Source organism: Muntiacus reevesi, chromosome 1 (assembly GCF_963930625.1).
Source record: "Muntiacus reevesi chromosome 1, mMunRee1.1, whole genome shotgun sequence".
Lineage (NCBI taxonomy): Eukaryota > Metazoa > Chordata > Mammalia > Artiodactyla > Cervidae > Muntiacus > Muntiacus reevesi.
In genome coordinates this window covers 81,150,295-81,222,043 of record NC_089249.1, presented here as the reverse complement: position 1 = coordinate 81,222,043, position 71,749 = coordinate 81,150,295, and the positions used below count along the sequence as shown (strand labels likewise).

The 71,749-nt window shown below is 42.2% G+C and overlaps 2 protein-coding genes across 2 annotated transcripts in view; both read right to left on the bottom strand.

Annotated features, from left to right (window-relative positions):
• The window catches only part of TCHHL1 (trichohyalin like 1), a 3,356-nt gene extending 3,095 nt beyond the window's left edge, over positions 1 to 261 (bottom strand). The window contains exon 1 of the mRNA XM_065926940.1: positions 106 to 261. Within this exon, the coding sequence (XP_065783012.1) occupies positions 106 to 243 (138 nt within the window). The 5' untranslated portion in view covers positions 244 to 261. The remainder of the gene's footprint in view (positions 1 to 105) is intronic.
• A 16,027-nt stretch (positions 262 to 16,288) lies between these two features.
• Positions 16,289 to 60,149, bottom strand: LOC136176671 (trichohyalin-like). Its single transcript, XM_065947185.1, has 5 exons — positions 60,012 to 60,149; positions 56,622 to 59,270; positions 27,580 to 27,757; positions 21,777 to 21,943; positions 16,289 to 21,185 (listed from the first exon to the last, which is right to left on the bottom strand). The coding sequence occupies exons 1-5, from the start codon at positions 60,147 to 60,149 to the stop codon at positions 17,079 to 17,081; spliced, it is 7,239 nt and encodes a 2,412-aa protein (XP_065803257.1). The 3' UTR covers positions 16,289 to 17,078.
• Positions 60,150 to 71,749: the final 11,600 nt, after the last annotated feature.

Here is a 71,749-nt window from a genome sequence, read left to right as displayed (position 1 = left end):
GGTAACCAAATGTAAAATGGGGAGGGATCACTTATGCTCATCTTGCTTGTATTTTGGAGAAATGGCAAGTGGAGAAGAATTTCCATAGCTCCATGAGCACCTCACCTGAAAAATGTCCTCAAATTCGCTCTGGATGAGCTGTTTCAGCTCTCTGCAGGTCAGTGTCGCTGCATCACCATCCTCCCTGGCATACTTGTGGAATGTCTCAATTACACAGAGGATGTCTCTCAGGAGCTGAGGCATCTTTACAAACTCAGGAGACTGTGAGAAAGAACAAACAAAACTCACTTCCTAGGATAAGTCCTTTAGGAAGGAGATACCAGATCGCCCTTCCTTCTGTCCCTCCCCCAGCTCCACTGATATTGTCTGTTCTATTCTTTTTCTTAAAATTAGTACCAGATAATGTGGTGAGATAGGATTTTTGCACAGATAAATATTAGAAGAGATACTTCTCCCTACCCTGCAGAAAATAGAGATACTCATGTGTTCAGAGAAAGCTTTGTTGTAAATGGAGAGTAGAAAAAGAACTCAAATGTAAGTTCTAAAATGTACAAATGAAGCCAGCAGAGTGGTACTAATCATTTCAGCATCATCTGAGACTGGCCACCTGTTTTCCTTCCACCTTGGCTCAATCTAGCTCCTCATTGTAGGAAAGTATAATTTTTAAGTTAGGAAAAACTTCCAGAGGAAAGAGAAGTAACACAGAAAATCAGCCTCCATTTATGCAGGCCGAGCAACATATTTTTACCAAGAAGATGTGGTTCCATGAACTCACTGGTAAAACAGTCTCGACCCCTTAGTCATTACCCATCATTTAAATGACCCTATATTTTCATTTTAATATAGGTCTGAGTCCTGTGTCTTATTAAATTGTATTCATACCTATGTCATACAAATAGTTTATAGTTTTTTAAAATGAAAATGATCTATGAAGTTCCTGAGGCAAGGAAAGCATTTGGGTGTCTGGAACTCTCAGTTTATTATTAATAATCGTCAACCTAGAGTTAAGAGTGTATTTCTTCTGAAATTCTCTTACAGTCTCATACAATCTCATAAAAGAATAGCAGCTGAGATTCTAAATTTGGTCAAGCAGATAGTCTGTGAGACTTACCTTGTTCTCGAGTGAGAGCAAGTGGAATGTGGGGCAGCGGCTGTGAGCTGACAGGAGCTGCTCAAACCTTTTATTGAGTCTCTAATTGCACAGTTAGGAAGGAGACACCCTCCGGGTCTAAAGCCCTGATTCATCACCACTAGACCCAGTCCCCCTCCTTCTCTACTCTCGGCTTGTTTTATTTTTATTTTCTTCTTTAGGCACCTTCAGTTAAGTAATGGTTTTAGACTCATCTGAAGGAAGGGCAAAGGGTATTATCCTGTTTCATTTATTGAGTTTTGCAGGTTATAGTTTTGGGGACTCTTTGGGGTGGTTGTTGGCTATTTTTCTTAACCTAAAGACACAATTGCATTTCTGTTTGACAAATCACAGGGCTGGCAGGGACCTCAGAAGTCATGATTCCTCTTTCTGCCCACAGGATGGACTGTATTTGACCTAGCCTGGACATATGAGTGTCAATCATGTGTTTAAAAATAGAGGCTCCAGTTCACCATATGACAAAAGTGGAGATACCAGTTGAATCAGATGTTTCAATGTTCTGCTCTCCTTGCCCAAAGGCAGCATTAGAAAAAAATCTGAGTGTGCAGAATTTTGCTTACCTAAGATGCGCTATTTTAAAAATGTGATTGATATCTACTCTTTAAAGGCACTTTTACAATCCAAGGAACTTAGAAATGAGCATCCATATTACTGTGTTCTTTCTGTTAAAGGGAAAGGGAGACAGAAACCATCAAGCTGAGGACAGGTAGGAGAGAGCCTAAGATGCTAAGCTGGCAAATTTGGAATTACCTCCTAGATCTGCATCCCTCTTAGTGGAGAATGCTTAATTAACAGGAGAATTGGGTTCAGCATTTTTGATACTTAAAAAGAGAATAAAGGATGTTTTAAAACATTCTTTTCTGCTTGCAAAAGGATTTTAGGAATAGGTTCATGTAAACAAGTGTAAAGGACAAAGACCAAGATAATGGAAAGGTAGGGATAGAGGTAATTATGAGAGAAGATTGAGGCTAAGGCAAGCATTGATATTGAGCAAAACCTTGTTCTGATTTTCTTGATAAAAAAGGCAAATACAAGGGAGAATGTTAAACATAAACATGGCAAACAAGATAAACAAGGCAGGAATGTTGGGGTGAAAAAAATCCACGCTGATATTTTCTACCTATAAAAAGTATTTCTTAGCATTCTCCCCTAAAAGGGAGAAGAATTCTACTGAGAACTGGAATATCATGCAAAGGTCATCTTAATTCTGATCAGTCAACATCCCCTGAGTACCAACTGTTTCTCAGACACTATGCCAGCCACTGGGGTATTTTAAGTTGAGTAAGTTTTATCTCCCTGTCCTGGAGTTCAGGAGCCAGCCTCATGAGAAAGCATTCAAGGAAACTGAATATGTTCAAGGCTGGATTGAAGACTTGGGGGAGGAAGGATAACTGCTTTGAAATATTTGAAGAATTTCCATAGGGATGAGGAATGGGGAGGGACGAAAGGAACTAATGTTCACTGAACACTTATGACCTGTCAGATGCTTACATGGGCTGTCTTACGTAATCCTCATTGTCCTTTTGGATAGTCATTATGCTCTTTTAACAGATAAGGAAGTTAAACTCTTAGTTGTTAAGTAATTTGCATATGGTCACGTACCAAGTAAATTGCAAAGCCTGAATCAGAGTTGAAGCCCTTCTAGACTAAATTTCTCTGAGCCTGTGCTGTCTCCATTAGCTTGAGTTCCTTATTCTATGGAATGCCAGGGAATAGAACTAGAATCAGTGGTTGAAACTTTCTACAAGGCAGACTTTATTGACATGTACACACTGCTATATTTTAAATGAATAGCCGACAAAGACCTACTGCATAGGACAGGGAAATCTGCTTAATAATCTGAAGTAACCTAAATGGAAAAGAATTTGAGAAAGAATAAGTACATGTATATGTATAACTGAACACAACATTGTTAATCAACTGTTTAGTTGATTAGTCGCTTCAGTTGTGTCAGACTCTGTGTGACCCTGTGGACTACAGCCCACCAGGCTCTTCTGTCCATGGGATTCCCCAGGCAAGAATTCTGGAGCGGGTTGCCATGCCCTCCTCCAGGGGATCTTCCTGACCCAGGGATCAAACCCAGGTCTCCTGAATAGCAGGCAGATTCTTTAGCACTGCGCCACCAGGAAAGCCCCTAATCAACTATACTCCAATATAAAATAATATTAAAAAAAAGCAGACTTAATTCTTAAAGGGTAGTTGTCTGACGATGGTGTTGGCTGCCTATAAAGTAATGAGATCACTGTCACTCAGTTCAGTTCAGTTGCTCAGTCGTGTCTGACTCTTTGCGACCCCGTGAATCGCAGCACGCCAGGCCTCCCTGTCCATCACCTACTCCCGGAGTTTACTCAAACCCATGTCTATTGAGTTGGTGATGCCATCCAGCCATCTCATCCTCTGTCGTCCCCTTCTCCTCCTGCCCCCAATCCCCCCCAGCATCAGGGTCTTTTCCAATGAGTCAGCTCTTCGCATGAGGTGGCCAAAGTATTGGAATTACAGCTTCAGCATCAGTCCTTCCAATGAACACCCAGGACTGATCTCCATTAGTATGGACTGGTTGGATCTCTTGCAGTCCAAGGGACTCTCAAGAGTCTTCTCCAATACCGCAGTTCAAAAGCATCAATTCTTCGGTGCTCACTGTCACTAGACCTATCTAAATAGAGGTAGTATCATAATCCATTGACCAAGTTTTATGAGAAATCCTGCCAAAGGAAGAGGTGAGGCTGAAGTGGCTTACAGTGAAGGACACAGAACCCTTCCAACTCTAAATGTCTATGGTTTTAGGTTACAGTTTCTATTTAGAAAATCAAGGTTGGATCTGCCTGTCTTGGTGTTGTCATCTTTAGGTTGATTGTGTCTGGGACTCTCTGTGCTTCCTTGGACATGGATGTCTGTTTTTCTTTTCCCAAGTTAGTAAAGTTTCAGCTATTTTGTCTTCAAATAATTTTTCTGCCCTTTTCTCTCTCTTTTCCTTCTGGGACCCCTACATGTGCATGTTAGTATACTTGATGTCCCTGAGGTCTCTTAAACTGTCCTCATTTCTTTTTACTTTTTATTCTTTCCCTCTATTCAGTGATTTTCAGTGCTCTGTCTTCCAGTTCACTCATCTGTTCTTCTGTATCATTTAATCTACTGTTGAATCCTTCTAGTATAATTTTCATTTTAGTTATTGAATTTAAATTTTTTTGTTGAAGTATAGTTGATAAGAACAAAATAATGCCATTTGCAGCAATGTGGATGCAAACGGAAATGACCAGTTATTGTATTCTTCATCCTTGTTCTTCTTTATATTTTTTAACTCTTTGTTAAAAACCTCTAACTTCTCCCTGTGCTCATCTAGTCCTCTCCCAAGTTCTTTGAACATCTTCCTGATCATTATTTGAACTCTATATCTCTACTTCACTTAGTTCTGCTTCTAAGGTTTTATCTTGTTCCTTCATTGGAAATATATTCTTCTGTTGCCTCATCTTGTCTAATGTGTTGTTTTTGTCTCTATGTGTTTGGTAGGTTGGTTATGCTTCCTGATGTTGGAGAAGCAGCCTTTTGTAGGAAATGTCCTATGTGTCCAGAGGCACACTCCCCTCTGGTCATCAGAGCTATGTGCTCAGGGGTGTCCCTGTGCAGGCTGCATGGACCCTACTGGTGTGACAGGCTGACTGCTGTGGGTGGTCTGGTAGCTGTGGCAGGTCCTTGGTCTGGTTGGCCCTGCCTTGTGTGAAGGCTGCCATAAGCTGGTTGGAAGTGTATCATGAGGCAGCTGGTTATAGAACCCATTGGTTGGCAGAGCCAGGTTCTGAAGTGGGTAATTGCGGGGCCAGGGTTCCTAGATCCAGTGTCAGCAGCTTGCTGGTGAGTGGAGCTGGTTCCTGAAACCCTCCTGGCTGTTGGGTCAGGATGTTTCAGAGCTAGTGCTGTGCTGGTGAGTGGAGCTGGTTCCTGAAACCCTCCTGGCTGTTGGGTCAGGATGTTTCAGAGCTAGTGCTGGCCCACTGACACGTGAGGCTGGCCAAGGGGTCCCAGCACTGGTGCCAACACTGGTGAGTGGGTCTGGATCTCAGAGCTAATAAGCTAGAGGGAGGATTCCAAGATAGTGCTTCTCAGCACCAGTGTCTCTGTGTTAGGACAAGCTCCCCAAAACGGCTGCTGCCAGTGTCTATGTCCCCAGGCTGTGCTCCAATTGCCTCCTGCCTCTCTGGGAGGCTAAGACCAGCAGGAGGGTCTGATCAAGGGTCATTTCAAATTACTGCTTCTGCTGTGGATCCTGGAGCATGTGATATTTGGGATGTGGTTATTAGCAGTGAATTATCTATTTCTCAGTTGTCTGGCTCTCCTGAAGGTAAGCCCTGTTAAGTCTTAAAGCCCTGTGCTCTGGGGGCTCATTTTCCTGGTTCAGGACCCTGGGGCTAGGAAGCCTGACATGGGGCTGAGACCATTTGCTCCTTGGAGAGAATCTCTGCAGTTCTGATTATCCTCCTGTTTGTCAGTTGCCTACCCTTGTCATTCTCATCAATGATTGTTCTGTAAATAGTTGCAATTTTGGTGTGCCAGTGAGGTGAGCTCAGGGTCTTCCTATTCCACCATCTTGGCCACTCTTCTTCCCCAGAATGTGTTTTGAAGCAGTGATGGAGTTGAAGGCAAATCTGACTGTCCAAACCTGGGGAAGCTCTGTACTCTGAATTAGTAGGAATAAAGGAGGTGGGGGTAAGAAGTAGGGCTTTAAACAGAAAAGCAATTGAATGTTTACATAAGGAACTTATGTCTCAGCAGTCATTCCCATACCCTTCCTCCAATTTAGAACATAGAGCATAGACATTTGGTCACATATTGCCTTATCTTCCTAGCAAAACCCTACATGACTGGTCTCGAAAGAAACTGAACAAACTTCCATAAATGTAGACTCCTTGAGGACAGGACTCTATATCTACTTTCCACTTTATCTCTAAAAGCTGTAAGAGTATCTGGACTACAGTAGATGCTTTGTCAGTATCTGTTGACTCAATAGACTGAGAGCTAAAGCTAATGCTCCAGGAAAACCTTGTCATTTGTATTGAGGGGTGGGAGTGAGTGCAGCCTGATGGCCATTTACTTGCAAATTGATAGGTTTCTCCTCTATCCTGCCATAAATTTCCATTCAAGGAAGAGAGCTGGTGTGTAAACAGACCTACTTAGGCAAATCAGAAGATTTTATTGATATAAAGGGGTAAGTAAGAATATTTAGGCATATGAATAAATTCTATTACCTTTTCCAGGGGATCTTCCCAACCCAGGGATTGAACCCACATTGTAGGTGGATTCTTTACCAGTTGAGCTACAAGGGAAGCCATGAATAAACCAGTAGCACAAAAGAGAAAGAAGGAAATAAATAGACAAACTGACCCCAGAGGAAATAGGTAACAATTTAGGAAGTGAAAGAGAAGTTAAAAATGCTGATTAATATCTCCTAAGAGATTAAATGAAACAAGATTAGGATGTTTTGAATACCAATTAGAAAACAAAACTAAGAGAATAAAAAGTATTTTAGATTAATTATAACTCTTTAGATGAACAAAAAGCAATAGAATTAAAAAAAGAACCCAAGTTGACAAAAACTTCTAGAATAGCATTGTCTAACAGAATTTTAGATATTTGCACTGTCCAATCTGATAGCCACTAGTTATATGTAGCTCAAAATATGACTAGTGTGACTGGGAAACTAAATTTTAGATTTTATTTCATAATTTTAAATTTAAACACAAATGGTCACGTTTGGCTCGTGACTACCATATTGGACAATACAGTTTTAGAATATAAAGCATGGAAATAAAAAAGAAATGTAAACAGTGGAAGAAAAGAAATATACATAATCAACTCAGGAGATCCCACTATCAACTAATAGGAACCTCAGAAAGATAAGACATAAAAAAAGATTAAGGAATGAATAGACTTTGTAGAGACTTCAGATCTTAAAAGAGCCACAAAATATTCATCTACATATATCCTTGGAAATTTTAGAACACCAAGGAGGAGGAAAAGAAAGGTCCAGTATCTTGCCCAAGGCCAGGAAGCTAGTAAGTGGTAAACCCAGTTTTTGCTTTCAGACAACCTTGCTACTATGCCTGTGTGCTTAACATAACAATGTAGACATCTCCAAGTGTTAGAGTCTGTGCATGTAAAAAGCATGACATATTTGACTGTGGTTAGCAGACCCAGTTATTGTTAAGGGTGGGCTTCCCTGGTGGCTCAGATGCTAAAAAATCTGCCTGCAATGCAGGAGACCCAGTTTGATCCTTGGGTCCAGAAGATTCTCCTGGAGAAGGAAATGGCAACCCACTCCAGCATTCTTGCCTAGAGAATCCCATGGACAGAGAAGTCTGATGGGCTATAGTACATGGGGTCGCAAAGAGTTGGACACGACTGAGCGACTAACACCACCAATACCAGAAATGTAAAAGTGTAAGTGATACTGTCAAAAGTTGTTAGAAAAAGACTGATAAATTTTATGCAAGAGGTTACTGCCAGAAAAATCTTAAAAATATATTTAAGAAGCTTTTTTCTCTGAGGAATGGGAGTGGGGTTAAAAAGATGTGACCCAGAATGATCCTTATAAACTGTCAATAGGGTTCATCATTCCCCTGCTTAAGAAGACAATAATATTTTGTTGTTCTCAAGATAAATATAATATGGCTTACCAAGCCCTTATAACCTTTCTAGCCTTATCTCTTACCATTTATCCCTGATATTCTAAGTTCTAGTGAGATTTAATTTGACTTCCTTGAACCCATAGTACTCTCTCTTGCCTCCAGTCTTTGAATAAAAATTTCACTCTATCTGGAAAGCTATTTCTTTTCATCTTTGTGTGATAGATTCCTAACTATTCTCAAGTTCCAGCTTAAACATCAGTTCCCTTGGGAAAGCTTTTCTTGATCCTGCTAAACAGAGTAAGAAGATATTGCTGTTCTCATAAACTGCGTTTTTCTGACCTAAGCACTTAGAGCAGAATGTCTTACATTTGTTTCCTTCTCCCACTTCTAACCATCCTCTCTCCTCACCGATGGTCAGAAATGAAATCTGGGGATTGGCTTGGTCATGACCAACTAATGAAAGCTAACGTGAGGACATTTTGTAAGGTGCTCCAGGGAAAAAGGGAGCACTCAGCATAATAAGGTCAGGGTTATTATTTGATAAGAAATAGATTCAAAGTAATGGTAATAGAAGGAATAAAGTTGATTCATATACCAGAGAAGGAGGCTTTCAAGATGAAATAATCCTCATGCTGATGAGTTGTATTTGAATTCAAATGCTTATGAGAAAACCAGCCACAAGCCTGGAATGGGAATCTCACCATTGCTTCTCACTACATCTCTCTACCCCACTCCCAGCACCATGCGACCATAATCCGCCTTTCCCTTGACCTACCCATGCCTTCTTACCCCACTAGGGTCACTGACAGATACTAAAACTATAGCTTATTCCAATTACTAAACAAAATCAGAAAAAATTGAGGGGGAAGAATCATGAAATTCTATAATGCCCGACATTAAAGAATTTTCAATATATAAGAAAGGACTTAGGGCTTCAACGTTCAGAGGGGAGAGAGGGCATGTTAGATGGGGATGAGAGGCCTCGGACAAAAAGAGCTATTAGGGTTATATGAATTCATTCATTTACCAAATAGTTATTGAATGCCTACATTATACATCTAGTTCTCACAGCTCCTTGAATCAGGTTTCTTTGCATGTAGTTCAGAAGGTTTCATAGGTCCCAGGAACTTTTGAAATTCTAGGCAAAATTTTGAGAGTGTTTATTTTTCTAGCAAGACAGTCCACATATTTCATCAGCATATCATAGAACTCTATCACTCTTTGTTTGTTATGGAAAGAATATACAAAATAAAGAATTTCAAGTTGTAGTCTCTGTTTTCAAGATATTTTCAATTTGGCAGATGAAGCAAGTATAAAACCTACTAAGGTAGAGTATTATAATCAATAAATGAGTAAGTATAAAAAGCCCTATAATCAATGAAGAGAGATCATGTATGTTGGGGAGATGAGGAAAGATTTAGGGAAATGGTGGGACTAAACCTGAGTAGAAATTATCTTAAATTATTTTAAACCGAGTAGAAATTATCCAGGTAGACAGAAAGGAGACAGGCATTCCAAATAGATAAAATTATGCTAATAAGTCTCTAAAGTAAGGACAGTTATCAGTTTGGTTCAGTTCAGTCGCTCAGTCGTGTCTGACTCTTTGTGACTCCATGAATTGCAGCACACCAGGCCTCTCTGTCCATCACCCACTCCCGGAGTTTACTCAAACCCACGTCCATCGAGTCAGTGATGCCATCCAGCCATCTCATCCTCTGTCATCCCCTTCTCCTCCTGCTCCCAATCCCTTCCACCATCAGGATCTTTTCCGATGAGTCAACTCTTTGCACGAGGTGGCCAAAGTACTGGAGTTTCAGCTTCAGCATCAGTCCTTCCAATGAACACCAAGGACTGATCTCCTTTAGGATGGACTGGTTGGATCTCCTTGCAGTCCAAGGGACTCTCAAGAGTCATCTCCAACACCACAGTTCAAAAGCATCAATTCTTTGATGCTCAGCTTTCTTCACAGTCCAACTCTCACATCCATACATGACCACTGGAAAAACCACAGCCTTGACCAGATGGACCTTTGTTGGCAAAGTAATGTCTCTGCTTTTTAATATGCTACCTAGTTTGGTCATAACTTTCCTTCCAAGGAGTAAGTGTCTTTTAATTTCATATAGGATGTCCTAATTATGACAAATAGTCTAGTCTGGTTTAACACATGGTTAGCTCTTGGAGTGTTGTGGGGGTCAGAGTATAAAAGGTGGCTTATCTCTAGAATGTGGAGAGCCTTAAGGTCAAGCTGAAGACCTCAGACTTTATCTTTCAGAAAACACTGATGTTTTTTAAAAAGGGGAGTGATGACAAACGGAAATCAGACTTTTAAAAATTTTGGTGATTTGAGTGCTTTCCTGAGGGTTCAGAAAATGATAACCTACTTAGAAACCTACCTCTTGGATTAGTTCCAGATTATTGCATGTGACTGTCAGCTCTTTTACTAACAAGTAAACAAGTGCTTATTACATATTGCATAGATCACAATCTCAGCAGATTATAGTCCCAGTACACTTGCTGAACAAACTCTTAATTAATATGACTGAATGAAAATATTAGGAATGTGTAGTTAGTGCAAAAGATGGAGCACAGATGGGTTTATATTTAACTAATGGCCACTGACTTTTAGTTTGAGTGGAACCAAGTTCCAGGACTTTGTTTGCTCAGAAAAGAGTGTGATTAATTAAATGCATATGTAAATTTCATAAATGAGAGGGGCAATAATTTTGGGTAGTCCAGTGGTCATGTATGGATGTGAGAGTTGGACTGTGAAGAAAGCTGAGCACCGAAAAATTGATGCTTTTGATCTGTGGTGTTAGAGAAGACTCTTGAGAGTCCCTTGGACTGCAAGGAGATCCAACCAGTCCATCCTAAAGGAGATGAGTCCTGGGTGTTCATTGGAAGGACTGATGCTGAAGCTGAAACTCCAGTACTTTGGCCACCTCGTGCGAAGAGTTGACTCATCGGAAAAGACCCGATGATGGTGGAAGGGATTGGGGGCAGGAGGAGAAGGGGACAACAGAGGATGAGATGGTTGGATGGCATCACTGACTCGATGGACATGAGTTTGAGTAGACTCCAGGAGTGGGTGAGGGACAGGGAGGCCTGGCGTGCTGTGATTAATGGGGTCACAGAGGCGGACATGACTGAGCGACTGAACTGAACTGAACTGAGGGTCACAGAAAATGAGGGTAGATTTAGAGTCTTCTCCCTCATTGAATAAACCTGGGTTGATAAGAAGGTGCTCTGGAGGAATATGGGAAACAAATGAAAGATCAGTTCTGACTGGCTAGAAAGAAAAGACCTTTGATGCTGAAATTAGGGTCTGATGATCACCTTCATCAGTTAATTCTTTTCCTTGTTTTCTATTAGCTAAAGGTAGTTGTTGGGTTGAGGGCTTATTTGAGTTGCTTTGAGAATAAGCCAAATGTTAGAATAAAAGTAATTGTTTTAGTCCTGAGATAACCTTGGTGGTGGCTATTTCAGTCACATAATTTGGAATATGAAACAGTGGAGGCCCAGACAACTTAAGTGGCTTGCAAGAGAACACATGGATAGTAAAGTGAAGAGACAGAGCAGAATGACTACTTCACCACTGTATGCATATTGCTTAGGATGCCTGGCGCATAGGAAATGCTCACTAAATATTTGTCCAATGAATAACTGAATGAACCACAGGCTTCTGATTCCTTGTAGCAATTATTCCACTGTACCATAAAAACTATGGGAGATTTAATTAAAAAAGAGTGTCTTTGAGCAACCAGGACCTGGTTGTACCTGTACAATATCAAAGGATAAAGATTATCATAATATAGGTAGATTTCCCTAGAAACATAATCTCACTATCCATGGTATGTTAGTTTTCTAGGGCTATTATCACAAAATGCCGAAGACTGGGTAGTTTAACCAACAGAAATTTATTTTCTCAAAGTTATGGAGGCTAGATGTAAAAGTTAACGTGTTAGTTGAGCTGATTTCTTCTGAGAGCCATAAGAAAGGATCTGTTCCTTGCTTCTACCCTTGACTTGTAGATGGCTATCTTCCTCCTATGTCTTTACATCATTTTCCCTTTGTCTACAGTCCATTTCCCCCCTTCTTATAAGGACACTCAATATTCATATTGGGTTAAGGCCCCACTTAGTGACCTCATTTTAATTTGATTACCATTTAAATACTATATATCCAAATATGGTTACATTCTAAGGCACTGAAGCTTAGGACTTCATCATTAGAACCTTTGTGGGGGGACGTAATTCATAACACATGGAGACCAACTTTTCCATCACACAGCATAATAAACCCTCAACCCCATTTGCCAGTATCAGCCAAGGTGATGTTAATAGAGCTCCCAGTTTATAGTTAATAAAAGAGTCAATTCCTAGGCAGGTTGATAAGAAGTCCAGGGTCCCCAAGGAGGAGAAAGGGGTCTGGGGCTCTCAAAGTGGAGATAGCGGTCTGGAATTCTCAAGGAGGAGGAAAGGACAAACATCTTTTTTTCTCTACATTCCTTAGTCTTAGTCACATAAAACATTTTTTTTTCTTTAAGCCAGGAACTGATGATTACACAACAAACAACTCAGTTTAAACTCTGTACTAAGGATTATGTAAAAACAATGTATCCTACTTGAGGACAGTTTCTTCTTCCTGGAAACCTTCTGGCTAATCTTGTTATCTTAAAATGTAAATTATGGGAGTGGGTCTAGTAAAATCTTTACAACCTTGAGACATTCTTTTGATTTATTGTAATAACTAATTAAAAAGTATATAACTCCCTTGGCTAACACTAGCGAGGGGGGCATTCTCTGTCCCCCTTCTGATGTCTATGTCAGAAGCTTTCTCTGTCCTTTTATACTTTAATAAAACTTTGCTATACAAAAGCTCTTGAGTGATCAAGCCTGGTCCCTGGTCCTGAAGTTAAATCTTCTTCTTCAGAGTTCACGAATCCGAAGCTGTTCACCTTAAGCTATCAGTTAAGCAGCCAATTTCCCAAAAGCCTCAAGGTTCTTCCCATGTATGTACATTATCCTGGTGGAGCAGGAGGGTTGCCTGCCAGCATGTTCTCCTGCCAGCACGCTAAAATAAGAGCCATAGGGCATAGGCTGGCTGATTTTTTAAAAAGTACATGTTATTATAATTGTGATGAAACAATACTTTCTTCTTTTGATTTAAGCAACACAATCCATGAGGTGACTTAGTCAGAAGGTGCTTAATAATAATCAGGCCAAAAGCATCAGACTATCATCTAAAGATCCGAACACCCCTGTTCCACCTGCTGGAATCTGTATTTAATATTCACACCTTGATAACTAGGAATAAATCCAAGAAGGCCCTGATGTCAGATAGTATCATTTCTAATTTTGAGGGTCAAGGTTGAGAAGATTTCCTAAGATAGACACAACATTTTGGTCAATGGTGGATACAAGAAAGCTAAGCCTATGGCTCCTGAGTATCATTCTGATAGAGTAAGGTGGCACTTTTTTCAAGGAGCAGGAGGGGAAAAAAAAAAAAAAAAAAGGAGCAGGAGCTTCTCTCTCTCTCACTTTAACACAAATAGCAGATGCCCACTAAAGACAAATCTTGGGACTCCCCTGGTACTATCTTGGAGCTCCATCTCTTTCAAATGATTTCTCACTGCAAAAGTACTTTCCTCTTAAGTGTATGCTTTTACTTACTAAGAATCTTCACAGAAACCCTGGAAAGAGCCTCACTGGCTTTCCCCAGGGTCCTCTCAGTAGACACTCATTCCAGAGCCTCCTTATAAATATCACAACCCCAGGATGCTTCTGAAATATACACTCATCATCTAAGTGACAGTTCAACATAATAACCATGATAAAAAATAATCAAAGTCCTTCACACTTCTTGCAGCACTTCAAAAGATGAGGAAAGAGCCAATTTCCAAAGAAAAGAGGTCATTTAATTTTTGTATTGCCAAGCTGAAGTTTCAGGCCATTTTCTTCTATTGGCTCATCAGACGTCAGAGACCAAGAAGCTGCTGTGTTCTTAGAAGGAAATATTAACAAATACTGGATGCACCATTATTTGTCATGAGCAGTGAGTCACTGCCAGAGAGTGTTACTAAAAGGTATGTGAGATCTGGCCGCTTGCTGCTTAAAAGCCAATAAATAGGCCAGGTTGGTAGAAAGCAAAGTTTGCTTTTTTCCAGATTCTGGCAACTGGGGATGGGGGTGGTGGACGTCTGTCCAAAGGCTGACTGCCCCCACTGGCAACCACTGGGGCAAGAGCTTTTTAGACAGAAGTAGGGGGTGAGGGGAGTATATGCAGAACATCACAGTCATCTCTGACAGTCATCTTCAAATTGGCATTGATGGTCTGACCAGCATCATGCTGGTTGTTTTAGATATAGTTATCTTCAATTCCAGTATCCGTTTCTTTTCCTTTCTTTGAGGCCAGTTGTCAGAATTGTGGCAGCTTATGTAGTTAACCTCTCCACCTGGTGGGGATTTTGGTATCTATAAGACAGCTCACAGGATATGGCTCAGAATATTATCTAAAGCCCTTGAGAAGGAATTAAAAGTCCTTGACTATGCTTCAGTTCAGTCACTCAGTGATGTCTCTTTGTGACCCCATGGACTGTAGCAGGCTTCCCTGCCGATCACCAACTCCCAGAGGTTACTCAAACTTATGTTCATCAAGTGAGTGACGCCATCCAACCATCTCATCCTCTGTTGTACCCTTTTCCTCCCGCCTTCAGTCTTCTCCAGCATCAGGGTCTTTTCCAGTTAGTCAGTTCTTCATATCAAGTGGCCAAAGTATTGGAGCTTCAGCTTCAGCATCAGTTGTTCCAATGAATATTCAGGACTGGTTTCCTTTAGGATGGACTGGTTTGATCTCCCTGCAGTCCAAGGGACTCTCAAGAGTCTTTTTCAACACCAGAGTTCAAAAGCATCAATTCTTTGACATTCAGCTTTCTTTATAGTCCGACTCTCACATCCATACATGACTACTGGAAAAACCATAGCTTTGACTAGATGGACCTTTGTTGGCAAAGTATTGTCTCTGCTTTTTAGTATGCTGTCTAGGTTGGTCATAGCTTTTCTTCCAAGGAGCAAGCATCTTTTAATTTCATGGCTGCAGTCACCACCTGCAGTGATTTTGGAGCCCAAGAAAATAGTCTCTTACTGTTTCCATTGTTTCCTCATCTATTTGCCATGAAGTGATGGAACCAGATGCCATGATCTTAGTTTTCTGAATGTTGAGTTTTAAGCCAACTTTTTTATTCTCCTCTTTCACTTTCATCAAGAGGCTCTTTAGTTCTTCTTTGCTTTCTGCCATAAGGGCGGTGTCATCTGCATATCTGAGGTTATTGATATTTCTCCTGGCAACCTTGATTCCAGCTTGTGCTTCATCCAGCCCAGTGTTTCTCAGAATGTACTCTGCATCAACTTAAATAAGCAGGGTGACAATACACGGCCCTGACATAGTCCTTTCTGGATTTGGAACCAGTCTGTTGTTCCATATCCAGTTCTAACTGTTGCTTCTTGACCTCTATACAGATTTCTCAGGAGGCAGGTCAGGTGGCCTGGTATTCCTATCTAAGAATTTTCCACAGTTCGTTGTGATCCACACAGTGAAAGGCTTTGGCATAGTCAGTAAAGCAGAAGTAGGTGTTTTTCTGGAACTCTCTTGCTTTTTCTATGCTCCAATGAATGTTGGCAATTTGATCTCTGGTTCCTTTGCCTTTTGTAAGTCCAGCTTGGACATCTGGAAGTTCTTGGTTCATGTACTGTTGAAGCCTGGCTTGGAGAATTTTGAGCATTACTTTGCTGGCATGTGAGATGAGTGCAATTGTGTGGTAGTCTGAACATTCTTTGGCATTGCCTTTCTTTGGGATTGGAATGAAACTGACCTAATGGCTACTTTATTTTTATTTGGTCTCCTTTGACTGTTGTCCTTTGTTTCTATGTGTTCTCATTTCTCTGATTGAACTTGACTGAAGTTTTCCACAGACAAAAAGTAGGACATGGGGGGAAGGGCCATAGGGCCCTGTTCCATTTCAGAAAGACAAAGAGTTGCAGAGTCAAGAATAAAAATACTTGGAAAAAGAATCCTAACTTGGGGGTGGAAATAATATAGCATTCACTCTAATAGAGAAAAAATGGTTGTGGAGAATGGAGTTTTTTTTTTTTTTCTCCCCACAATCAGACATCAATGATAGTAGCCAAATACCCTTAAATGACTGGAAAGTTATGTCAGTTCCCAGACCACTAAATCTTGAGTTATGGTTTGATGCACAGCTAAAACAGACAAAAATAATTGCCAAAATATTTATTATTAATTTTTTACACAGTCCAATTATTTTAACATGTCTCCAAGGTAGTATCAGTAGGCCTCAAAGGATTGTGGGTTGACAGGGCTTGTCAAAGGGCCTCTAGGGGCTTGCCCCTCTGTCCACAAAATTTCCCTTTTCCCCACCCCCAAATGCTCTGTGATCTCTTGTCGGCTCTAGAGCAAGACAGATGTTTACAGGATCCTGAGCAAGTCCCTTCTCAGCTAAAATTAACAAAGGCAGTAATATTCTCAAGCTCATCCAAGACTGGGGGAAAGGAACTGAATGCTAGAGGCTACAGCAGACATGGTTTTAAAGTTTGAGCTCTGGAGTTGTTTGAGAAACACCTTGCTTTTGCTTCATGATATTTTAAATATTTATGGAGTTAAGTGTAAAAGAAATCTAATTCAGATTCCAAGTCTTATTGACATTTCTTCTAAGTATGGGCTGAATTCATAGTGACTTTTTCTAGAAAAGCCATTCCTCCTGCTCCTGCACTATTCAGGGGTTCTTAGAAAAATTCAGTCCCCTTGCAGAATCTGTGCTAATTATGCCACAAAAAGTGGGAGGCTATTTGGAGATATATATTAACATAATTTAGGCCAGGAAGAAATATCAACTTGAACATAAAAAATATCTGAGCTCTCTACAAGATGGGTCAACAAATAAAAACCTGACCCATTCTTTTGAATCTCAAATGTACATAATATTTTTGTTACTTCTGAAAGCAATGAATGAACGTGTTCCCCAAACAAAATTCCTTAAACAAATTAAATGGCTTTTATGTTTTTTAAAAATGCACACCACATCTGCACCAAAGAGCAAAGACATCCTAAAGAACTATTAAAGGAAGAATAAAAGGCAGAAGTACAAAGCACATGAAAAAGTATAGTTTAAGATTTTGTAAAAAAGAGTTATTCTAACACCAAAGTTTTCCCACAACCAGAGTCATTTGGTACTCAGTGATTCTCATTTTCCTTTGCTCGAAGCTTCAGCAGGTGTCGGGATTTGGCAGCATCTCTTAAGGGCGGTACTGAGATCTCTGCTCTTGGATGTACTCGTAGAGCGGGCTGGAGCGCACCGGGGCACTGGCAAACTGCCGCTTGCCAGCCTCCAGGACCTGCCGGCGGCCCTTGTCTTCCTCCCACACTTGGCGGCGGCTCTCCTGCACGTCGCGCTCTTGGCGACGCCTCTGCTCCTCCTGCTGCTGGCGGCGGAGCTGTTCTTCTTCCCGGAATTTCCTCTCCCGCTCCTGGCGGCGTCTCTGCTCTTCTTGCCTCAATTCTTGTTCCTGACGACGCCTCTTCTCCTCCTTAGCAAACTGCTCCTCCGCCCGGTACTGCTGGTCTAGCTGCTGCCGGCGCCTCAGCTCTTCCTGCTCCTCGCGGTGCAGCTGCTCTTCTTGCTCGAGGAACTTCCTGTCCTGCTCCTGGACGCGGCGCTTTTCTTCCTCTCGCTGGCGCTGGAAGCTCTGCTCTTCCTCGAGGAACTTCCTGTCTCTCTGCCTCTGACGTCTCTGTTCTTCCTCTTGCTCGGCGCGCCTCAGTTGTTCCTCCTGGGAGAAGACCCCCTCAAGTTCCTGTCGGCGCAGCTGCTGTTCTTCCCTTTCTCGGAGGAGCTGTTCCTCTTCTCGGAACTTTCTGTCGCGCTCCTGGCGGCGCAGCTGTTCCTCCCTTTCCTGCAGGAGCTGTTCTTCCTCACGGAACTTCCTGTTGCGCTCCTGGCGGCGCAGCTGTTCTTCCCTTTCTTTCAGAAGCTGTTCCTCCTCACGGAACTTTCTGTCGCGTTCCTGGCGAAGTTGTGGCTCGCGCTCCTGGCGGCGCAGTTCTTCTCTTTGCCGCAGGAGCTGTTCCTCCTCACGGAACTTTCTGTCGCGCTCCTGGCGGCGCAGCTGTTCTTCCCTTTCCTGCAGGAGCTGTTCCTCCTCACGGAACTTTCTGTCGCGTTCCTGGCGGCGCAGCTGTTCTTCCCTTTCTTTCAGAAGCTGTTCCTCCTCACGGAACTTTCTGTCGCGTTCCTGGCGAAGTTGTGGCTCGCGCTCCTGGCGGCGCAGTTCTTCTCTTTGCCGCAGGAGCTGTTCCTCCTCACGGAACTTTCTGTCGCGCTCCTGGCGGCGCAGCTGTTCTTCCCTTTCCTGCAGGAGCTGTTCCTCCTCACGGAACTTTCTGTCGCGTTCCTGGCGGCGCAGCTGTTCTTCCCTTTCTTTCAGAAGCTGTTCCTCCTCACGGAACTTTCTGTCGCGCTCCTGGCGGTGCAGCTGTTCTTCTCTTTCCTGCAGGAGCTGTTCCTCCTCACGGAACTTTCTGTCGCGTTCCTGGCGAAGCTGTGTCTCGCGCTCCTGGTGGCGCTGCAGTTCTTCCCTTTGCTGCAGGAGTTGTTCCTCCTCACGGAACTTTCTGTCGCGTTCCTGGCGAAGTTGTGGCTCGCGCTCCTGGCTGCGAAGTTCTTCTCTTTCCTGCAGGAGCTGTTCCTCCTCACGGAACTTTCTGTCGCGTTCCTGGCGGCGCAGCTGTTCTTCCCTTTCTCTCAGGAGCTGTTCCTCCTCATGGAACTTTCTGTCGCGTTCCTGGCGGCGCAGCTGTTCTTCCCTTTCTTGCAGGAGCTGTTCCTCCTCGTGGAACTTTCTGTCGCGCTCCTGGCGAAGCTGCGGCTCCCGCTCCTGGAGGAGCAGCTGTTCTTCCCTTTCTCGCAGGAGCTGTTCTTCGCGGAATTTTCTATTTCGTTCCTGGCGTAGCTGTTGCTCGCGTTCCAGGCGGCGCAGCTGCTGTTCCTCTTCGCGGAACTTTCTGTCGCGTTCCTGGCGGCGCAGCTGTTCTTCCCTTTCTTGCAGGAGCTGCTCTTCCTCACGGAATTTTCTGTCTCTTTCCTGGCGGCTCAGTTGTTGTTCTTCGCGGAATTTTCTATCTTGTTCCAGGCGGCGCAGCTGCTGTTCCTCTTCGCGGAACTTTCTGTCTTTTTCCGGATAGCGTATTTTCTCCTCTCTTTCCCCTTTCAGCAGCTGCTCTTCCTCTCGGAATTTCGTATCTCGCCTTTCGGTTTCCTTTTGCTGCTCTCGCTCCAGCAGTCGTTCAGCTGGGAATTGCCTGTCACGCTTTTGCCGGCTCCTCTCTTGCTCGCGTTCTCTTTTCTCTTCTTGTTCGTCCTGCAGGGGCCGCCGATCCTGCTGGAATTCACTCTCCCGCACCCAGGAATCATCCAGTTGCCGGCTCCTTTCTTTGTTCTCTCGGTGTTTGAAGTAAACCCTGTTATCACGACCTTCATTTTGGAGCAGATCCTCATCCAGCAATTGCCTCTTCCTGTCCAGGCGCTGCAGCTCCTCCTTCTCTAGCTGTCTCTCGAGCTCCTGGCGCCTCCTCTTCTCACATTCCTCTCTCTGCAGCTGCTGCTCCTCTCTCTGCAGTCGCTCCTCCTCCCGCAGCAGCTCCTCTTCCCGATATTGTCTTTCCCGCTCTTGGCGCCTTTTCTCTCTCTGCAGCTGCTCCTCTTCCCTCTGCAGCTCCACCTTCTCTAGATACTGTCTCTCGCGCCCCTGAAGCCTCTTCTCGCGTTCCTCTCTCTGCAGTCGCTCTTCCTGCCGCTGCAGCTCCTCCTTCTCGAGATACTGCCTCTCACGCTCCTGGCGCCTCTTCTCGCGTTCCTCTCTCTGAAGCTGCTCCTCTCTCTGCAGCTCCACTTTCTCTAGATATTGCTTCTCGCGCTCCTGGCGCCTCTTCTCGCGTTCCTCTCTCTGAAACTGCTCCTCTCTCTGCAGCTCCACTTTCTCTAGATACTGCTTCTCGCTCTCCTGGCGCCTCTTTTCCCGTTCCTCTCTCTGAAGCTGCTCCTCTCTCTGCAGCTCCACTTTCTCTAGATATTGCTTCTCGCGCTCCTGGCGCCTCTTCTCGCGTTCCTCTCTCTGAAGCTGCTCCTCTCTCTGCAGCTCCACTTTCTCTAGATATTGCTTCTCGCTCTCCTGGCGCCTCTTCTCGCGTTCCTCTCTCTGCAGCTGTTCCTCCTCCCGCTGTTGTCGCTCTTCCTCCCGCTGCAGCTCCACTTCCCGATACCGCCTTTCTCGCTCCTGGCGCCTCTTCTCCCGCTGCAGCTGCTCCTCTTCAAGCCGCAGCTGCCCTTCCTCGCTCACCTGCTCCCGTTGAGCTGGCTTGGCGTACAGTGTGTAGCGGCGTCTCTGGCTTTCCTCCTCTAGTTGCCACCTCCAGTTTTGGTCGTAGTGCTGCTCTTCCTTGCGTCGTTGCCTCTCCTGGTCTTCTTGAAGGCTCTGCACCTCGTCGCGGGTTTGCTGCTCCTGCTGCCTCTCGAGCAGCTCCTGCTCCTGGCGGCGCCTCTGCTGCTCTTGCCTGCGGGGCCTGGAGTAGACTTTGCACTGACGGGCGTCGGCCTCACTTTCTAGCTGCCACTGACACCTCGAGGTGCGGCTCTCGCCCCGCTCACTGATCTCTTCCTGCTTCGCCTCCTCCTGCTCGCGCCTTAGCTGCTGCTCCTTGCGCCGCAGCTCCTGCTCCCGCCTCTCCTGCTCCAAGAGCCGTTCCTCGCGCCCGCGCCTCTGCCTTTGCAGCTGCAGCTCTTGCTCCAGACGCTCCCTCTTGAGCTCCTGAGTCTCCCGCCTTTGGAGCTGCTCTTCTTGGCGCTCGCGCAGCTCTCCTCTTTGCCACTGTTGCTGTTCCACCTGGAGGCGCTGTCGCTCCCGTTGCTCCTGCCTCTCGAGCCTTTGCTCTCGGTTCAGAAGCTCCTCCGGCTCCCGACCCTTGGGCCTTTGCTGCAGCTCTTCCTCACCACACTCTTCTTGTTCTCGCCTTTGCAGCCTCTGCTCAAGTCTTTCTTGCTTCTCCCTCAGCTCCTCTTCCTCAGCGAGCTCCTCCAGTTCCTGCCTCTTCAGCCTGCGTTCTTCTAGTTGTCTGTCCTGGGGCTCGAATCTCCTTTGGTCTTCTCTCCTGCGATCTTGTAACGGGTTTCCTTTTCCCTCACACTTGGCTTCCTTCTCATTTAGCCCCGAGGCCTGGCCGAGAGCGTAATAACAAGCTGCAGCCACTTTGAAAACGATCGCGAGGAATTCATGGAAATCGATTAGCCCGTCACGGTCGCGATCCTGAAGTTCCAGGACCAGGTCTACCGTTTCTGGGTCGTGCGGTCTCTGAAAAAGAAATCAAAACTTTTACAATGTACTATTTACAGGTAGTAAACTACCCCCCCCCCAACACTATATTTTATAATATGCTGGTACTCAAAAGACATTAAGAACAATTAGAAAAACACTCAGTGTCTATGGAGTCTTGTCCGCATGTAAAATGTGAACAACCTAATTTTAAAGCATACATTTGTTGGAAATTTTTGCATCTTATAATTTGATTCTGATCAAAAGAACACAAGTTATAGCTGTGTAAATAAGAATGAATTCATCCTCAAGAGACAAAGCAGTGGAAATTTATGAAGATTTGCAGCAGCCATTTCTGTCTGAAATAGCCAGTATGCCAATTTGATTTTTATCCCATGTTTGAAAACAGAACCAAACATTTGCAGAAATAACCATTTTACTAGAAAAGAGCCTGATTAAATAATTAACTAATTAATTACCTTCAGACTCAGAAATGAATGGGGAATATGGTATAGAACTGTCATGGCAATAAATGAATATAAAGTCACTATTCCTTGCTCTGTCTCTCCTGAGAAGAAATTTCATAGCTCTAAATCAGTAGAGAAATTTCCTTTTCTTGTTATTTCTTACCCGAAGGATATCTCCAAATTCCCTCTCAAGCAGATTCTTCAGGTCTTTCTTGCTTAGTGTTGTCCCATCACAATCATGTGAGGCATATTGATTGAAAATTTTAGTGATATTAAAGATGCTTCTCAGAAGTGGAGACATTTTTTTTCTTCCTTCAAGTTCAAGTAAACCTAGAACAATAAAATTGGATTCAGAATCAAACTCTGTTTCTGATCTTGGGGAGGCTTTCTCCACAGTTTCAGGCAGATCCCTAAATAATTTGACTTTACCAAAGTATTTTCAACTGGGACTTTCAAAGCATTTTATCTTTGAATATGGCTCAGTTGGTAAAGAATCTGCCTGCAAAATAGGAGACCCTGTGTTCACAGGAGACCCTTACCCACAGGTTTGATCCCTGGGTGGGGAAGATCCCCTGGAGAAGAAAATGACAACCCATTCCTGTACTCTTGCCTGGAGAATTACATGGACAGACGAGCCGGGCAGGCTCTAGTCCATGGGATCACAAGGCTTTGGACACGACTGTGTGACTGATTTTCACTCTCATGTAGTGCTTATAAAAGGAAAGAGAGATCCTGAAAAATTTCAAGCCAGGGATGCATCTCAGGCTATTCTGTAGTTAGCGCTTGATTTTCTACCCAGTTTGTATTATCCATATCCTTTCTCTTTCTTCCTGTTCCCTAGTATTTTTCAAATCAGACAGTGAAGATTGTAGATATTTGGATTTGATATGTTGCTACTCAAGAGTTTTCCTCTAAAATTGAGCAATGAAGCTAGGTAAAAACCAAAAGGTGAAGGATCTTAAAATGAATAAGTAAACCTAATTGTAGCAGCAAAACATTTGGTGGTAACTGGAACAATAAAAAGGGAATGTGGATTATTTCCTAACTTTATATAGTCCTTTAGAGATCTAGAAGTATAACTCCTAAGTTTCCAGCTCTTAAGTACTACTTCCTAGTCAAAGGTGGTATTGTAATATTTAGATATATTAATGCAGAAAACAAAGTTCATGTTATTAGCCTTAATTCCTACGTATTACAAGTATTCAATCATTGTAAGTTTCTGTTAGGTGCTTTCTGACTGGCTGCCAGATTCTGTGAGTCAAACTGAACCTGGAAAGCTGGCTTCTTTAGTTTCCTCTCAACTTCAATACTTCAGGTGCCATAACCACATGAACATAGTCCATATTGGGTAGAAGCAATATAAAAAAGAGAACTGAGGGCTGGCAAACTTTTGAGAGAGCAGTTTTTAGGAAGATGAGGAACATAAGTCATATATGACCATCCTCCAACCCCTGATGTGCAAACAAACTTACAGAGTTAAGTGCTCCGTAGAAAGATGGTATGGAGTTAGTAGGAATTAGGTATATCTGTAAGATACTGGTGCCATCTGTCACATAGACCCTCCTCAACCCCCCCAACATCTACCACAGCTGGAAAATGACGAATTGTACAGAAGAACAGGATCCCACCGAATGGGACTTACCCACTTCACCAGAGGAAGAGGTCAAGTGCTCGCTGACACTGCTGGCAGGTGTACTGAACAGCTGGGAGCTGGGCCTTTTATAGAGGTTTTAATTGTGCCCTGAAGAGCAACTTAGAAAGGAGACACCCACTCTGTGGGATGGCCTGATTCATTCCTAACCAAGCCCAGCTCCACCTCTGTCTCCACGAATGACTTGTTTATCTTGCTATTTGCTCACGTAGCTCTTTGGCACGAGGTTCACAGACCTTTCCTCCTGACAGAGTACTGTCTCCACTGAACATGAAAGGATAGAATATTTGGCAGAATCTCTAATTTTCCTTCATTGTTAAAACTAAATAAAGAAATTTATGTTCAGAATCTTAGTTAATTGCAATTTCATTACAACATAGTGACCTGTAAACCATTTACTTTATAAAAGATATAAATTCTAGGCTGAGGTTAAACAGAAATTTTGGCATAAATTAATGAGACCCAGATGATTTCTTTCTGGGATATGACAGTCCATGGGGAACTGCCTGAGGCCATTCTAGGTCAACAAGAGTTTGTAAGGAACTCGTTTTAATTTCTTCTCTAAAAATGCTGGTGGGAAAACATTTGCATCTATATTCTTTGGTCTTATGATTTTCCTACAGATTGGAGATCATGTCCTTAGAAAATAATTTTGAAGGGTACTTAAAAATATGTTTTCATCAAATTGTTCATAAAAGAACTTGAAATCTGTGAAATTTTATTATTAGTGATATTCTATCTAAATGAAATTTGCTTATTTCTTTTCTCATTAGCATATTGATGCCCCTGGAGGAAAAGAGCTGGTGTAATGCATTATTGTAGATATAATCATCTTGTTCAGCCCCAGTTACTGATAATTATGACACCTAAACACTTGAGTCTGGTTCTCGTGGAAGCATATTAAGGTAATCAGTCATTCTGACCCATTATGTTTGTCAGGGCTTTCTCAACTCTGGCGATCATTTGCAAATATCAGCATTGTTTTATTGTAAGGACCTGGATTTTATCCCTGGTTGATTCTCACCCTTACATTTCAGCCAGTATGAAACTTTGATTTGTAATAGGTTTATGGAGACTATTAAATGATTCAGTGGTTTTTGGCATTTATCTCTCTTCCTTTGTCCAACAGAGGCAAGTATAGGTTTTTTGAGTTTTGATGAGACTCTGTAGGATCCTCCAATGGAATACGAAGATATGGGACCTAAGTTCTGATGGCTGTATTTTAATGTTCAAGTTGGTGTGAATGATGGTGATCTTGAATTCTATTTGTCCCTTCCCTTGTTGCTATCCTGGAAGTGGGGTGAAGAGGGAAGTGGAATTGATTGGCAATAGGAAGACAGTTGTAAGCCTGGCTCAATTCTTCATCCTTAAGGACTTCAGCCTCAATGTCTGTGATCTAAGGGTTCTCTTAGAACTGTCACCATTTCTTCAACTCAGCAAACTTGATGTAGCAGTTCCTTAGTGAAGAATGAGGATTTCTCTTTTTGCCTTCTATTAGGGTTTTAGAGAGTTCTCTTAATCTTTGAATTCTAAGATGGAATCATCATGAGCACTATATATACTGTAACCACAAACCATCACAGAACCTCTGTATCTCACAGAGGGTAATAGCCCTTTTATGGGTGTCTTTCAAGGAATTCCCTTGACAAACCTTGCCTTATGTCTGATTCTGTTTTTATCTGCCTGTGTGATCTGTTACGGGACCTCAGCCCAGGTGGTGGGATGCATTTGTATGATTTCATTACACTTCTATAGTCAATACACTCAAAAAAGGACTGGACATTCATTAGGTTCTAAGAGAATAAAGGGAAAATTCTAATCATCTAGTGGATCTTCCCTGTAACTCAGATGGTAAAGAATCTGCTTGCAATGCAAGAGACCCAGGTTTGATCCCTGGGTCAGGAAGATCCTCTGGAGAAGGGAATGGCAATCCACTCCAGCATTCTTGCCTGGAGAATCCCATAGACAGAGGAGCCTGGTGGGCTATTAGTCTGTGGGGTTGCAAAGAGTTGGATATGACTGAGCAACTAACACATACACATCAATCATCTAAAATAGTTGAACAAGCAGAAACAAATATAGAAGCAAACCCAAAAGGAAGATGCTTCTGAACATCCTTGAGAAAGTTGCTTCTATTGCAGTCACAGTAACAGAAAAAACCCTTCACCACTCTGAATGAATCTAAATCTTAAATTCAGTGGTGGCTCTCTTCAATTCAGTTCAGTTGCTCAGTCATGTCCGACTCTTTGCTACCCCATGGACTATAGCCCACCAGGCTCCTCTGTCCATGGGATTCTCCAGGAAAGCATACTGGAGTGGATTGCCATTCCCTTCTCAGTTCAGTGGCTCTCTTACCCACGTTGTTTAAAGTCAGTACAATGTGAGAGAAAATATTTAAAAACCTGAACAAACTTAAGAGAACTAGCCTCTCTTCCTTGCTGTTCTCAGTCCATTATCAGAAACACTGTAAGCAGGTTCAAATGCTAAATTGGAAAATCAGATTTGATATTCTCCTAATGAAGTGATCCTCATTGTTATATAATGTTCTTGTATTTAACAGTGTCATTAGTTTACCATATTATTTTAAAAGGACCTCCTCACATAATGCTTAGATAGGAAATGATTTTCTTTGCTTTCTCATTCCTTAAAAGGTTGGTAAATGTCAGAGAATGTAGAAAATTATCAATTCCTAACTTATTCATTCCTTTTTTTTTTTTAAAGACCAACTTGGAATCCTTGAAATGTGGCAATGTCGCTCATTGTGGTTCATTAAGAAATTTTTTTTTAAAATCACCTGAAGATCTCTATATTCTTTGTAGACAAAAAGTCTCTTTCTATTTATTTTATAGACTGGAGACTGAGAGGTCAGAGAATGTCACTGACTGGCCCAAGAATGATCCAAGTGCCTGTGCTCAATTCTGCAAAAATGTTCCTCTTTATCAAGGGTTAATGATGGTAAGTTCAGAGCACAGCTGCAGTGTTGTACTGTTTCTTGGCTTTGAGATTTGAACTCTTTAAGAGGAATTGAAAAGAAATTATAAACTTTATATCACTCAGATGCTTTATAATTATTAGATCAATCATGAAGCCTCATCTGTGTTAAAATCTTTGGGTGTGGAGCTCTGTTGGAGTAACAGACAGAGAATTGAGATGGTTTTAGGTTTTTCCAGAGAGACCGCATAACCCATTTTCTCTTCTCAGAACCCAGAAAAAGTAGATGATATATTTGACATTCTGTGGCATTCTAGCAGAACCAGGGTCTGTCTTGGCCTTATTGGAAAAACCACCAAAATGAAAATTTAGATAAAGCAGTGAAAATTCCACTGTCATCCTCAGCCTAATGGGCTTCTTCAAAACCCAGTGTGAGCCATGATGTGGATTCTGGGAAAATATCTAAGTAGGATGATTTTAGATGGCTTTAAAGAAAGTAAGTTTCATTGGTAAGTTCTCTAAACATTTCTTCAGTGAAGACTTTTTCTTTAAAATTATATGTTAAACCTTTCAAAATTTCCTGTTGTTTCTTTTTATTCAATGACCTATCCCCTGGAACCCCAACTCTGCCAGTCTGAAACCTAACATATTTTTTCTGAGGCCCCACACAAGTTCCATCTACTCCCAAAACCTTGCTTGACCTTTATACATAATGATCTTACAATTGAAAATTTTTTCCAGAGCATGCTGACTAAGCATCATATAACCTAGCACTAGTTAATGTGTAATTTTCATACTTTTCTCTAATTTAATGGGTGCTTGTTTTGTCGTCTTCATTAGGTTTAAGTTCCTTGAAGGCAATGCTGTATCTATTATTTCTTCTAAGTGTTTAGTAAAATCCTTGCTGATATGGAACAGTTTTATTGCATTACAGCAGTTTAAATGGCCAACAAGTCAGAATGAGATGAGTGGCTTGATTTGAGATGGAGTTCTGGCAGTTGGGGTGGTGGCTTGGGGATGAGGGCATATACCATAATGGGAGTCAGCCCTTCTGGGGCCTCTCTCTGGTTTCGCCACTTTACAGGACAGATGACAGAGAAGCATTACTCCACCCCTTTCAGCCTTCCCCCTGTGCCCATCACTTCACCCCTCTGTTAAACAAGGAGCTGATATGAATCCCTTCCTCAGAGGGGGAGCTGTGATAATTACAGCTTGTAAAGCATTTTGTGATTCTTAGATATAACAGGGCTAATTATGATCATTAATAATTCTTAATTTTTATCTTCTTCAAGGTAAATTATCCGTACTTTAATTATACCCCCACCCTGGTGATAATTATACCTCTGAGAGTCAGCAGATGCTTTCATCTTACATCATGCCTTACATGGTGATGGGGCATGAGTGCCCAGAGAGAGCACTTCCACCTTGGGTCCGCTCCTGATGGCACCCAGAGGAGCGGAGGGTTCCTGCCTTTCTTTGTCATCATGCTGGCCATAGATTGCAAGTGATTTGTTCTCTCTGTTCTGTAATTGTATCTTTGTCTTAACCAGCAGGACAGAGCTCTGGAATTTGTCAAAAGACAAACTGAATGGAAATACAAACTTAATTTTTGTAATGTGGTGAACATATTCTGCACGAAGGAAGCAGATGTTTTTGATCGGACTGTGGAGACTTTCTGGTATCTGTTATAAAAACATTCACAGCTACTATGTGAAAGAAGGGCCATAGTTCCTCAAAGGTAGAGGTACTATGTGACATTCTCTACAATGGGGCTTAGATCTGTTTCTAATAGAATGGTAAGTCACTCTTTGGGATGAGATAAGGGGATATAAATCTAGAGAACTTAAAAAATTATTTTGAGAGAGAGGTTTTGTTTCTGACAGCAAAGCATAACATAAAGGAGATTAGGAGCTGAGGCTTCACACTCAACAGATGTTTTGGGTCGTGGGACTAAAAGTCATGGCCTCTCAAATGTGGAAAAGAGCACTGTCAGTACAGGCAGGCATGTGCCAGTCTGGCTTGGAATGTTTTCTCCAGGCACTGGTGTTCAGTAATCACTTGTGTCATGATAAATTTATTGAGTCCTAATCTCGAGTGTTTCAGTGTCCTGAGTCACACCTTATGTCTGACAGAAGGATGGCGATGGAATGGGGTTCATGTAATGATCAGAATTTTTAGTGTCTTTCATCTGACCCTTCCCTCTCAAAGGGGCTCATGCTGCTCTGGATTCCACCTTCCCCTTCCTCTCCTGCATCCTTCTTTTAGTTGCTTTCCTTTCTTCATTTATTTGTGTCTTCTCCTTTAAAAAATTCATTTTCTCCATCCCATCCTCAAAACCACTCTGGTGGAGAAATAGGATCAGGTTGAAGGAACTTTGGGAGGTGGGCACAAGGTAAGGTCCTTGTCCCTTTGCTTCAAGTGAGAATCTGAGTGAGTTCATAGCATTAGTGGAGGAACAGAAGTCAGGCTGTGTGTGCATTTCTCCGTTCTTCCTGCAGTAGCCTCTTTAGGTCCACAAGCATTTACTGAGTGCTTCCTATATAATAGCATCCTTATTCTACGCCAGGCATGGTGCAGGGCACTTCCTATCAGGAGGTACTCCAACCCTGCCCCGATGGAGTGGGACATATTGTGATAAGAAAGGTTTAATTCCAAAGATGAGGCAATATATGCTTGTATTTGCTACTGTATGCTAAAAATTTTTCTCCAAAGGACATACAAAACAAACAAACAAACAAACAAAAACCAGTGATTACCTGTAGGGGGAGAGGTGGGGAAGTGTCTTTTTACTGTGTATTTTCTTATACATTTTGATATTTGAGTCATGTGAATGTGTTACCTATTTAAAATGTAAATACATTAAAAAGAAAAACAAAAGTTTCATTCCAAAAGAAAAGAGAAGAAACACAGAGAAGATACATAGCAGAATAATATCAGAGATTTAAAAGTTTATTCTAAGATAAAAAAGAGCAGACATAGGAGAACTTCTAGGAGTCAATGTTTCTAGAAACAAGAGTATATTTTCTTTGCTCATTTTATATTGTACCTGACAGAATGCATGCATGCTTATTGCTTAGTTGTGTCTGACTGTTTGTGACCCCATGGGCTGTAGCCCACAAGGCTCCTCTGTTCATGGGGTTCTCTGGCAAGTATACTGGAGTGGGTAGCCATTCCCCTTCTCCAGGGGATCTTCCTAACCCAGGGATCGAACCTGGGCCTTCTACATTGCCGGTGGATTCTTTATCGTCTAAGCCACCAGGGAGGCCCACCTGACAGAATATTCAGAGATGTTTTTTAAGTGCAGTGAAACTAAATGAAATTTTAAAGCCTTAAAACTCACCAAAGTGATTGTACGTAAGCTTTCTAGCTGTTCTATCAAATGTAATTGGAAATTTTCAAATATTTTTCTTTGAGACTTTTCCTTATCTGCAGATGGAGAGTGGATGCTGCTTCTCTGCGTGACTGACTAAGCTCCATCTATCTACCCCTGGGCTCAGCTGACTTGCTGTCATCCTTCAGCTGAGGGTTCTTCAATAAAGTCTCATCTATAACCACATTGTTTGAGAGCATTTCCCAAAGTACAAGAAAAGTGCTTCTGGCAGCACAACTTGGGTCTTTGAAGTGAACCACTTCCTCTATCAATTCAGTTGCTCAGTTGTGTCCGACTCTTTGCGACTTCATGGAACTGCAACATACCAAGCTTCCTTGTCCATTCCCAACTCCCAGAGCTTGCTCAAACTCATGTCCATTAAGTTGGTGATACCATCCAGCTGTCTCATCCTCTGTTGTTCCCTTCTCCTCCTGTCCTCCATCCTTCTCAACATCACGGTCTTTTCCAATGAGTCAGCTTTTCACATCAGATGGCCAAAGTATTAGAGCTTCAGCTTCAGCATCAGTCCTTCCAATGGATAGTCAGGACTGATTCCTTCAGGATGGACTGGTTGGATCTCCTTGCAATCCAAGGAACTCTCGAGAGTCTTCTCCAATACCATAGTTCAAAAGCATCAATTCTTCTGCGCTCAGTTTTCTTTATAGTTCAACTCTCACACCCATACATGATTACTGGAAAAACCATAGCTTTGATTAGATGGACCTTTGTTGGCAAAGTAATGTCTCTGCTTTTTAATATGCTATTTAGGTTGGTCATAGCTTTTCTTCCAAGAAACAAGTGTCTTTTAATTTCATGGCTGCAGTCACCATCTGCAGTGATCTTCCTCTATAGGTTTTACAGATGTGGAATGGTTACAACTTCTCATAGGGCACAAGTTAGTTTTTCTGACATTAATATAATCTCCTCTTTCATTGCCAGTATATTTCAAAATTAGATCTTGGGGTCTCTTTTGTGCATTCCAGGGTGCATAAATTTTTGAATGTCTCTGACTACAAGTCCTGGAATAGTGGTTGTGATTTATATACCCCAGCCTGTCCCATGAATAGCCACAGTGTCTTGTGTGCATGTGTGCTAAGTAGCTTCAGTCAGGTCCAACTCTTTGTGAATAAGGACCATAGCCTGTCAGGCTCCTTTGCATGGGATTCTCCAGGCAAGAATACTAGAGTGGGTTGCCATGTGCTCTTCCAGGGGATCTGTTGGAACCCGCGTCACTTATGTTTCCTGCATTGGCAGGCAGGTTCTTTACCACTAATGCCACCTAGAAAGCCCCCCACAGTCTCTTACTATCCAGCTAATCAAAACTTTCACTAAACTTTCTGTTAAATGGAAGGTACTACAGTAGGTTAAAGGGAGCATTATAGTACTGGCAAAGATACCATCCTGGGCATTCAGAGAATATGAAGTAATTGTAAATTCTGGTTATAATACATAAGCGTTCTACAGGTTTAAGAAGGAAGGTACCACTGCTGGCTAAAGAATCAGTTTGAGAGGGGTTCTAGGAGAAGATGGGGCTTATTCAGTGTAAGTTGAGTGGATATCAGGCAGGTCAAGGGGGAGGCATTACAGGCAGTGTGAGGAAAGCTGGGGAATAGGAATGGGCAAAGTATATTTTAAGAAAAGATGGCTGACCTGTCAGACTATAGTGGAGAGTTTATTACTCTCCACTATGGTGGAGATAAAGGGCTGTGTCTCCTTGGTACTTTCAAGGAGTGACCTTACAGAGAGACGTATGTTTTAACCATCTATCCATCAATTCATTGAGGAAGGAGTTGAGTATAGTAGGATGTAGGTTCCATGAACCTACATGTCTGTTTTGTGTGCTGCTGTATTCCCAGTGCTTTATATGAAGCAAGTACTCAGGAAGTATTTGTTGATTGAAATAATGAATGAATTGCATTTATGTGTTATACATAAGATGATATAAAAGTTCCATGATCAGAAAATAATCCTGTAAGAGTCCAAAAGAAGTCACTTTTTGATGGCAGATTAGGAAGAAGAGGGTGGGTAGAAAGGGAGTATGTGAGAGAAGTCGCAGTGGACCATTGATAGGAGAAAGGACACAATTTTATTATTTTTTAAACCTTGCTCTGTGTATGGAATAGGTGGCTGGATTGTCAGGACACAAGTGGTGGGAGTAAGGATGAGGAGGGCAAGAGTAGTGATGTTAAAATGAAGATCCTAGTTCTTCCTACCTTGAGCTGGTCAGCGCTTTCTTTTGAAGATTAAAACCAAAAGTTGTGAAAAAGAAATTATTTTTGCCAAAGGACTGGTTTCATATTTATATCTTAAAAGGAATTCCAAGAGTACCACCTGAGTGACTTTGAGCTTCCTTTGCTATTATTATTCAAACAAAGACTTGAGCAAGCAGAATTTGCTTCAGTGAGGAAAACTCCCTGGGGCACCAGCCTAGGCAGGCTAAGTGGACTGGTTTTGCCCATATGTAGACAATAATTCCTGAAGGAATTCTCATCTTTATAATCCAAGCATCTGTCATCTTTTAGCCTAATCTTCTGCATTCAGCATCATATAATCAAATCAGTCTAATCAAAATTTAAAACAATTTTTTTATTGTAGTACAGTTGATTTACAATGTTGTGTTAGTTTCAGATGTACAGCAAAGTGAATCAGTTTTACATATACATATATCCACTCTCCTTTAGATTTTCCCCCCATGTATGCCATTATAGAGTAGTGAGGGAAAGTCTCTCAGTTGTGTCCGACTCTTTGAGACCCCATTGACTGTATAGTCCTTGGAATTCTCCAGGCCGTAATACTGGAATGGGTAGCCTTTCCCTTCTTCAGGGGATCTTCCCAACCCAGGTGCCCTACATAGCAGGCAGATTCTTTACCAGCTGAACCACAAGGGAAGCCCCATGCCATTATAGAGTTACATGTAAAAGAATGAAATTAGAACACTCCGTAACACCAGACACAAAAATAAACTCAAAATGGGATTAAAAACCTAAATGTAAGGCCTAAATGTAATACTATAACACTTGTAGAGGAAAACATAGGCAGATCACTCTTGGACATAAATAATAGTAAGATCTTTTTTGATCCACCTCCAAGAGTCATGAAAATAAAAACAAAAGTCTAAATCAAATTTATTAAGCATTGGTCCAGGTACTGAGAACACAGACATGAAGTAGTGATACCTCTGTCCTACATCTCCAACTGAGTGGAGGGAATTTAGTTGAGGCAGTGATGGAATGGTGAGAGTCTGTTTTCGTTTTTGTGATCATCACCATCATCACCGTCACCATCACTGGAAACCATATGTGATAGTAACTGCTGTCTGTTATTTAGTTCTTAACCAATCCTGTGTAGTAAGCATGATTATTTTCATTTTATAGATGGGGAAACTGAGACTTTGAGATGTTAGGTGACTTACCTGAGGTCAAAGAAGTTGGCAAGTGGCAGAACTGGACTTTGAATCTGATCTATCTGGATTCTGTGTGGATACCCATACTCTGTACCACCAGTACTATTCCTTTAGTCCTTTGCTGCCAGTGTGGAGGTGATAGTACTTTGATATGGAAAGTGCCAGTTAAAAGATCTCCTTACCACCTCCATCATAGTTCAGCTGATGCTTTGTCCCCTGTGATGTGATTAGGCCCAACACAAGCTGTACAGTGGGACAGTCCTCTGAAGTGGTGGTCAGTTTTCATGCAGGTGGTCTCCTCAGCCATAGTTATATAGAAGTTAATAATCTGAGAGGAGGCTGGGAAAATCTTGTCTCCAGTGAAACGTGATGCTGATTAGACCAAGATGATTTGGCTTCAGCCATGTTTTTCACTTGACAACTTGGTGTGAAGAAGCCAGACTTGGTCGAGACCAGTTTGTGCAGCTAAGGGAGGCCCTGGGGGTGAGAATGTCCTGTTATCAGATACCAGAACAGTGACTACTACTTGTCATGTGCGGACCTTGCAGACTTCTAGACACAGCTTGATTATAATTATTAAGATTTTATAGGACACTGAATGTATTGCAAAGGGTTTTACAATCTTCTTTTTATGAGGTGTCCCCCATCCAGCCTATCCTGATGAAAGGGCTGCTGTCTCCACTTTTCAGATACAGAAACAGGGCCATGGCGAGGTTAAGTTCTCTGCCAGACGTCACTCAGTGACTGAGCTGGGCTTTCAACTTGCTGGTTTGACCAGATGTGGTCTGCTCCTTTGGGCCAATCTGTTGGTGTGGGAACCATGGAAATTTAGAGCTAATGAAGTAATAATACATTGGGGGTCTGGAAAGTATTGATAGTAGGATATATTCTTTGAAATTTGGTTTGTCTCCAGTGTGTATTTTGGTTTTAGTGGCCAGAATTTGATGAATCAAAAGTAGAAGAGCTCAGTCATTCCTATTCCCCTTCTGAGGTTCTCCCTTTTTTCAATGTGTTAATTTTTCTTCTGTTCTCCATGAGAAGAAGTTAGTCTTAAACGCGTGATTCCAAGTTCCAGGCACTTAGAGAAGGGTCCAGGTGGTAGTCGTTAAGATCATGCTGATTACTGCCCACATGGAAAGCTTAAGGTAGCTGTCTTTTGCTTGGATATGGCATTATGATACCTTTTGATTAGTCAAAGTACTGGATTCAAGTATTCGGGTACTTGAGGTGCTATCATTAACTAAACTTAGGAACCAGGAGTTAAGCAAATTGAAAGAAGTTATTTATTTATTATTCTTATACATCAGTGCTTCTCAAAGCCTCATGTGTATTCTAAGTTTCCAAAGGAGGACCCCATTGTAACTGTATCTGAAACTCATGGGTCGTCAACTCCAATTTTTCCCCTTGACCTATCCTTCTGGCAGTGACATTCCAAAGACTATCCCTGAGGAAACTCGAGCTGAGAGATTCTCCAGCATATTCCATTCAGACAGGCAGCACAGCATCCCCTTTCTTCTTTATGTGGCTCTTCATGGGGGTTCATTTGTCCTGTGGAGTTATGGGAGGAGAGGAAATGCTCCCTTCAGAATTCTCATGGGAACAGGTGAACTATCTTCCTTAATGCATAAGCTTTCTAGCCATGAGCTTGTATCCAAGACCAGGAAATGAACCAGACATCTTCTGAACTGAACTTTTCTTTTTGGTACTGGTCATTATGCCACTTGTAATGTGATAAGGGAGTTTTGATTATAGGTTATGTATTCAGATGATAGTTACTATAGATGTCTTGGGAGCATAGATCAAGTAGATTGTATCAAGTAGATATTATGAGCAATATCTTAAAATCATTTATACCAATAATTTTTTTAGCATACTAAGAATGGCCTCATTATCTCCACCAAATTTTTTCTAGAATTGTGCCTTTGTATCTTTTTGGTAAATAGTAGTGTCAGGGTGTAAGAATGTGTTATCTTTGTGCTCGTTTACGTTAGTCGTATCTGATTCCTTGTGACTCCATGGACCGTAGCCTGTCAGGCTCCTCTGTCCATGGGATTTTCTCCGCAAGAATACTGGAGTGGTTTGCCATGCCCTTCTCCAGGGGATCTTCCCAACCCAGGGGTCGAACCCTCATCTCCTGAATCTCCTACATTGCAGGTGGATTCTTTACCCTTGAGCCACTGGGGAAACCCCAGTGTCTTCTTAAAGAAAAGTTAATTTTTAGGTAGATTCTGTCTGCTTACATGGTAAATTGGGAGCTGTGGAGAGTCCCTTTTGTGGGCCCAGCTCAGACATTAGTCTTTTCTATGACCTTAGGTGAGTCAAAGTCTCTGGGCCCTGGATGTCTGTCTATGAAATTAAGATAATGACTCCTGCTTCATCCCTCCTTCCTGGGGATGAGGGTGGTAGACCAAGTGAGATCATAAATGGTGAAGATCTTTGAACGTACAGAAAAAAAAAAAGAGAATTTTTAAGGACCTCCATGTTCTTTTCCTTCTCTTGACATCTAAATATAGAAGCCCGTGAGCAGAGCCAGGAAGAAAGAAGTGAGGTCAGGAAGAAAGCCCTGTGTGTGGAACTACCCAGTATGTAGAACTTCCCAGGGGCCTTCACCAGATTCCTGTTTTCACAAAGTGTTACGTGGAACATTGCCCTCCTTGAAAACACTGTGAAATGTTGCGAGGTTTGTGCTTTTTGTACCTCATCTATCAATTGATGATCAGCTTTTGTTACTGTGGGTTATTCAGTATGATTATTTTATGTTTCTACAATGTGTCAGGATTCAGGTAAAATCTTTTCATTAAACCTTGTCAGACACTCGTTTGCTGAAGTTCAGACACATTTGCTGGATATTCATCCTGTGGTTGACTTTTTTTAACTGTGTGCTCAGGAAGTCTAGGACAGGTGCCTTAAACTGTTCTTTTACTGAGATCATCAGATCTGGCATCTCAGTGGGCTTTTGCTGTGAGGAGTCCAAACCTTTTCAGCTTTTTGTTATGTGCTTATATTATTACTGTGCCCATTTTTCCTGAGGACAGATGGAGGCAGAACTTGGAAGGACTAGCCTGAGGCCACAGAGTGACTCACGAGCACAAGGGAATTGGAGGGATGTGAGTGAGAGATTCTTCTCCCCTAATCTCACTTCCAGACCCTACACCATCCAGCCCATTTCCTCCCATGAAGTTGCCTGCTTGGAAATCGGGTTCCAAAGCTTTTTTGTTGCCTTCTCCCATCCGCTGTGAATCTTTGATGTATTTAGTTTATCTAAGGCACCATTTAGCCCATTATCTCCTGTGGTTCTCACTTGGTAGCAAAGAATTTCCCACCTCCCTCTTTTCTACTTAAGTCCTAGTACAAGTCTTCGTAAGTACAGCTCTCCACTTAACCCCCTTTTCTCAGGGCTATAGTCCCTATGTCAAAGCCTGGGGATAATATCTTACAGGGATAAGTGCAGAATGGTTAGGAAAGGAAACTATAATTTATGGAATGCCTTCCATTTGTCATGCTCTCTACTAGATACAAAAATAACACAGTAAACCCTTGAGTGTGGTATTCATATTTTGCAAGTGAGGCCATAGAGAGGCCAAGTGACATGCCCAAGGTAACATGACAGTGTACTTTCCCAATATGCTCTACCCCTTTGGGTTTTTCTAAAAACTCTTTGGTGGTCACACTTTCTGATATTCACATAATTTTAGTTTCTTATATTTTATAGTGATTTATGCCTTTAGAAAGTTTTCACAGATTTGATTTTGTTTTATGCTTGAAACAGCCTTATGACATAAGCACCACAGGTAACAGTATTACAGTTTTTTAGATGAAGATGCTGATATTCATGAGGTTTAGTGATTTGCCCAATATCTCACCATCTGATGACCAATCTGTACCATATAATCTATTATCAAAATATTCTTCTTCAAATGCTATTTTCATTATTCACTTTTCTGATTGAACAGCTTATGGTGGCTGCCTGTTGCTAAATACACACTTGTCAGTCAGTTGTTCAGTTTTCCTTGCCAGCTGACCTTCTCCATCCATCCATCATTCATTCAAAAGCCTTAATTATATACTTGTGATGTGCAAAGAACTGGGATACAAAGAGAAATGGTACATGGCCTGGCCCTTGAGGAGATTACCTTGTGGTCAGGAAGTCATGCAGATCAAACCATTATTTTAATCCAGGATAATAAAGGTTATGATAGAGTTGTCATGGGAACACATGGAAGGGGCACCTCACCCAGACAGTGGGCTCAAGGAGAGTAGCTTAGAGAAGGTGCAGCTTGTGCCCAATCCTGTGGGACAAGTTGGGTGTAGGGTGTGAGATAGGGAGGGATAGAGGTGAGGTTGGGAAGGTTAAGCAGGGGAGATCAGGAAAGACTCTGTAGGCAAAGGTAAGGAATTTAGACTTTATCCCATGGACTATGGAGAACCATTATCGGGTTTTAGGCAGGAGATGACATGATGACATAGACAGGTTTGCATTTTAGAGAGGTCACTGTGGCAGAAGCATTGAGAATAGATTGGAAGAGGGCTAGATAGGAGATAGCAAAGTCATTTAAGTATCCACCACAGTAAACTAGATGAGAAATGAAGGCCTGACCAAAGGTATTTACAGTTGGGCTAAAGAAAACATTTGAATCAGAAAGATTTTAAGAAGTAGAAATCCATAAGTCTTGCTGACACATTGGATATAGTAGGTGAGGAAGAGGAAAGAATCAGGAGAAGGTCTGGATTTTTGGCTTGAGCAGATGGACAGAGAGTGGGACTGTTTCCGGGGAGAGGGATGTGAAAGGAAGAGTTCCATTTTGAGTACATGGAGTTTGAGGTGCCTGTGAAACACCGGGACAAAGAAGTCCAAGAGGTGGTAAGACATACAGGTTTGGAACTCAGGAGAGAGATTGGCTGGAGAAACAGGCTTGGAAGCCACTGGCAGAAGTGAGATGACTGTCCCCTCAAGAAGAGATGAGACTGACTGGAGAAGTGTGTGGTCAGTGGTCCTCACCCTTGGCTGTGCATTAAAACTATCTGGAGGAACTTTTTTTAAAAGTTTTTATTGAAATAGAATTTACAATGCTGTATTAGTTTCAGCTATACAACAAAATGATTTAGTAATATGTATATATATATTCTGTTTTATATTCTTTTCCATTATAGGTTATTATAAGATACTGAGTATAGTTCCCTGTGCTATATAGTAGGTCCTTATTGTTTATCTATTTTATATACAGTAGTATGTATATTTTAATCCCAAGCTCCCAGTTTATCCATCCCTCTATTTCCCTTTGGTAATGATAAATTTGTTTTCTATAAGTGTTTCTGTTTTGTAAATAAGTTCATTTAAAAATGAATATGTATCATTTAAAAAAAATTCCACATATAAGTGATATCATATGATACTTGTTTCTCTCTGTCTGATTTACTTCACTTAGTATGATAATCTCTAGGTCCCTCCATGTTGCTGCAAATGGCATTATTTCATTCTTTTTTTAAGGTTGAGTAATATTCCATTATGTCTATATGCCACATTTTCTTTATCCATCCCTCTGTTAGGGACATGTAGATTGCTTTCATGTTTTGGCCATTGTAAATGGTGCTGTTATGAGCATTAGGTTACATGTATATTTTTGACATGTATATTTCTTTGGATATATGCCCAGGTTTGGGATTGCTGGACCATTTGGTAACTCTATTTTTAGTTTTTTAAAGAACCTTCATACTATACTCCATTGTGGCTCCACCAATATACATTCCCACCAACAGTTTAGGAGGGTTCCTTTTTCTTGGGGGGAACTTTCAAGAATCCAGATAGCCTGGGATCACAACATAGACCTGTAAAATTAAAATTTCTGGGAATGGACTCTAGACATCAATGATTTTTTAGAACTCTCTTGATGATAAAGTGGCCACTAAGGTTGAGAAGCACTTGGCATAAGGAAGGAAGAGTGAGAAAAGGTGACAAAAGGGGAGGAGAAGCTCATGAGGGAGCCTAAGAACTTTCCTGAGAAGTCAGAGAAACTGGAAAGAAGGGGATTATGGATGCTTAGGGTGTAAGAGGTCAAGAAGAAAGGAGTGAGTATCCCTCTTCTACATAATCTTCAGTCACTTCCTAAAGTGGCCCTTTCCTTAGGTACGTGCATACTAAGTTGCTTCAGTTGTGTTTGACTCTTTGCGACCCTATGGGCTGTAGCCCGTCAGATTCCTCTGTCCATGGGATTCTCCAGGCATGAATACTGGAGAGGGTTGCTATGCCCTCCTCCAGGAGATCTTCCCAACCCAGGGATCGAACCCACATCTCTTACGTCTCCTTCATTGACAGGCAGATTCTTTACCACTAGCGCCACCTGGGAACCCTTCCTACAGGTACCTAATCTGTCTCCTATCTCCTGCATTTAATGCTGCACAGATGCTTATCTGTGTCTCTGTTCAACCTATACCTAATGTCCAGGATTGCTGCCTTTTTCCATTTCATGTCAGTCCGCATCCATTCCATGTATTATATGAGACTTGGTTCAAAGCTCTTCCTCCAAGATCTGGTTAATTTTATAAGGTTCTGATTATTCCTATTTAGAGAGTCCCTTATGCATTTAGTTGTTTATCAAAGATGACCAGCTGTGGAGCAGTGCAGAGTCCTGGACTTAGACTCTATGAATCTGGGTTCAAGTCCTGACTCTGCTGCAAGTTAATTGTTTGGAACTTTCCAGGGATCTAATTAGAGCTCATTAGTTTCCTTACCTGTGAGGTATTCAGAGTTATAATTACTTTGAAGAATTGATAGAAGTTTTACGTGGGAGAATGTAAGAGAGCTATACATGTGTTATAGTACAGGGTAGTATAATTAAAATTTACACTTGTCAGTCGTTTGCTTTGCAATCACCCCAAAGTCTCTGTGTGTATATTTGATTTTCTAACTGAATTATAAACTCCTTAAAGTTTTAACTTTGAAAACATCTGTTTTGTTTCTTTTCTGCCCCCCTAAAAGGGGCTTAGTGGGATATTGAGATTCTGAGGCAGGCACACATTTGTAGGCTCATGTTGGTTAACCAAGTGCAGCATCCCTGAGAATGTTGCTCCCAGGTGACAGAACTTCAGGATCATTGCACAGGGACCAAGAGTTAGAAGACAGCCTGCACAGACGTGGGTTATCTTCTGGTCCAGATCTGTAGGCTCCAAACATGTAAGAGATAAGTCTAGGTGTGTGCAGGAAATGGGAAAGGATTGAGGCAAAATCATCTGATGGCCCTCTCCAGCTTACTCTGAGGAAAATCCCAAATCCTTCAGCCTACCAGACATGATTAGTGACTCTACAGAATGACCTCTCTGACCTCATCTCCTGTGACGCTCCCCTTACTTATTTTGCTAATCACTTTTACTATTCTCTGAACATACCCGGTGACATGCTGCCTCAGAGCCTTTGCAGCTGCTGTTCCCTCTGCCTGGAATGCTCTTCTCCAGATACTCATTGGTTTCTTTCCCTTACCTTATTTAGGTCTGTGCTCCAGTGTTACTTTCTCAGGAGACCTACCCTGATCACCTTATTTAAAATTGTGATGCTCAACATTCTTTATCTTCCTGCCTTCCTTCCCTCCACCATGTTATCACCTGTCATTATCTGATGTAATATGAATTTTACTAATTTATTTCCTATTGTCTCTCCATTAGGATGTAAACTCTACAAGAACCATGTTTTCTATGTTTTTTAAACTTCTGTATCCATGGTGCCTAGATGATTCTTGGAACATACTAAGTACTCAATATTTGTTGATGAATGAATAAATTAGGAAATGAATGGATTTTGCTTATCAATGGCCAAGATATTTTGAACTGGTAGAGACTCATTTAAGTCAAGGAATCTGGCTTTTTTTCCTTACTCTAGTTTCTTGTTGGCTTCTTTTTAAGGTTTTATTTAATCAAATTATCATGAAAACTCTTATTAATTCCTGTGGAGCAATGGCTCTTTAGCTTTTTGGCTTTTGTTTGTTTTCTCTCAAAAGGAATAAATCCTAAAGAGGAGTTTCCTGAATCTTAATTCAAGCCCTCTCCTCTTATATCTCCTGAATGTGGTCCCTGGCCTTCCGGAAATTCCTACCAGCTTTTGGAAGAAATTTTCTAAAAGTAGCCAGTCCTTCCTTTGAACTTCAAAGACAAGTGAAGAGAGAAGGATTAGGAAAATATGGTTTATATATATGTCAGTTTAGCTCTCTGATGAGATTGATAGTGTTGGAAGTACAGATGTTTTCTAAAAGAGTTGGATGAAATTTCAGAAGCTGAAACACAATGAGCTACTAGTGAAGGGGTATTTGAATGTGTGTGGACACTATTCTTTCTCTCTACTTTTTTCAGAGCAAGCATACAACCATGGCTGCATGAATCATTGATCCCACTCAGGAGAGCAGCTGCGATGTGATTCTAAAGCCCTTTGGTTCTGTGCTCAGACACATGGAGGGATTAAATGTGAGGTTTGATTTCTTTTATTCCTTGTCTGACTCACCACAAACTCATCCAGCTATACCATAGGTGAGAGTAACGCACACAAGTGACAATATCTCAGAGCTTTGTTTTTTTTAAACCAGGTTCTGACAGAGGCTGTGAAACCACTTGGCAAGAAGACCAAGGTAGAGATTCTGGGTTATGTGGGAGGTTGCACCCTTACATTATAGAATCATAGACTTGGATCACCTAGTTAAACTTGGAAATCATCTAACTCAAATCTCATTTATTGTAAAAGTTCATCTGCAGTGATCCTGACTAATGGTCATGCAATCTTTTCTTAGGCAAGGTTAGTGATGAGAAGGGTTCTACCTCCTAAAGTGGTGAACTCTGGGTACTATTAAAATTGAAAGAGAATTTCTTTTTAAATTGGGTAAAATTGCCTTCCTTTTAACTTGTGCCTATTGGCTCTAGTCTTACTCTCACCAGCAGTGTAGAATTATCTCTTATTCTATGTGGCAGACTCAGATAGTTGCCAGCTCCTCTAACATCCTTTAGACTTCCCAGGTGGCCCTAGTGGTAAAGAATCTGCCTGCCAATGCAGGAGACCCAAGAGATGCAGGATTGATCCCTGGGTTGGGAAGATCCAGTGAAGGAGGAAATGACAACACACTCCAGTATTCTTGCCTGGAGAATCCCATGGTCAGTGGAGCCTGGCAGGCTATAGTCCATGGGGTTGCAAACAGGACACGACTCAGCGTCTGAGCACAGCACACAGCTAACATCCTTTAAGGCTTCTTTAGGAGAAAAGTCTTCATTACACTACTGTGGAAGAACTCCAGATTGCAATGCCTGTCAAGGTCTGGACTGAGCAGTGCAAGGCAAAGAGTTCTATTTCCTTCTATTAATTTAACTTAGGATACTTTAAGGCATTTTTAAAATTAAAATTAAAAAATTTTTAATTGTGATAAAATACATATAACATAAAATTGCCATTTTAATCATTTTTAAATGTTCAGTAGTGTTAAGTACGTTCACATTGTGTACAACCAATCTCTACTACTCTTTTCATCTTAGAAAACTGAAACTCTGTCCCTTTTAAAGTGTAATTCCCCACTTCCTTCTCCCCCTGGATCCTGGCAGCCATTATTCTATTTTCTTTTTCAATGAATTTGACTACTCCAGGTATTTTATATGAGTGGAAGCACACGGTATTCATCTTTCTGTGACTGGCTTATTTCACTTAGCATAGTGTCTGTAAGGTCTTCCTTGGTGGATCAGAGGGTAAAGTGTCTGCCTGCAATGTGGGAGACCCGTGTTCTATCCCTGGGTTGGGAAGATCCCCGGAGAAGGAAATGGCAACCCACTCTGGTACTCTTGCCTGGAAAATCCCATGGTCGGAGAAACCTGGTAGGCTATAGTCCATGGGGTCGCAAAGTGTTGGACATGACTTCACTTTCACTTTCAGTGTCCTTAAGTTTCATCCATGTTGTAGCATGTGCCAGAATTTCCCTCCTTTCTAAGGCTGAATAATATTCCATCATTCATGCATTCATCCATCCATGAATACTTGGATTGTTTTTATCTTTTGGCAAATGTGAATAATGTTTCTATAAAACTAGTGTATAGTTATTTCTTCCAGACCTTGTTTTCAATTCTTTTGGATATAAACCCAGAAGTGCAATTCCTGGATTATATGATAATTCTATTTTTATTTTCTTGAGGAACTGCCATACTGTTTTCCATAATTGTTTCTCAATTTTACCTACACATTGATATTGCACATGTTCCCAATTTTCCCACATCCTTGCCAATATTTGTTGTTTTCTGTTTTTTTTTAATTTAAATTTTATTTTTTATTTTTTATATAGCCATCCTAATGGATATAAGGTGGTATCTCATTGTGCTTTTAAAAAATTTTTTTAAAGTAATTTTTTGACCTGTACACACCACTTTATTTATATATTTATTTTTGGCTCACTGGTTTTTCATTGCTGCGTGCAGGCTTTTTCTAGTTTTGGAGAAGGGGCTACTCTCTAGTTGTGCATGGGCTTCTCACTGCAGTGGCTTCTCTTGTGGCAGAGCACAGGCTTCAGTAGTTACAGCACAGGGGCTCGGTTGCAGCTCTCAGGCTTTAGAGCATGGGCTCAATAGTTGTGGTGCATGAGCTTAGTTGCTCAGTGGAATGTGGAATCTTCTCTGACCAGGGATTGAACCCATGATCCCTATCTTGGCAGGCAGATTCCTATCTACTGCACCACCAGGAAAGTCCTCATTGTACTTTTTTTTAATATTTATTTTTAATCGAAGAATAATTGCTTTACAATATTTTGTTGATTTCCACCGTACATCAACATGAATCAGTCATAGGTGCTTTTGATTTGCATTTCTCTAATGATTAGTGAGGTTGAGCATCTTTTGATGTGCTTGCTGGCTGTTTGTATACCTTCTTTGGAGAAATGTCTCTTCAAGTCTTTCACACACTTTTAAAATTGAAATATAGTTGATTTACAGTGTTGTGTTAGTTTCTGGTATACAACAAAGTGATTCAGCTATGTATATAGACATAGTCTTTTTCAGATTCTTTTCCAAATCTTTTTCAGGTTCTTCTTCATTGTATGTTAAAGCAAGTATTGAATATAATTCCTTATGCTGTACAGTAGGACCTTGTTGTTTACCTGTTTTATATATAGTAGTGTGCATCTGTTAATCCCGAGTTCCTAGTTTATCCCTCCCCTCACCTTTTCCCATTGGTAACCATATGACTTTATTTATTTTTTGGCTGTACCAGGTCTTCGTTGCTACATGAGAACTTTCTCTAGTAGTGAGAAGAGGGAGCTACTCTTCAGTCACTGTTCACTGGCTTCTCAGTGTAGTGGTTTCTCTTGGGGAGCACAAGATTTAGGGTGCATGGGCTCAGAAGTTGCAGGCTCCGGGGCTAGAGTGCAGGCTCAGTAGTTGTGCTGCACAGGCTTAATTGCCTCATGGCATATGGGATCTTCTGGGATCAGGGATCGAACCCGTGTCATCTGCATTGGCAGGCAGATTCTTAACCATCTACCAGGTAAACCCTATTAGTTTGTTTTTTTATTATATACTTTTAAATTGGATTGTTTGAGGTTTTTGTTGTTGATTTTTACAAATTATTTTTTATATATTCTAGATATTAATCTCTTATCAGATATATGATTTGCAAATATCTTCTCCCATTCTGTGGGTTGTCTTTTCACTCTGTTGATTGTGTCCTTTGATGTGTAGAAGTTTTGAATATTCAGGTAGTACAATTTATCTATTTTTACTCTTCTTGCCTTTGCTTTTGGTGTCATGCTTTAGACTGCTTTATCTTACAGCAATCACAGTTTCCTGCTCTCCTGTTATGATTACAGTCAATGAAAAGCCCTGATCAGATCTGTTATGCCTAATGCTGTTAAGCCTGGGACCTTCATTCTACCTTCTCAACACTTGCTTCTCTAAAGTCTACTCACCCTTCAGTTCAGTTCAGCTCAATTCAGTTCAGTTTAGTCGCTCAGTCGGGTACGACTCTTTAGGACCCTATGGACTGCAGTATGTCAGGCTTCCCTGTCCATCATCAACTCCTGAGCTTACTCAAACTCATGTTCGTTGAGTGGGTGATGCCATCCAACCATCTCATCCTCTGTCATCCCCTTCTCCTCCTGCCTTCAATCATTCCCAGCATCAGGGCCTTTTCCAGTGAGTCAGTTCTTAGCATCAGGTGGCCAAAGTATTGGAGTTTCAGCTTCAGCATCAGACCTTCCAATGAATATTCAGGAATGATTTCCTTTCAGATTGACTGGTTTGATCTCCTTGCAGTCCAAGGGACTCTCAAGAGTCTTCTCAAACACCACAGTTCAAAAACATCAGTTCTTTGGCATTCAGCTTTCTTTATAGTCCAACTCTCACATCCATACATGACTACTGGAAAAACCATAGCTTTGACTAGATGGACCTTTGTTGGCAAAGTAATATCTCTGCTTTTTAATTTGCTATCTAAGTTTGTCATAGCTTTTCTTCCAAGGAGCAAGCGTTTTTTAATTTCATGGGTGCAGTCACTATCTGCAGTGATTTTGGAGCCCCCCAAAATAAAGTCTGTCACGTTTCCATTGTTTCCCCATCTATTTCCCGTGAAATGATGGGACCAGACGCCATGATCTTAGTTTTCTGAATGTTGAGTTTTAAGCCAGCTTTTTCACTTTCCTCTTTCACTTTCATCAAGAGGCTCTTTAGTTCCTTTTCACTTTCTGCCATAAGGGTGGTGTCATCTGCATATCTGACTGAGGTTATTGATATTTCTCCCAGCAATCTTGATTCCAGCTTGTGCTTCATCCAGTCCAGCATTTCTCATGATTTCTCAGTCTTGCATATAAGTTAAATAAGCAGAGTGACAGTATACAGCCTTGATGTACTCCTTTCTGGATTTGGAACCAATCTGTTGTTCCAAGTCCAGTTTTAACTGTTGCTTCTTGACCTGCATACAGATTTCTCAGGAGGCAGATCAGGTGGTCTGGTATTCCCATCTCTTTAAGAATTTTCCACAGTTTGTTGTGATTCACACAGTCAAAGGCTTTGGCATAGTCAATAAAGCAGAAGTAAATGTTTTTCTGGAACTTTCTTGCTTTTTTGATGATCCAATGAATGTTGGCAATTTGATCTCTGGTTCCTCTGCCTTTTTGAAATCCAGCTTGAACATCTGGAAGTTCACAGTTCACATACTGTTGAAGCCTGGCTTGGAGAATTTTGAGCATTACTTTACTAGTGTGTGAGATGAGTGCAATTGCGTGGTAGTTTGAGTATTCTTTGGCATTGCCTTTCTTTGGGATTGAAATGAAAACTGACCTTTTCCAGTCCTCTGACCACTGTTGAGTTTTCCAAATATGCTGGCAAATTGAGTGCAGCATCATCTTTTAGGATTTGAAATAGCTCCACTGGAATTCCATCACCTCCACTAGCTTTGTTCATAGTGATGCTTCCTAAGGCCCACTTGACTTCTCATTCCAGGATGTCTGGCTCTAGGTGAGTGATCACAGCATCATGATGATCTGGGTTGTGAAGATCTTTTTTGTACAGTTCTGTGTATTCTTGCCACTGTTTCTTAATATCTTCTGCTTCTGTTAGGTCCATACCATTTCTGTCCTTTATTGAGCCCATCTTTGCATGAAGAGTTCCCTTGGTATCTCTAATTTTCTTGAAGAGATCTCTAGTCTTTCTCATTCTATTGTTTTCCTCTATTTCTTTGCACTGATCACTGAGGAAGGCTTTCTTATCTCTCTTTGGTATTCTTTGGAACTCTGCATTCAAATGGGTATATCTTTCCTTTTCTCCTTTGCTTTTCAGTTCTCTTCTTTCCACAGCTATTAGTAAGGCCTGCTCAGACAACTATTTTGCCTTTTTGCCTTTCTTTTTCTTGTGGATGGTCTTGATCCCTGTCTCCTGTACAATGTCATGAATCTCCATCCATAGTTCTTCAGGCACTCGGTCTATCAGATCTAATCCCTTGAATCATCCTTAAAGGCCAGGCCAAGTGATTCTTCCAGCAAGAAACCCTCTGTCTAGCATTCCCCACTCAGATAGAGGTTTTTTTTTCTCTCTTGGTCCTTGTGCTTGATTACAGGCCTGTCAGAGTGTTCTATGGATTAAGCGTACTGATTTATATACATTACATCTCTCAGTAGACTATGAGCTCCTCGGGGGCAGGGATAATTTTGCGTATTTGTGCCCTCTACAGTACTAGTAATGTGCCTTGTGTTTAGCAGTTCTAGCCCAGACTGGTTGACATGGCAGTTACATGCCAGATTCTGTTCCACAAATTACAGTATTCATTGAGTAGGCTGTTTTCATTGGGGTGGAAAGCAATAAAATATTTTAAAACATGGAATTCAGAGGTCAGGTCTGGATTTGAATTTTGTTCTTGTCACTTACAAGATACATGACTTTGGAGGAAGTTCCTTAATCTCTCCTTGCCTTGAATTTCTCATCTATAAAGTGGACAAGATGAAAAGCACCAAATTTACTAGGGTTTGTGAGAGGATTCCATGGAATAAGGCATGTGAGCACTCACCATTGTCCCCGACACACACTCAGGGGAAGCTAGTGATGTGCTTAGGGAGAGTTAGTGATGGCTATTGTTTTTTTACCTGTATCTGCAAACAATTGTTTTTTCTCTTAGACCCATCACGGGGTGTTGTGATTGTCTTCCTGCTGCAGAGATTGTGAATTCTTGATGACAGACGCCCTGCCTCTGTATCCCCCAGTGCCCAGCATAGTGTCCAGCAAACTTAAGTCATCAGTGTTCGCTGGGTGAATGAATGAATCTGAGACTTGTGAACTGCAGTCCCCACCTTATATGTATGTAAATATTACTGTTACTAGTAGGCATCGCACTGTGGGGTCTTATAAATGCATACTATTAATGATTTACTTGGCTTTAGGGAAGTGTGTGGAAGACAGTGTGAAAGACAGACTTGTTAATTATGAACTTTAAAATAAGTGGAATGAATTAGAATCCCACAAGAGGATTGATAATAGTAGGAGCAGACAGGTGGAGTGGAAATATTAATGACTAAGGTAGGTGTGGGGGATGGCTTTATGGAGATGACGTTTGAAGTGAGATTTTAAGAATGAGTACAATCTTAGTTAAATAAATCCACTGCTTGTTTAAATCCTAATCATTCACTAAAGTCCAAGACAGATGCTTCCTCTACCCTGAAGATACTTATTTTGCCCCACCTGCATATATCTGTCCCTCTTTTGAGAATCCATGGTGCTTTCTTTCTTATCATCTTACCACCTGCAGTTACAGTACTTGATCTGCATGAAGTGATCAAAAATTTTTGTACATTGAATTATAGCATCTTTACTTACATGCATAGCTCAGCCTTTACTCTAACCCTGACTAATCCAAGCTCTTTTAAGGCAAGGGTTGTATCTTTGCAGTTATCTAGTGCCTAGAATGGAGAAGGAAATGGCAACCCACTCCAGTATTCTTGCCTGGAGAATCCTGGGGACGGAGGAGCCTGGTGGGCTGCCATCTATGGGGTCTCACAGAGTCAGACACGACTGAAGCGACTTAGCAGCAGCAGCAGTGCCTAGAATGTGCCAGGTGCCATGTGAGGTGCTCTGCAGATCCTTACAGCCATCCTATGAAGACGATATTATTATCAGAATTTTTAAATGAGGAAACTGAGGATCAAGGAATACAAAAGTTGAGTAGTTGGATCAAGATTGGAACTCACTTCTATTGGACTCCCAAACTGCTGCTTTTAACTGAGTAGGCTACTTATATGATGCACTGCACAGTTAGGGGTGATAGCTGCTGTAGTAGAAACTGGTGACCAGTACATATGACAAGAGTCTTACTTGTTCACTGGGCAGAGAGTGCCAAACTGTGACCTGATTAGCAGTTGTCATTTTTTTCTAGCCATCTAAGAACACAGGGAAATCCCCTGGACAGAGGAGCCTCACAGTCTATAGTGCGTGGGGTCTCAAAGAGTCAGACACTGCTTAGCAACTGAATAGCAGCAAGGACACAGGGAATCCAGTGATCAGTAGGTGGCGCTAGAACCCCATATGATAATATAATTTCTCCAGTTTGCTTCCAAAGTATAAATGGTGCGAAGTTGGCTAGTTAAGTTGGAGTCTAGGTGGCATATTGGGGTGTTGTTGGCAACCAAGTTGCAAATGTAGACTGCAACCAGATCACAGAGGGCTTCTTTGAGCATTCAGTCGACACATACGCTTATTGGGCATGTACCATGATCAGCCAGTTTGTGTGTGTGTGTGTGTGTGTGTGTGTGTGTGTGTGTGTGTGTGTGTGTGTGTGTGTGTGTGCATGCATGCCTCCCTTGCTAAATGTTACAGAGAGAAATCAGGGAATGCAGGTAACAAATTTCATTTCAAAGTACTATGTGATAAATAAAAAATACTATGTGAAAAATCAGATCAGATGGGCACTGTCTGTGCCACCCACTAGAGGTGCTTTATCATGCTTTACTATAAAGGGCTGCAAACCCTGAGTTCCTGGCCCCCTCCCACGCCATATACACACTTTATTTAGAAGCATCTTTGTTCTTTCATCATCTTTGTTGTTCCATCATCTTCAAGCCTTCTATGTTAGAAACTTGCTTCTGTCTCATTGCCTTATATGGCAAAGGAGGAGGGTAGAGTCTAAAATCATTTTGAAGCAACCACTGTTTTTGATGTAGAGGGTACAGTGGCAAACAGGACAAACAAAATCCTTGTTATTGTGGGCCTTAAGTTCAAACTGAGGGGAAATAACTATAAACAAGTAATATAAAAACAAAGTACCAGATATGAAAAGTGGTGACAATAGCAGCAAAAAGAAGAGGATGTGATTGAGAGTGATTGGAAGACTCTTCTTTTAGATTAAATGCTACAGAAAGCTTCTCTGAGGAGGTATACTCTTTAGTTGATACCTAGATGAAATAAGAAGGCAGCCACATAAATCAGGGAGATGCCCATTCCAGACCAAAAAAATTAGCTGCTCTAAATAGGAATCAGCTTATCCCACCAGAATCAAAGAAGGCTAGAATGGTTGGTGACTGTACAAGAGAGTGTTGAAAGATGAGGTCTGGAAGAGTCCCAACGTAGAAAGGCCCTGGGAAAACTGTTGAATTTTATTGTCAGTGTGGTGAGAAACTGTCAAGAATTTTAAGCAGGGGAGTGACATGATGTGGTTACATTTCACAGAGGAGTAAGGACCTCCGTCAGGAAGCTACTGCTGTATTCCAGGAGAGAGATGGTGGTGATGGGGGTGTTAGGACTAGACATGATGATGATGGTGAATTTGGGCCACACTATATTTTGAGATAGAAACAGAAGGACTTGTTGATGAGTTTGATTTGGGAAGAATGAATGATTAGAACGAAGTATATACCTTAGGTTTTTGCCTGATCATTGTGGATGGTGCTACCGACTTACTAAAATGGGGGACATCAAAGGAGAAACAAGTTAAATCGAGAGTTCTGTTTGGGAATGCTAGGACTGAGATGCTATTTAGATGTCCAGGTGGAAATGCCAAGTAGATTATTGGGGAATATGTGAGCCTGGAGTTTAGAAAAGACGTTAGAGATGAATATTGGAGAGCCTCAGAAATACTGACACATTTAAAACCAAAGGACAGGATAAAATAACCCATAGTTAGAGGAGAAAACAGCTCAGGAGTCAGTCCCAAGGGGAAGAAAGTTAGGCTGCAGTGAAATAAAGAACAGTTTTCTGCAGGGAAATGATGTCCCTTTCTAATTTAGGTATATTTGAAGGAAGCGCTGTGAGTTATCTTCACAGTTTTCATGATTCTCTCAGAGTTTGAGAAAAGATGGTGCTTAAGAGGGACAGACTTCATTTTCACTTGAGAAAATTTGGAAGGTTGCTCTATGGTTTAGATACAGAGAGCTGCTTTTTTTTTTCATTTTTTTTTTTTTTTGCTGGTGGCAGAGTCTACTTCTGGTTAGCCTGTAACACATTAAAATGTTTCTCCTCCCTCCTTTCACACCCTCTTAAGGGCAGACCCCCACTTCTCATCTTTGGCTTTGGGGCTCAGCTTAGATAGTCCCCCAGTCTGCCATGTTCCAAGGCCTGCATGGGCTTAGGTTGTACCTGTGATGGGGAAGTTATACAGATCAAGTTCACCTAGTTCAATTCAGTTGCTCAGTCATGTCTGACTCTTTGAAACCCCACGGACTGCAGCATGCCAGGCTTCCCTGTCTATCACCAACTCTTGGAACTTGCTCAAACTCATGTCCATCGAGTCAGTGATGCCATCCAACCATCTCATCCTCTGACATCCACTTCTCCTGCTGCCTTAAATCTTTCCTAGCATCAGGGTCTTTTCCAATGAGTCAGTTCTTCACATCAGGTGGCGAAAATATTGGAATTTCAGCTTTAACATCAGTCCTTCCAAAGAATATTCAGGAATGATTTCCTTTAGGATTGACTGGTTTGATCTCCTTGCTGTCCAAGGGACTCTCAAGAGTCTTCTCAAACACCACAGTTTAAAAGCATCAATACTTCAGTGCTCAGCTTTCTTTATGGTCCAACTCTCACATCCATACATGACTACTGGAAAAACCATAGCTTTGACTAGATGGACCTTTGTTGGCAAAGTATTGTCTCTGCTTTTTAGTATGCTGTCTAGGTTGGTCATAGCTTTTCTTCCAAGGAGCAAGCATCTTTTAATTTCATGGCTGCAGTCACCATCCACAATGATTTGGAGCCCCCCAAAATAAAGTCTGTCACTGTTTCCATTGTTTCCCCATCTATTTGCCCCGAAGTGATTGACCAGATGCCATGATCGTAGTTTTCTGAGTGTTGAGTTTTAAGCCAGCTTTTTCACTCTCCTTTTTCACTTTCATCAAGAGGCTCTTTAGTTCCTCTTCACTTTCTGCCATAAGGGTGGTGTCATCTGCATATCTGAGGTTATTGATATTTCTGTTGGCAGTCTTGATTCCAGCTTGTGCTTCATCCAGCCTAGCATTTTGCATGATGTATTCTGCATATAAGTTAAATAAGCAGGGTGACAATACATAGCCTTGGCATACTCCTTTCCCAATTTGGAATCAGTCTGTTGGTCCATGTCCAGTTCTAATTGTTGCTTCTTGACCTGCATACAGATTTCTCAGGAGGCAGATCAGGTGGTCTGGTATTCCCATCTCTTTAAGAATTTTCCACAGTTTGTTGTGATTCACACAGTCAAAGGCTTTGGCATAGTCAATAAAGCAGAAGTAGATGTTTTTTTGGAACTTTCTCACTTTTTTGATGATCCAATGGATGTTGGCAATTTGATCTCTGGTTCCTCTGCCTTTTTGAAATCCAGCTTGAACATCTGGAAGTTCACAGTTCACATACTGTTGAAGCCTGGCTTGGAGAATTTTGAGCATTACTTTACTAGTGTGTGAGATGAGTGCAATTGTGTGGTAGTTTGAGCATTCTTTGGCATTGCCTTTCTTTGGGATTGGAATGAAAACTGACCTTTTCCAGTCCTCTGACCACTGTTGAGTTTTCCAAACATTCTGGCAAATTGAGTGCAGCATCATCTTTTAGGATTTGAAATAGCTCCACTGGAATTCCATCACCTCCACTAGCTTTGTTCATAGTGATGCTTCCTAAGGCCCACTTGATTTCTCATTTCAGGATGTCTGGCTCTAGGTGAGTGATCACAGCATCGTGATGATCTGGGTTGTGAAGATCTTTTTTGTACAGTTCTTCTGTGTATTCTTGCCATCGTTTCTTAATATCTTCTGCTTCTGTTAGATCCATACCATTTCTGTCCTTTATTGTGCCCATCTTTGCATGAAGAGTTCCCTTGGTATCTCTAATTTTCTTGACGAGATCTCTAGTCTTTCTCATTCTATTGTTTTCCTCTATTTCTTTGCACTGATCACTGAGGAAGACTTTCTTATCTCTCCTTGCTATTCTTTGGAACTCTGCATTCAAATGGGTATATCTTTCCTTTTCTCCTTTGCTTTTCAGTTCTCTTCTTTCCACAGCTATTAGTAAGGCCTGCTCAGACAACCATTTTGCCTTTCTTTTTCTTGTGGATGGTCTTGATCCCTGTCTCCTGTACAATGTCATGAACCTCCGTCCATAGTTCTTCAGGCACTCGGTCTGTCAGATCTAAGCCCTTGAATCTATTTGTCACTTCCAGTGTATAATCATAAGGGATTTGATTTAGGTCATACCTGGATAGTCCAGTAGTTTCCCCTACTTTCTTAAATTTAAGTCTGAATTTGGCAATAAGGAGTTCAGTTCATGATCTCAGCCACAGTCAGCTCCTGGTCTTGTTTTTGCTAACTGTATAGAGCTTCTCCATCTTTGGCTGCTAAGAACATAATCAATCTGATTTTGATATTGACCATCTGGTGATGACTGTATGTCGAGTCTTCTCTCGTGTTGTTGGAAGAGGGTGTTTGGTTTGACAAGTGCATTCTCTTGGCAAAACTCGTTAGCCTTTGCCCTGCTTCATTTTGTATTCCAAGGCCAAATTTGCCTGTTACTCCAGCTATCTCTTGACTTCCTACTTTTTCATTCCAGTCCCCTATAATGAAAAGGACATCTCTTTTGGGTGTTAGTTCTAGAAGGTCTTGTAAGTCTTCATAGAACTGTTCAACTTCAGCGTCCTCAGTATTACTGGTTGGGGCATAGACTTGGATTACTGTGATATTGAATGGTTTGCCTTGGAAACAAACAGAGATCATTCTGTCGTTTTTGAGATTGCACCCAAGTACTGCATTTTCGACTCTTTTGTTGACTATGAGGGCTACACCTAACTCCGTCCTTACATTAGCTGTTTCTTTCCATCCCAAACATGTCCTGCCAGTTTTTCTCTCATCTTCTGCTAAGAAAACTTTGTGGCTCCTACTATTAACAGAAAGAAAAAATTCCAGATAGAAAGGCTTCATGGTAGATTTTGAGGTCCTCCATTATGTAGCTTACTTGGCCCTTTCAGCTTTGACTCTTTTTATATCTCTTTATGACTCTCTTTGTGTGTGCATACCTTTGCTTCATCAAACTTTCCTAGGCTTTCCTTTGTTATATTTACTTGTGCTGTTTCCCAGCCTGGTTGCCTTAATTGCTCCCATTCTTTACTGCCTGGCTGACCCACTGAGAGCCTCCATGACCCCTGAATAGCTTCCAGACTTTAAGACCACTCACCCTGGTTTATTCTCCACCCACTGCTTTAGCTTTCTGGGGCGAGTCTAAGTTGTGGAGAACATTTGTGAAGAATACCCATCTTACCTATGAACAATTATGCCATTTAAACAGCAGCCAGCATATGGGCCTCCCCATTGAGCTCAAGGCCCAGGACAAGCTGTGACCTTTCTCATCCCCTCTCTCCTAGGTTCATGGCCCTAGTTTAGATGCTTTCCTTGTAAAGCCTTTTAAAAACCTTTTCAAGCAGTGCTACTCCCTTCTTGGTGTCATGGCAGCAATTTTCATACAATTAAGTACAATTAGGACATTTTGTCTTATTTAATGTTTTTTTTGCTGTACACATATTTCTTGCTATTAGATCGGAATCTTCTTCAGGAAAGGAATTGTTATGAATTTTTATACCCTTCTTATTGTGAAGATGATCTGATAGTCTTCAGTATCCATTCTTATCTACTTCTGTGTTTCCTAGACTCCCTTATGCTAGAGTTTTAGATATGAATTACATTTTATCAGGTATGTGACTTGGGCTATTTCTCTTGGCAAATAAGGTTATGGAGTTATGGATGTTGATAGGCAATTTTGGCAGCAATGCGAGGCCACTTCTGGATTCCAGCTTTCTCATTCCTTAACTGCAGCACTGGTGATGTATTGAACCCAATAGTTCCAGAAGTTGCTTCCTATTTTTCAATGATTCAACCCATATAATTCTGGGCACTAAATCCCCTTTTGATTAAAATATCCAAAGAGGTTATTTTTCCATTCACTTGCTGAATAAGGGTCTCATTAATTTCCCTTGCCTATTACTGCATAATAGATAGGAAGGGCCTTATAAATATTCAGTTGAATTTATTCTGAGGTCAGATTAATTTTCTCCATCTGCCTATTTATTCAACAAATGATGAGGGCCACTAAACTTCAGGCATTAAGTGCTAAGTAGTACAAGTTTGAGTAAGATACGGTCTTATTTCCAGTTTGGTAGGGGAGATAATTACTGTAGTGTAACAAACTATATCGCAGGAATGAGTAAAAATTCAGGGGAAGGAGTGCTTGGAGTATTCAGGGAGGCTGCCCGTAGATGTGATATTTTAGTTGGACACAGAGGATGCTGAGGTTTTTGCCAGACTGAAAGAGGGGGGAAGGTATTCCAGGCTGTTGAATTGTTTATTAAAAATATGAATTATTGAAAGTCTATGGTATACTAAAAAAAGTATTAAATACTCCTTGGAGGGGTCTTTCATGAGATTAGGCTGGGTAGGTCATCTGGGTTAGATTGTGGAGGTCCTGTGTGCCATGCTAAGGAATATGAACTTTATTCTCAGGTCACTGAAGAGAAGGGAGGTTAAGGTGGTGGAAATGGAGAAGTGGGAAGAGATTTAAGCAGTGTGGTAGATGTTGAGTTGACAAGACTTAATGATCACTTATGGGCTTCCCTGGTGGCTCAGATGGTAAAGAATCTGCCTACAATGCAAGAGACCTGAGTCCAATCCCTGGGTCAGGAAGATCCCCTGGAGAAGCAAGTGGCAACCCTCTCCAGTATTCTTGCCTGGAGGATCCCATGGACAGAGGAGGCTGGTGGGCTACAGTTTATGGGGTCACAAAGAGTCAGACACAACTGAATAACTAAGCACACACACACACAATGATCACTTGAATCTGGAGCTGAATGAGTGGAAGGGGTCAAATTTGACTCCTCTGCAGTGAAAGGAGCTGAAAATGATATTTAGGATGGCCCCATAGTGAAGAAGAAAGAGTCACTGAGGTTGATGCTCACCAATCATTTATTGGGTATTTTAATACAATTCCATAGACTTTCTCATGAAAGGTTTTCAGGCTCCAGGAGCTAGGGATCAACAATGTTGGCTTGTTGGAATCTGCCAACAGATGATATGTTTTCTCTCTGTTTCATGTGATCTGAAACTAAAAGGCATCGAACTGGAATCAATCCAATCAGCTCTCATGATTGGAGCTCAGTGGCCAGTTGTGATGAGGGGTAGAGATATGGGCATGGGGGTGTTGTGGACATCTAACAGCCTCTCACTGTATTTCATTTTAGTGTAGGCTACGAGGCTTGCAATTCTTGATGGTTTAGCCACAAGAGCTCTCTCAGTCCTGGTATCCTCTCCTCAGGTTATAATGTTTTTCTTCAGAATGCCTTTCCTGTTTCTGAACTTTTGGGTGAAATTCATACCTTTCGATGATTCAGTCATGTCCCACCTACACAGGGAACAAACCAGGAAATGATTTAAATCCCCAAATTAAATTTCAATCCCCAAATCAAAATTGGGATCTGATTATTTCACCCAATTTACCATTCAGATTTTACCGAGCCAGAGCACCCTGGAATTGCTGATCAAAGAACTGAAATGCCCTAGAAGTGAATACTAGTTCCTAAAAGCATCCTTGTGGTTAGATAGAGTAGAGGAGAGAATGAAGATACATATTTTCAATCTCTTAAGCAAAACTAAGAATGAATTTGATGTGTAGATTTCTTCCTTGGCTTCATGTTGCTTTAGCTCTTGGTGCAATGTACAGCCTAGTGCCAAACCCCTTTCTGCTCTTGTACGTAGTCATAGAGTGGATTGGGAGCAATAGTTGCCTTGATAGGGTGACTTTCACCCTGTTCTCTTCTTTGGGGCCTCCCAGCATTCTGGGTTGGATGGAAGGCCAGGTCACTGCGTCTTCCTTGGGAACTTGGACTCTGGCCATCTTCACTCGTATGGAATTTTTCTCTGTTGGCACATCCTTGCTGGGTCCCATGGGATTGTTGATACTGGGACTCTTGATCCCTCTCTTTATCCTTATGGGTTTGCCTATCCTGTTGTTGTTGACAGTTTTGATCCTTTTCATGAGTCTGCCTGTCTCGTCTCTGACGGGTCTGCTGATCCTCATGAGTCTGCCTGTCTTGTCTCTGACGGGTCTGCTCATCTTCACGGGTTTGCCTGTCTCGTCTCTGACTGGTCTGCTGATCCTCATGAGTCTGCCTGTCTCGTCTCTGACGGGTCTGCTCATCTTCATGGGTCTGCCTGTCTCGTCGCTGACGGGTCTGCTCATCTTCATGGGTCTGCCTGTCTCGTCGCTGACGGGTCTGCTCATCTTCATGGGTCTGCCTGTCTCGTCTCTGACGGGTCTGCTCATCTTCATGGGTCTGCCTGTCTCGTCTCTGACGGGTCTGCTCATCTTCATGGGTCTGCCTGTCTCGTCGCTGACGGGTCTGCTCATCTTCATGGGTCTGCCTGTCTCGTCGCTGACGGGTCTGCTCATCTTTATGGGTTTCCCTGTCCCATGTTTCACATGGAGTCTCCTGACCCTCATGACTGTGTCTACTGCAGCTCTGGTGGTCCTGCTCTTCCTCTGCCTGGTGACTCTGCTTCTCACCATGACTCTGCCTGGTCTGGTCCTGTCTGTGGCCCTGCTCACTACTGTGTGATTGCCAGCCTCTCCCTTTGTGACAGGGTGGCCTTTCTTGCTGAATTTGTGCTACTAGTTTGTGTTGGCTATCCTCTCCGGACTCCCATGCCTGGTGACTGTTCTGCTGCCCTTCCCTAGTCTGGAATCTCTGTCTCTGATTTCGGTTTACTTCCTGTCCTTGAGTCTGTTGACTTGGTCTTCCTGGCCTTCCTGATTGCTCAATGTGTGAGTCTCTGCTTGTTCCCTCGCTCCCTTGGAAGCACCTATTTTGCCTAGTTTCACCAGTCTCTGACTGACCGTATTGGGAGTTCACACCTTGTCTGTCTGTCTGACTATATCGAGTGCTCAGGCCTTGTCTGTCTGTCTCATCATAATGGGAACTCTGGCCTTGTCTGTATGTCTGACCATAGTGAGAGCTCAGACCTTGTCTGTCTGTCTGACCATAGTGAGAGCTCAGGCCTTGTCTGTCTGTCTGATCATAGTGAGATCTTTGGCCTTGTCTGTCTGCCTGACCATCGTGAAAGTTCAGGCCTTGTCTGTCTGTCTGATCATATTGAGAGCTCCAGCCTTGTCTGTCTGTCTGGCCATACTGAGAGTTCAGGCCTTGTCTGTCTGTCTGACCATACTGAGAGCTCAGGCCTTGTCTGTCTGTCTGACCATCGTGAGAGCTCAGGCCTTGTCTGTCTGTCTGACCATAGTGAGAACTCAGGCCTTGTCTGTCTCTCTGACCATATTGAGTGCTCAGGCCTTCTCTCTCTGTCTGGCCATAGTGAGAGCTCAGGCCTTGTCTGTCCATCTGACCATCACGAGAGCTCAGACCTTGTCTATCTGTCTGACCATACTGAGAGCTCAGACCTTGTCTGTCTGTCTGGCCATAGTGAGAACTCAGGCCTTGTCTGTCTCTCTGACCATATTGAGTGCTCAGGCCTTGTCTGTCTGTCTGGCCGTAGTGAGAGCTCAGGCCTTGTTTGTCTGTCTGGCCATAGTGAGAGCTCTGGCCTTGTCTGTCTGTCTGATCATAATGGTAACTCTGGCCTTGTCTGTCTGACCTTGTCTGGCTATAGTGAGAGCTCAGACCTTGTCTGTCTGTCTGGCCATACTGAGAATCCAATTCTTGCCTATTTCTCTGACCACAGCCTGATTCCTGACCCAGCCTTCCAGACTGTTCATTATAAGAGCTGGATTCCTGTTGGTTTGTGTGGCTATACTTAGGGTCCTCTCTAAGTCTTCCAGACTGGCCATAGCTTGACTGTTGTCCAAGCCTATCAGATTGGCCATAATGAGTATCTTGAAGTTGTTTCTCATACTGATTTAGGGCAAGGACATAGCCTTGTCTTTCAGGATTGCCACTGCCAGGTTTATTACTCAGTCTTTGACCAGAGCTGGAGTCCTGATCCTGTCTCTCAGTCTGACCATAGTGAGAGTCCCTGAGTTGTCCCTCAGTCTGACCATAGCGAGAGTCCTTGTCTTCTCTCTCAGATCGATCTTGGTGGGTATCCTGACTTTGTTTCTCAGACTGACTGTGGCAGGAATCCTGCCTTTCTCCCTCAAGCCTCTTCCTGTGTTGTCTGCCTGTATTTCTTGGAATCTTATGATCTTGTGTTTCCTCCTGCTTCCTTTCTTGCTGAGAGGTTCTATTTCCACTTGATTCATTATTCAGACTATGATAGCAGGCTTGGGCCAGCTGGAACACCATCAGGAGATATTCATGAAAATCAACATGCTCGTTTCTGTTTCTATCCAAGAGGCTCAAGATGGTTTCCACAGTCTCTGGGTCATTTGGTCTCTGTGTGAAGATAAAACAAGCAAAAAATCAGATGTTCTCCTATGGATAGTATCAATATCTGTGCCCCAGTCCATTTAGTCCTGCATAAACCTTCGATTGAGAAATCACTAATCTAAAGTGGTCTATGCTTGGTTCTAGTCTTTGATAAGCTGCTTCTCAGAATCTCATCCCTTGCTGGACCAATGGGAGCATGACAATAGGGGTAGATACACTTATTTAAAATCAGCTTCATTAATAATTGTTTTGAATCATTTGAGGAAGCTGTCCCATTCCATCCCATGCTTTGTTGTAATTGTTTGTTCATCTGTTTTTTCTAACCACACTGTGAGATCCTGGAGGGAGGGGAAGCTGGTTTTATTCATGTTTGTATCCCCAATGCCCAGAATAGTGCTGGTATGTAGTAGATGTTCAGTGACTCTTTACTGAACAAATGAATGATGTGATGTATGGACAGCACTTAAATATAGAAATCAAGATACAAATCTTAGATTTTCTCCTGAGAAATGATTTCCAGCCTGAAGCTGTACTCCCTCTTCTTTGAACTAAAATACAAGGAAGTATGTATCTGTGTGTGTGTGTGTGTGTGTGTTTGCTGGAAGAGAACTACTAAGGAGCTGCCTGAAATTCTTTTAGTCACAGAGTAGATCATGAACAAATAAAACAAAAAGCATGACGTTCTAAAGGCAGGTGTCAGTGTAATTCACACTTGTCTCCATGGGGCTCAGAGTCTGAACATCTTACCCGGAGGATGTCTCCAAACTCAGCAAAGAGCAGATGCTTCAACTCCTCCTTGCATAGTGAGGTTGAGTCCCCATTCTCTTTGGCATATTTCTGGAACACCTTGATCACGGTGAGTATGCTGTTCAGGAGTTCGGTCATTTTGGCAAAGATGAAGGAACCTAAAAGAAGAAACATTATATTGTCTATATTTATAATGAAGACCAGGAGACAGCATTTCCAGAGGAAAAGTGGCCCCTCTTGGTCAGGGAAAAAAATTTAAGAAATGACAGAGCTCCTTGTTAGCTATACTCTTCACTCTCTTTGACCCACAGTCAGACTCCAAATATCATGTGTACAATGGAATAAAGGTGAAAACTATGTGTCACCTGCTATAAAAAGAGACGATATCCTAGAATACAAAATATTATAGGGATTTTATATGCTTTATCTTCTACTTCAGATGAGACTTGCTTGATTGAAATGCTCATATTAGAACAAAAAGGAAGGGAGAGCAGGAAGGCCATAGAGGTAGGGCCAGAAGCCCGTATGATAAGGCACAATTTTCTACCAATGACCAACACACTGAAGAGGGCACTCAACAGATCCTCTGAAAAGGCCTTAGTGTTCTAATGAGCTTCAGTTAGGTGGGTAAGAAGGCTAGAGGTCTCTTGCCATGTGCCAAGGAAGCTTTCTGAGAGACTAAATTCCAGCAAGTGCTTCTGGCCTGCATGGTCATGTTGGAATATTATAAATATATCACAAGTAGAATAAGTGGATATAAAAACTGTTATAGATAAAAATAGCAAGCTAAATTAACTGCATAGATGAGAAGAAATATGTAAAGACAGGTTTACAGAGCTATGTTGGGAGGCTGGAGTCTTTTGGGATCTCCATCTCAATAACATTTCTTTTATGATGTAAAAATTCTAGTTACTGAGTTTGCAGGCCTCTAGACTGAAGTCCTAACTGCAAAGCACACTGAATTTCCAAAAGCACGCCAGTGATGCCTCTAAGGATGAGTGGCATAGGATGAATTGCAGGGCACAAGCGAGTCCCTTATGGCAGTTCACTGCAGTGAAACTTGAATATTATTGTGGTCCCATGGTCTGAAGCCTTGGCCCTAATGAGCCCTAAACTCTTGGGTCTGGCCTAACTTGCACAAAAGGGAAATGCTCCGCTATGGGGGACTAATTTATCCACCAAGAGTTCTAGTCCTTCATTTTGGGATGCCTAGGACACAGAGAAACAATGGCATGTGTATTTTACAGACTCCGAAGTACATCCCTCCCCCCACCGCCTTGAGCTATCATATTCTCAGATAGAGGCAAAAAAGGAAGCAGGAAGGTACCCAAGGCCACAGGGAGTAGTCTTTGACCTCCCCAGCCCAGCACATCACAGCCCCTACCAAGAGGCTCTTGGATTCTGCTGTTGCTTCCCCATGCACGTCTTACCTGCTTGAGGAGGTATCAGCAGAAGATTCAGAAGCCAGAGAGGATACTGGACACCTGCAAACACATCCTATTTATAGGGGTTTTAATTGTCCTACTAGACCATCCCAGGAGACACCCATTCTGTGGCAGAACCTGAATCACTGTGGGCCCAGCCCAGCTTGACCTCTCCCTCTGCAAACCGTTTGATTTATTTACTTCCTCCATTTACTCATGAACCTGTTGTCATTACAGTAGGTGACACTGTTCAAGTCCTGGCCCCATTTAATTAGAGGAGTGTGTGTGTATGCATGCATGCAGCTGCTGCTGCTGCTGCTAAGTTGCTTTAGTCATGTCCAACTCTGTGCGGCCCCATAGACGGCAGCCCACCAGGCTCCCCCGTCCTTGGGATTCTCCAGGCAAGAACACTGGAGTGGGTTGCCATTTCCTTCTTGAATCATGCCTGCAGCAGGGGTCCCAAAAGACAGAGGCATGGGCTAAGTACATCCTTAGCATGTGTCACTTATCAAGACTAAAAGAGGGCAACAGTCAAATCATACCAAAGAAGGATACTAATCATGTCACAGCCCAAAAATCTGTCAAAGCAGGGACTAGAGACTCTAGGTAGAGAGCTAGGACATAGTTATTGGAAGAGATTTGTTTCAGGTGGTTTTGCTAATGTAGGGGTGTGTGTGTGTGTGTGTATGTGTGTGTCTGCACGCGCACACGCGTGTGCATGCTTGGTCATGTCTGACTCTTTTCAACCGCATGGACTGTAGCCCGCCTGGCTCCTCTGTCCATGGCATTTTCCAGGCAAGAACGTAGGAGACAGTATTATCCTCTTTCTCCAGGGTATCATCTTTATCCAAGGATTGAACCCATGTCTCCTGCTTTGGCAGGCAGATTCTTTACCACTGTGCCACCTGGGAAGCCCAGTGGAAGTGGATATGTGTGTTTTAATCTATTGATCTATTTTTAATATTTTTTACATTTCCATTTTTTAAAAAAATATTTTTTTATTTTAGACTGTGCTGGGTCTTCATTGCTGTGCATAGGCTTTCTTTAGTTGCTGTGAGTGGGGGCTTCTCTTTGTTATGGTGCCCTGGCTTCTCATTGTGGTGCCTTCTCTTGTTGTGGCGCCATGGGCTCTGGGTGCTTGGGCTTCGGTAGTTGTGGTACATGGGCTTAGTTGCTCTGCAACATGTGGGATCTTCCTGGACCAGGGATCAAGCCTGTGTCCCATGCACCGGCAGGTGGCTTCTTAACCACTGGACCACCAGGGCAGTCCCTTTTAAAAAATTTTTCATTTAACAGTTTTAGAGGCTAGAGGGAGAATTAGATATATGACCAATTTTGGATGGAGGGGTGTGATGATGGTGGAGCTGCCACCACCGGAGACTTTTAAGTTCTTGCTAAAAAGTTAGAATTGAAGGACAATGTGGAAGTTCATGATATCTGTGAATAGAGCTACTTGTCAGAGACCTGAGTCTCTATTCTCCATCTCTGTACCTGTGACATGCCAGCAATATCGCAAAACAGGAGATTCTTAGTAAACGTTTTTGGAGTAAATGAACTATTGAATTATGGAGGCATTTGAAAATCTTGTGTAAAGTGCCAAAAAAAAAAATCTAGATTTACCTATCCTTTCTAATTTGTGTTACATCTAGATCCCTGGTTGGACCTTTTCCTAGGTATCTGTACATCAATCAGTTTTTAGTGATGACACTTGCTATTATTTACTGTGTTCTCAGGATTCTGAAAAGGAATCACAAAAGAACAGAGATATTTTGGTCCAGTTCTAATAAAGTAGCTTCACATACAGAAGGATTTTGAGCACATGGAGCAGGACAGGAGAAGTGCTGAGTGTTAGAAACCCCAGGAGCATAGGGAATCGTCATGGACTGAGCTTAGGCTTCCCTGAGAAGGTGGGGGTTTATGTTGTTCCTTGAAGATACAGGTGGGCATGAGAAAATGAGAAATCTTGATGGGAGAAGGGAAAGACCAAAGGTACAAAGGTGAGAATTCATAGGGTGTGTTTTGATTAGAGTGAGTTGGTGAGTCTGGCTAGAGCAGAGGGTATACAGAAGAGTAAAATTACAGAATTTTGTATCTGAAAGGAAATATAGTCAGCTTCCTAATTTTACAGATGAGGAAACTGAGATCCAGCTAGACTGAGTGACTTTGCCAAGGGTCTCACAGGGCTTTGGCTAAAGACAGGCCTGGAATCCTCATTCCCTTACCCAGCTCAATATGCTTTCTTACAAATTCTCTGAGGCAGCTTTGGAGCCTGCTTTCAGGTTTATTTTGATGAGAAATGGGGTGCAGGGAACATTTTATCAAGAAAGTGACACGAGCAAAACATTGTTTGAGGGAAGACTGTGGTCAGTTAAGGTTGTCGGCTGTCTCCCTAGACGCCCCCTCCACCTCTGGCTTTAGTGGGGTTTCCCCAGGAAATGAGACTTGCAGTGCTAAAACTATGAGAGTTCTGAGCAACCTGGGGGGAAGTGGTCACCTAAGACCAGGGGTCCCCAACTACTGGACTGCAGAGCAGTACTGGTCCATGGGCTGTTTGAAACTGGGCTGCACAACAGAAGATGAGCCATTGGGAAGTGAGTGAAGATTCATCTGCTGCTCCCCATCACTCACATTACTGCCTGAACCACCCCCAACCCACTCCCTGTCTGTGGAAAAATTTTCTTCCATGAAACTGGTCCCTGGTGCCAAAAACATTGGGCACCGCTACTCTAGACTGTACTGTCCAGGATGGATTGGAAAGAGGAACGGTCCAAGAAGGGAGACCAGTTAGGAGTTTATCATATGACCCATGTGGGAAGTGATAAGGGCTTTGACCTGGATGCAGAGGTTCAAAATGATAGGGAGGTAGTGGATGATAGGAGAAGAGGGCAGAAGAAGGAGAAGAGGACATTAGAGGATGAGATGGCTGGATGGCATCATTGATGCACTGGACATGAACTTGGGCAAACTCCAGGAGATGGTGAGGGACAGAGAGGCCTGGCATGTTGCAGTCCATGGGGTTGCGAAGAGTCAGACATGACTGGGCGACTGAACAATGACAGCAACAACAGCAAATGATAGAAGGAAAGATGGGATTTGGGGACGTTAGATAAGGGCAGGGGAGGTGGAGAACTCAGGGCATAGGGGATAGGGGATAGCTCCAAATCTTCAAGTCTGTGTAACTGGGAGAACTGGGGTGTACTAAAGAAATGTGACTTCTGAAGTGGGCCGAGCAGGGTGGAAGACTCCGTTCCTCCACTGACATTCCACAGGGTTTCTGCCTTGTGAAGTTCTGTCACCCTACCTCCAACCCGCATCCTCTGCTGTTGGAGTTCTTACAGTGCTGGTCACAACTTTAATATTGAGAGGTGGATCATGTAAATATTCTCCTTCTACTTTTGTGTCTCAACTTATGAGTTATGTCTCTTCTAATATGTCTATTAGAACCAAAAACCCAGAGAAGTTTTGGCGACCCCAGAGATAAGTAAAGGGAGTGGAGGTGAAGTGAATAGGGGTTAAAGACAACAGCTACTGTGACAGAAAGGGGCAACGTTGAGGCTCCTTTCTGTTGGCGTCTTCCAGGGCTCCCCAGGAACTGTTTTTTTGGGTTAGATGAAGAGTTCTCTGCCTGATGTAGTCAAGAGAAAGATGATGTTCTTAACAGTAGGATCCGCTATGTCTGCATGCACTTAACACTTAGGAAGTTCCTATAAGACAAGCAGAGAACTGTTTATGTTGCTCAATCAGTTAGTCAGTGGGGATCTGTGAGAATGTGGAGGGCCATTTGGTAGGCATTGAGATGAAAGACACAGTCTTTGCCCTTAAGTGAACTTTCAATCTCACTCAAGGATGGGAAACACAGGCTCCTTCTCTGCAGTAAAATTGCTCCTGTCATTGATGAGTATTGAGAGAGGCTAATTAGAGGGAGAATAGAAGAATGCAGGGGCTAGAAATAGCACATATTTGAAGAAATCATGGAACAGACTGGGTCATTTGGGGCAAATCGCTTAATCTCTCGGTCTTGAGTTTCTTTGTCTACTAGAGGAGCGTGTTGGACTAAGCTCTAAACGTTTTTGTGGTATTAGCATTCTAAAATGCCATGATTGCAGTCTTAGGATTAGTAGGAGCTTCAGAGGTTATATTTTAACTTTATTCTGTTCATGAATTTGATAAAGGGCTAAGGACTTTGTGTTCTTCAGTCTTCCTCTGTGGGAAACCAGAGGACAATTATGGTGTTCTGTTACTTAGCGTTTGTAAATTGCATGAAGACCAATGCTGTTTTTATTCATCGTTTTTCAATGTGTTTTGCTTCTTTTATTTAAATTCATGTTGGAATGTTGACATGTCGTCTCAAAGGCAAGATGCTTTTAAACGGTAATTTATTGTGCTAGGCTCTATGTTAAGCATTTCATATATGATGTCTTGTTTAATTCCACAACTCCATGAGGCAGGGGCTATTATCAGTTTTCAAACAAGATAGCTGACATTCAGAGAGGGATAAATAATTTTCTTAAGGTCATGCAGCTACTTCTTGGTTTGGAAGCCCTTGTTGGCAGTCTCTGCGTGACAGTGATTCCATTGGAACAGGACTGGTGATGGTCTACTCTCCAATGAGAGACATGGCTTTCCACTAAAGCTGAAGTGAGTAAGAGCAAAGTAACTTCTTAATGACATGCTGTGAAGGAATCCAGCCTTGAAAGGAGAACCTCCTGTTGCTTAACTAGTCAAATATTTATTTTCCTATGCTTCTCCAGTACCTAAATGGTTCTGCACTGGAGGAGCTTGTAATATATTGGGGGAGACAAGATGGATGCTTATACTGCACAGAAAAAGTATCCTTCTGCCTTTATAATGGACAGAATGGGATTGAAGAAGTTTCTCCAGTTGCCCCTTTCCTACAGCTTGTGACCCTATTGGAAGCCTTTGGTTTCCATTTCTTTGGGATGCAGAAGTGCCCAGTGAGTGTGACAGGTACTATTTTGAGCTAATAGAGTTTTTCAGGGAGTCTCCTTGTCCTATTTAATCAAATCATTAAGGATAATTATCATGGAACTCTTAGACTTCCTTTTTCCTTCTGCTGAGATGTTGGGTGCATATTTAATGAGATGAAATCTACAGGATCTGGAGGATGACTGCTCATTTTACAAAGGAAGGTTCCTCCATTCCTGCTTAGCCCTTTGGCATTAAGCCAGTAGATAAACTGCAGATGGGGCAAATGAATACCTCCCCACAGAGAGGAGTGGGACTAATTAATAGACGTAAAACTCTTTGAGATTTCTTGATATTGAAAGGTCATTTATTATCATCTGTATAAATAAGTTCTCATTTAAAAATCTTCCCCGGCAGATGAATTACCCTTATGTTAATTACAGGCCATTTTCCCTATTAATGACATCTGTGAGAGTCAGTGGTTTTTTAAGATAACATTAGCCTCAGCAATATTTCCACCGTCAGAAAATGTGTTATGAGTCAAAGGAAGGAGGTCTAGGGTTCCTGGGGGTCTTATGCACAGGATTTAGTCTGGAGCTGGGCTCCCCCATAGCTAGCTAATAGCCTAGCCTTCTCTTTTACTATAGGATTTGTTTTTGGATATAAGATCCCATCTTTCGATGTCTCAGGCCATATTTCCCCCCAATGAAATGAGCCAGAAAGTGTCAGAAACCATTGCTGAGTACAAGCCATGGCATTTTAGGTATTTCCTAGGTCATGTTTAATAATGCCACAGGCAAAAACAGATGTCTTCAAAGTTGGCCACATGTGGCAGAATTTGTATCATTTAGGTCAGGTTTCTAATGGTTTTTTTTTTTTTTTCCCTTTCATTGAAGAGCTTTATTAGGATGTAATTCACTTCACACACTATACAATTTACCTATTTAAAGTGTATAGCTCAATGTTTTTTAGTACTATGCGACCATCACTAAAATCTAGTTTTAGAATATTTTCGTTACTCCCAAGGAGATTGTGTCCATTAGCAGTCATTCCCTGTTTTGCCCTCTTCCAGCTCATGACAACCATTGATCTACTTTCTATCTCTACAGATTTGTCTATTCTGGAAATTTCATATTAATGGAATCATACAATATGTGGCTTTTTATAACTGGCTTCTTCTACTTAGCATGCTTTCAGGCATCATCCATGTTGGAACATGAATCAGTACTCCATTCCTTTTTAGGGCTAATGTTCCACTGTGTGGATAGTCTGCATTTTGTTTATCCGTCCATCTGTTGATAGGCATCTAGGTTGTTTCTCCCTTTTGACAATTATAAAGAATGCTGCTGTGAGCATTTTGTGTAAAAGTGTTTGTGTAGATATGTGTTTTCAGTTCTTCTGGGTGTGCATCTGAAGGTGGAGTTGCTGGGTCATATGATAACTGTGTGTTTAACTTTTTGAGGAATGGTCAAACCATTTTGAGTTGTCTTTACAAAATTTTCTAGAGAGAGATTGTTGGTTTAAAGGTCTTGGCTCGAAGACGCCAACAGGATAAGCCAGCTTGGCTGCGGTACACCTAGGCAGAGGCAAGTGATTCAAGTGACTGCTAAGGCTTTGTGACTCCCAGGTGTCTTGTGCAACCTTGCAACCCAGCAGCCACCAGAGAACCCACAGTAGTATACACCTGATAAAGATTTGTTGACCAAAAGAATGAATGTGTCCTGAGGTAAAGTGGGAGTGGAGGAAATGGGGTGGGGAAGGTAGGTAAACATATTTTCTGTGAAGTGTCAGTCATATTTTAGGTATTACTAGCAATTCCTTTGGGGTCCCCTCAGTGTTTCAGTTCCCCACCCCTACTGTTCCACCCCTTGAGTCAACTCCGTCAGGATGGGAAGAGATGGGTTTGGAGAACCTGTGTATGTAGAAATCAATACTCAGGCATTTGCCTATTTTGCTTTGAAGAATAGTCAGATCTCTTCTAGATTTAATTTTTTTAGATTTCGCATATATTTGAGAACATGTAGTAGTTGTCTTTCTCAGTCTGACATGTCACTAATCATAATAATAATATTCCCTGTAGCTTTTCCTGTTCCCTCACCTTGGTGCCTCAGTGAACCCTTGGACTGAGAATTGGAGGCCCAGGGTTCTCATCAGCACCCCATACTCACTTTTGCTATGAACTTGGAAAAGACGTTTCCATTTGGTGACTCAGTTTCCTTATTTATAAACAAAGAGATGGGGAGGTTGGAAGCCGTGAGTGGGTGAACTAGATATCTTCCCACCTCTACAAGACTGCCCCCTGAAATCTCTGCAGTCTCAGACCTGTCCCAACTCCCTGTCTCTTTTCTCCCCCTCCATTCCTGCCGCTGCTCAGGAAAGGAGCTCATTACTGTTTGCTAGGACTGTTGTGTAGCTATCAACACATCTTCTTGCCTTCAGTCTCCCTTTCTAATTTATTTTTTAACATGATCCCTAGAGTGATTTTTCTGTCAAGAAGGCTTACTGTTTTCCAAAAGAATAAATGGTTATGATTTTTCCATCAGAATCAAATCCAAGATTCTTAACACACTATTGGAGGCCCTCCATGGCAAGCAGATCTCTGTGGTTTCACGTAGTCTGACTTCTTTCCAACCACAACGGACTTCTTGATGTTCTTTCACTAAATCCTGCACTTTTCCTTTTTCTGTCTTTATTCACACTGCTCCCTATTTCTATCTATCAGAGTGCTGCCTATTTTAAACACATTTAGATACTTACCTTTTTTATAAAAAAGTGTCCAAGTCTTCCTCACCAGCGCTCTCTTCTCTCTTCTCTGTCCCCTCCCCCACATTGTTGCCCTTTCAGGGTGTCTGCAATGTTCTCTTCGGTATTCTGTAGATGGCTTTGCCCCGTCTGCTGTCTCCTTAGACTTTGAGCTCTGTGAGGGACAAGACGGCCTGGCAATCCCTCTGTGTGTCCCCCACAAAGTCTGCTTTGCCATCACAAGAGAGGTGTTGTTTAAGTATGAGACTGGGTGATTTTCTCTGGCTTCTATGCGCCTGGTAGAGTAGGATTTTGAAACATACAGTTGAGCCCTAATTCAGTGTGGTCTTTTAGCACTTTCTGCTGTTTCCCATGTGCAGTTCTTCTCTCTGAATTAGATAATGAATTTCTGAGGGCACAGACCTTGGGTTCTCTTCCTCCGATGCCTCCCACGTGCCCTGCCACAGTGCTAGACCCCAGTGTGTGGCTGAATGGATGACTTTCCACCTCTACAGGTCTGTGCTCCATGGAGAGTTCTGATGTGGGATTTAGAGCTTTTTTGTGGTTTGACTCTTTGGGGTGAAGAGAATATTTTGTGAAAATTATAGCTCCTTACAGAGCATGGAGCAGGTAGATGGGTTTGTAAGCCCACAGTGGTGGGCTGTGATAAATTCAGAAGGTCTGGAAATGGCGAAGGACTTACACAGGGAAAGAACAGAAGAACAGTTTTAGTTTCCTTAGAAATAGCTGGATACTATGGTTTCCAGCTGGGAAGATGGGGTCAGTCTGAGGCACAGCCCAGGAGCATAGCTCTCACCAGTAGATGAGTGCATCTGTGACACTGGGCAGTGTGTACATGGGGAGTAAGGAAGCTGAAAGCAGTATTTCGTGACAGTCAGACTCATCAGGCCTCCAGAGGTCATCTTGATGCGCGTCTGCCACATGTGGTCAATGCCCAGGTCATCCTTGGCAGGTACCAATCCTAAAGCTCCCTAGAGGGGCAGATTTCTCACTATCTCCAAGAAACTCATGCTTGTGTCCCATTCCCACAGCTGTCGGGAGCAGTAGGATGCTGGATCAGGGTCCTGAGGGAGCAGAACGAGAAAAGCAGGTGGTTGAAGGGAGTTATTGTGAAGGCTTGAATAAACAGAGGAATCCTTATGAGGCTTTTGCCAGCAGAGCATAGAAAGAGTATTAGAGGTCACTAGGAGATGACCTAGGGCTTTCTTTGGTGGAGATTATTTGGAAGTTGGGAGTGATGCTGTCCCCAATCCACTGTGATTTATTACTTAGTCCCCAAAGTAAGGGCAGTTGACACTTGAATGATATACCTACCTGTCACATCCGCCTAACAAATTCTTAACATAGTTAGGAAACAAAAAGGAAAGATGGAGGGGTTAGAGGCCAAGTTTGAATTTTCTTCATTGACTGATTCATTCATTCATCATCTTGACAAATGCTCAGTAATGAAGACAGGTCCATTCACAATAAAAAAGGATTCTAAGGAGAGGTTATGGCAGAGCTGGGGGCCAGGGTTGGGAGAGGAGCAACATTTTATCATTAATTCTTCCCACAGAGATATGAATTGACATATTCACGCTACTATATATCAGATAGGTTACTGATAAAGACCTACTGTAGAGCATAGGGAACTCTGCTCAATACTCTGTAATGACCTCTATGGGGGAAAAAAATCTAGGAAAGAGTGAATATATGTATAACCTTTCACTATGTTGTACACCTGAAACTAACACAGCATGATAAATGAACTGTCCTCCAATAAAAATAAAAAAAATTCTTCCCCTGCAGCAGGATTAGCCCAGACAAGCCCTGTCTCTCTCTTGGCTCAGCATCTATGGCCCAGCAGCCTCCCACCCTTCTGTGTGCCCCAGCCATGACTTGGCTCAATTACCACACCACTGTGCCATTAGAGTTCTGCCTCATCATCCCCCTTTCATCTCCAACCACTTTATTGTGGTCACAGATGCTCTACGTGGCCCCAGTCACCCTGCAGGATAGAAATCATTAGCTTCTTGCAGCATCCAGAAACAGCAGCACATTCCTATCCCAGGAGCAGAGGGGAGGGTGACCACAGTTCAGGGATTAGGGGAGGAAAAGTGGCTGCAGAAGGAGGATTTTGTTGTGGCATGTTGCCTAGGCTGGTCAAAGTCAATCGGAGCCTAGCTGCCTATCTGGGCATCTCTCATCTATTAATCTGTGCAGCCTGCCAGCCATTCCTGCTGGTATGTAAAAGGAGAGGTTATAGCCCCCTCAACAGGGGTCTTTGGACCCTGACTTTGTTGTGAGGAGGTAGGTTGGCAAAGGTGAGTGCAGGAAGGTTCCCTGATTTCTGGAAGGATCGGAGCCCCTGCTTCCTAAGCCTCTCAGGTTCAATAGAACAAGGCGTTTCCAGTACCTAGAGCCTCCCTACCTTTGAAAAGGGAAATATTAAGGCCTGGGAGAGGCCGTGTGATTTTTATAAGGTCTCACAAGAATTCAGTGGTAAAGTGATGGTTGGAATCTCATTGTTCTAATACATGTAACATGGAGTCTTCCTTGTTCTGAGACTGTTTGTTCTGCTCTTTTCTTTAGTCAGCTCCAGGCAGAAGGAATTCAAGCAGGTCTGTTTGGGAATCCTAGTTCTTC

What these genes read in the sequence shown, in the direction of transcription:
- LOC136176671 (XM_065947185.1), bottom strand. Translation starts at nt 60,149, where the DNA reads ATGACCGAACTCCTGAACAGCATACTCACCGTGATCAAGGTGTTCCAG. An exon ending in AGTTTGGAGACATCCTCCGG is followed by an intron (nt 59,271 to 60,011) that starts GTAAGATGTTCA and finishes ATCTTCACACAG; the next exon opens with AGACCAAATGACCCAGAGAC. An exon ending in CACTCATGCCCCATCACCAT is followed by an intron (nt 21,944 to 27,579) that starts GTAAGGCATGAT and finishes TTATTGTTCTAG; the next exon opens with GTTTACTTGAACTTGAAGGA.